This window comes from Balaenoptera musculus, chromosome 1 (assembly GCF_009873245.2).
Source record: "Balaenoptera musculus isolate JJ_BM4_2016_0621 chromosome 1, mBalMus1.pri.v3, whole genome shotgun sequence".
NCBI lineage: Eukaryota > Metazoa > Chordata > Mammalia > Artiodactyla > Balaenopteridae > Balaenoptera > Balaenoptera musculus.
Genome location: NC_045785.1, coordinates 164,906,259 through 164,978,347, shown reverse-complemented (window position 1 = coordinate 164,978,347; position 72,089 = coordinate 164,906,259). Strand labels below are relative to the sequence as shown.

At 42.1% G+C, this 72,089-nt stretch overlaps 1 protein-coding gene across 2 annotated transcripts; it reads right to left on the bottom strand.

Moving 5' to 3' along the window:
• Positions 1-27,102: 27,102 nt before the first annotated feature.
• On the bottom strand, positions 27,103-66,681 carry DUSP10 (dual specificity phosphatase 10). 2 transcript variants are annotated; one of them, XM_036827798.1, is made up of 4 exons: positions 65,739-66,681; positions 62,101-62,966; positions 31,712-32,083; positions 27,103-28,368 (listed from the first exon to the last, which is right to left on the bottom strand). In XM_036827798.1, exons 2-4 carry the CDS (start codon positions 62,921-62,923, stop codon positions 28,103-28,105), a joined length of 1,461 nt encoding a protein of 486 aa, XP_036683693.1. In that variant the 5' UTR covers positions 62,924-62,966; positions 65,739-66,681; the 3' UTR covers positions 27,103-28,102. The 2 variants fall into 2 exon arrangements, with proteins under 2 accessions (XP_036683693.1, XP_036683683.1); XM_036827788.1 differs by lacking the exon at positions 65,739-66,681 and adding an exon at positions 65,169-65,728.
• Between the last annotated feature and the right edge of the window lie 5,408 nt (positions 66,682-72,089).

Sequence of the window (72,089 nt, the reverse complement as noted above, 5' to 3'; positions counted from 1 at the left end):
CTCTAGGTTTCCTTATTCTCCTGGATTTTGTTTCCATAATTCAGAATGACCTCAGCAGGTCTCTGGTGTTTTCAAAAAATTGATAACTCCCCTTTACTACAAGCAAAACTTTCTCTGGTAACTTTGAAGCTTTTCTGATTTTCCTTGATATTCTGTAGTTTCTCTACAATGTATTTAAATATAAATTTGTTTTTATTTTTCCTGCTTCATTGTCATTGCTCCTTTTTCAATCTGCATCCAGTGTCTCCTTTCAATTCCTGAACTCTCTACTACCATCTTTTTGAATATTATCTGTTCCCACTATCGCTAGTCTCTCTTCTTGGAATTTCTATTAGACATTTGTCAGAACTTCTCCTTCTGTTCCCTATACATTTTAACTTTTCCCCCAAATGTTCTACTTATTTTTCTTGATCTCAGACATTTTAAGTGGTTTCCTCAAAATTATTTTTCAGTCTATTAATCTCTCCTCTAGTAAATATAGTCTACTGTTTAACTTTGTGCATTGTGTTTTATTTTTATGACATTTTTCATTTTTGAAAATTTCTAGTTTTCATTTTCAAATGTGCCAGTTCTTCTTCATAATTTCCTATTATCAATCTTTGAATTATTTTCTTTCCCTTATACCTGAACATCTTAAACATGCTCATTTAAAAGGTTTTTCTTCAGGTTGAAAAAGAACTAAATATTTATCAGACCTGTTTTACAAACACTTCCTATACTTTCCCACAGTTGGAGATGTATCCCTAAAACCATTGCATGGTTGTTTCTGCTGAGACTATTTTGAGTTCACTACTTCTGGATCAGTTATATATTAGATTCTTGTCTACGAATTTTCTCACTGAATAGGTAATACAAGAGATTTATCTTACTCCAAAACATGATGTTTAAGTAAGGGCTCTTATTTGTTATGGCTGAGTCTGTTTCCATTATATTTAGAAGAACATCCTAATTCTGTGCTGTATCTTTGGACAAGGGCCAAAGCTTTATGTGGAGCTGTTTTTTCTTACAAGGAGTACATTTTCATATTCCACCAGGTACAAAGTTTGCTATCCAATCTCCTGTTCTTACTTGGGTGGTTGAACCTTACATCTTTCACCTGATTGTATAACCCTCTGGGACACATGGCTTCAAATCCTACTTATTTCTTATTTCTAGAATCTCCCTTTCTGATACCTAGAGAATTTACTTCTGGATTTCAAAACTGGCAATGTATTTTTAACGATTTACTTTAAATCTATTACCTTAAATTTCTATGTGTTTGGAATTTGAGGTAGGCTCAGGAGAGCACTTATAGAATTTGTTCAGTCTACCCTCTTGAGAGGGAGTCAGATTATTTTTTAAACCTTTAAATGCAATCACATCTGTCAAGAAGGAAAATTCTGGTGCATCTGCCAGCAACATATTATAAAAATTCTAACTCCTATGTTTTCTCCTGAGAAAATAAATAAATAAATAATTTAGATCAATAATCTGAACCCAGCCTCAGACTATATTTCTTTTCTTTTTTTTTTTTAATTGAAGTATAGTTGATTTGCAATGTTGTGTTCCAGCTGGAGGGAGAAACTTGGGTAAAGGCAAGGAACTTCATGCCAGTATGGGGTGGGCTCTGATTAGTATGGATGCAGCACGAAAGGTGCTGGCAGGGGGACGGTGCGGGCTGAGGGCAAGAGATGAAGCTGGAAAGAAGGAGGGAAAATCAGGGACTAGATCATTAATATTGGTATCAGGGTTCTCATCAATGACCACCCTTTTGGAATCTTATCAAACCCTGACTTAGAGTCTGGTATGTGCAACTGTGTACCCAGCTAATTTTGCAGGTGTGACCCCCAGCCTTTCCCAGGAATGCTCTCTATCTTAGAAGCAATCGGTACAGTACAAGCGTGATGAACTAACTCTACTTTTCTAAGTATTCTGTCTCCTTGCTCTGGGAAGTGGAATGGAGACATAAGACTTCTCAGCTCAGACTTAGAATTAAACTGCAGGGCTAGTATGAGGATATTTCCTAAGCTGAGATGGAGAATGCCCAGTTGAAGGCTATAAACTGGGGTATGCCAAGTAAACAAAGAAAATCACATGACAGTGCATCACTCTCTCCAACCCCTGACCATCACTTTTAGTTTTCAGAAGAAATACAGATTTCTTCCTTACAAGACTTCTTTATTTAATTTTTTAACTTTTATGACTTTATTATGATATAGTTTCAAATTTAAAGAAAAGTAGCAAGCACTTCAATATATCCTTTACCCACATTTACCATTTATTAAAAGTTTGCCAATCTACATATTACATCATTGCCCAAAACTTCATACATTCATATATATGTTCTTACCCCTCCCCAAAAATATGTGTATGTAAACTTAAAAATTACATGTATATAATTTTGGACAATGATATAAACAATATATACATATATAAATTAAATATATGCATATATTACTTTCTGAATCATTTGAGAGTAAGTTACATATATCATGCCCCCCATTCCTAAACAATTCCATGTGTATTTCTTCAGAACATTTGCATATAATCACAGTACAATTACCAAAATTTTAAAAAATAAACAGAAAAATTATCTTATACACATTTTATATTCAAATTTTGCCAACTGTCCCTGAAAATGTCCTTTATTGTAATTTTTCCTGGTAAAGGATCTGATCCAGGATTACACAATACATTTAATTGTCATATTTCTTTCTTTTTTTTTTCACTCAAATATAGTTGACGTACAATATTATGTTAGTTTCAGGTATACTACACAGTGACTTGACATTCGCATATATTAGGAAATGACCTCCACTATAAGTCTAGTAACCATCTGTCCCCATACACAATTATTACAGTATTATTAACCATATTCCTTATGCTTTATTACACCCCCATGCATTATTCATTTTAGAACTAAAGGTTTGTACTTCTTAATCCCCTTCACTTATTTCACCCCCACCCATAGCCCTCTCCTCTGGTAACCACCTGTTTGTTCTCTGTATCTGTGAGTCTGATTTCACTTTGTTTTATTTCCCCTTGATCCTTGGGGACAACCTCTATGATTGTGATATTCCCCCTGTTTGTTGATTGCCAGCCTGGGGGGTGTGAGTCCTGACTATACTACATCTTCATCCCTCCTACCTGTCTTGTTGGGGTTTCGTCTTTATATCTTTAGTTGTGGAAAATCTTTTTCTGCTAGTTTTCAGGCTGTTCTCATAGATAGTTACTCTGTAATTTTGGCATGCCCATGGAGAAGTTGAGTTCAGGGTCTTCCTACTTTGCCATCTTGGACAAAAATATCCATATTTCTTTAGTTTGCTTTAAGCAGAAGGCTTTTCTCAGCCTTTTTGTGTCTTTTATGACAATATATTTGAAGCACATAGTATGACTATTTTGTAGGATGTCCCTTAATTTGGGTTTATTTGATATTTTCAGGATTGATGGTTTGATTATAGGATATACATTTTTAGTAGGTAAAAAAAAGACGATGTTGTGTCCTTCTAAATGCATCATATCCGGAGGCACATGGGTAAAGTCAGTTCGTCTCATTATTGGTGTGCTTAAGACCTCTTAAAATGAAATTTGGAAAGGTATACCTCAGCATTCCTAGATTAGATTTCTTAAGCCCAAAATCTACACCTGCAGTATAAAGGTCTTCATGGGACACAATATTCAAAATCACATGGAAGACCAACATTGGTTGTACATCTACCATACATTTTGCACTCTACAAACTATATTGATACATCATCTTAGTCTTTATAGTAACTCCGTGAGGCAGGTAGGATCACTCCTACTTTAGCACTTAAGGAAGTCAGAAAGGCCAAGTCACTGGATGGAAGTCACACAAATTAATAGGATTTAAATTCTGGTGTATCTTAGAATTACATAATCACCTTATTAAACAGACCAATTTAAATTCTGAGATAATCCAGTTGATGTAGGTAGTCACCCCAGTACTGTCCTATGCACGCTTTTAAACCCCCATGCTGAATGTCTCATCCTCTACTCAGTGCCCTTAGGTTGCCTCTGGCTGAGTACTTCCCATCCATACCTCCTCTCTTCAGAGATACCTAGGGCTTGAAATCTGTCCAAAGATTCCTTAGACTTCAAAATTATTTATTATTTTTAATTCTTTCTGGGGCTTTAAAAACCGGGTCTGTGGTTTCCAAAGCACTGGACTGTTCATCCTCTTAATTAATCGTGGGACTGAGCTCCTGGAGAAGACCTGGTTGGTTGGGTCTTCCCAGGGGAAGGTTATAGCTTCCCAAGAGTGAGCTGAATGGTGTCCCCTCCACCCAAAGCTATCAGACCCTAATTTCAGAAACCTGTGACTGTTGCCTTATATGATAAAGTGTCCACAATGTGACTATATTAAGGCTCTTGGGGAGATTATTTTGGATTATCCAGGTGGATCTAAATAATGTCACAAGTGTTTTCATAAGAGAAAGGAGGAGGGAGATTAGACACACACAGAGGAGTAGGTGATGAGAAGACTAAGGCGTGATACAACCGCAAGCCAAGGAAAGCTGGAAGCCACCAGAAGCTGGAAAATCAAGAGATGGCTATTTCCTGAGAGCCTTCCAAAGTTTTGTGGCCCTGCTGACACCTTCATTTTGGACTTCTAGCCTCAAAGCTGTGAGAGGATAAGTTTCTGTTGCTTTAAGCCCCCAAGGTTGTACTAATTTGTTAGAGAAGCCACAGGAAATGAATACTTTCCCTTAACATTTGTGGAGGTGAAATGCTGAGGTTAACGGCCAACAATGAATAAATATACAGCTCCTCCCATGGGAATTTGCACTTTACTAGCCCCTTGTCAAAAGGAATGCCCTGACGATAAAATCTTAGATACTTACAGAAGGCCACTGGCGGTCTGGTCATGGAGGGTTACGTTTTGAGAAAATCAGCTTTCAGGCAGTGCAGAAAGTTATGTCACCAGTGTTCCAGAGTGCCTGCATTATCTGGGATGGTTATTCAAAGCTTCAGAAGGTCAATACCAACCATAGATGATGGAATTTGGGATGTTTTAAGCCGAGAGAATAAAAGAGTTAGAGGGAACTGATTAAGTTCCTTCATTTCTATATTTATTCACCTATTCTCTAGCCCTTTATTTCCTTCTTTTATTCATTCATCGGAGGAAGCTGAACATTGGGATTGAAGAGCAACAGCTTAGTGTGACACAGACTGGGCTTCCAATCCTGTTTCCCCACTATTCTGGCATGGCCCTGACCGAGTTAGGTAGTAGACTTTGCAAAGCCTCCATTAACCAAAAAAAAAAAAAAAAAGAAATAGTGAGGGATAATAATGCCTGCCTTTTGGGGAGGTTATGAGGACTGGATGAGAAGCTATACATAAAGGATTGGTGACAGTGTTTGGGGTGTACTAAATATTCAGTAATGTATAGTAAATATTACTATAGAGTGCCTCCTCTTATCTAGAAGTGGGCTCTTTCCATTTATTTCTTAGTTGGTTTATCAGGCATTGCAGGTGTCATCCCTCTGCAGGAGTTCACAAGAGGTAGATATGAGACGTGAGAACTTTTAAATTACAGTAAAGTCATGCAGTGCAGACTACGCTGTGTATGCAACACACTATAGGAGCACAGCGGTAGAAAAGACCAATATATGTGAGCAAGGGATGGGGAGAGGAAAAGGAGGACTTTGAAGATGGGTCTAGAAGGCTGTGAAGGACTCGATCTTGTGGAAGAGAAAATAACTGCACGTGTCCCTAAAGATCTGTGATTATAGATTGTATGTCTACACTCATTTGCATGGATTTATGTGTTTTGGGGCAAGGCTCTCATTTTTGCTTTTCATCTGTACTTTTTTTCCTTCTTGATATTGGATGATAAGTTGAGACAATAAAGTATCTTCTCTAAATAAAGTTATTAATCTTTGCTGAACTTTCCTTTTTCTCTATAATGTGAAGAATACCTGATAGGTTTTTTGTGAATATTAAATAAAATTTTACAGACACACACACATACATAAAAATATATATGTATATATACATATAAATACATATAAACATCTAACAGTTCCTTGAGCTAATAGCTGCTCAACAAATTTTACTTATAATTCTCATCTCTTCTATTTAGCTCTTTCTCCTTTGCCTCTACACTGTAGAGGCAGTTGGATATAAAAAAAAAAAATTGATTGGATTTAATGGGCTGGAACTTGAGGGCAACTTGATTTCTAAATTGCTGCATCTCCCACAGATCCTAACATATACAGGGGCTCCATGAATGGTTGGAGAGGGAGGAGAGGGGGAAGGAGAAGAAGGAGGGAGAGAGAGAGAAGGAAACAAGACTGGTCCGCATATTACTTTATGAACCCTGTGCTCTGAAAGGGTTATCTCCTTCTCCCCAAGGGAAAGTACAAAATAGCTTAGTGTTGTGGAATTAAATGATTTTTTTCCTCTTACGTGCACTTTTCTGACTATGGGGTTTTTTTTACGTACATTATCCTATTTAATCCTCACAACATGACCAAAGTCCCAGAGATTGAAATCCCAATCTGATTCCAGAGGCTTCTCTTTCCATGGCATCATCCTGACCATAAGACATTGTATTTCTCTAACTAGAAAACAGAACTATCAGAGAAAGATCTGGTTTCTTGTCTAAGATCTGTCCATTGCTGACTGTGTGATCTTGGGGTGTTCACAAATGGTTACTTGCCGGTCCTCAATTTCCTCTTTTGTATAATGGAAATAATGCCTGTTACTGCTAACTTCTGCAAGATTGCTGTGAGGGTCTCATGGTATGAGTGTGTAACGGAAAATATCTTTTGTAAAGCTGTAAACATGTAAAAACCTATTAATGGCACATTCATACTAAGGTGTATAAAACTGATATCAGATCCTACACTGAGTAGGGACAGAAAGGGTAGAACAAGGAGAATTGAACAGAGTTAAATATTCAGACATAGACGTAAAAGGGCCTAAGAACATGCTGGGGGCATTTGAAGGTCTTATTTCAGCCACTTCATAGCTTTTCTGAACCAATGCTGTCCAGACCCAGCGTGATATCCTTTCCTTTCCTGCATCTTGTCCCTACGTTTACCCAAGATTCCAGAAGTCATAGACTGTTCCTCACCCCTAAACACACACATCCATCCCTGGGGAGAAGATCCTTCCCTCTCCAAATATGTACAAAACCACCAGCCCCAAAGCCGGCTGTGGGCTGGCTGAGATCAGGGCTATTCTGGGGCAGCCAGTTTGCACGCTGATAGGGGAGGATTAATGAGGCAGTCTGCTCATCCATTGCAATTAGAAACAACACTGGAACTATTCTGGGGCTATTTCTCTGCAGGGAACTTGAAGGGCTCATCAGCCCTCCTCACTCAGAGACCTATGCGTAATTAGGGCCGTGTTAAATATAGGTGGATCAGCCCGGAGCAGCCCCATCTGTGCCGGCGCCTCTGGCGCTGAGGATACACTGTGCCCTCAGCTAGCACTCCAAGAGCAGTAAAAGAGGGATTTGGCTGCAACCTGGAGGATTTCGGTGTTGCTTCACTAAAACTAAAAATGCCCTGGCCTTTTAGCCGCACAGGGGCTGTCAGAAACAATTCAGGAGTGAAAAACCATGTCAGCCCCGGTAAAGCATACTGACATTTATGGGCCCTGAGTAGCCAAGCCACAGGTTTGCCATCAGCCCATTAAAAGGAACAGTTCAGCCTAGAACTGACGGCGTGGAAGGAGTGTAGCATAAACCAATGAAACTTATATCTGAACGTGAACAGCTTGACAAACAACCAGGGTGAGCAAAGATGCCATCCGTATAATTGCAACAGTCTCTGATGCCAGACAGTTGTGTGGACACTGGGTCGTTAAGAAGCACTTTTCTGTCCTTGTGCAAAGGTACTCTTAAGTAAGGAGCTAACGGCACTCTGGATTTGAAGACACTTAGCAGGCATTAAATTATTTTCCCATGATATTGCTAAGAGGCTGAGAAAGAACAGGTATTTTTATCTCCATTTCAAAGATTTTATTATCTCTATTTTCTAAAAATTGAAGTGTGGAGAGTAAAATCAGACCCATAAGCAGGGCCCACAACAGGTCCCAGAGAGAGCCATCTTGAACTCCTGGGGCCACTCCTCACCGTGGTATGGTAATTACCTCTTTGTGAAATGTGTCTCTTGAGACCTGCTACCCAGAGCGTGGTTCCTGAATCAGCAGCTTTGCAACTCCCAAAAGTGTGGTAGAAATGCAGGATCTCAGGCTTCATCTCTCATCTAGTGAATCAGAACCTGCTTCTTAACATGGTACCCAGGACATCCGTACCGGCATTGAAGCTTGAGAAATGCTCTCCAGGAGGCTCATTGCCTTATACCTGGGAGGGGAGTGAATAAAAGCAGGCTTTCCAGATAAGTTTAGCCAGTTTGAGGAGACTGTGAGCAATGCCTAGCTGTTTGGTTGTTTGGATTTCCTAATGCCTGACAATCTGAACATTTTACAACTTCTCAGGCTCCCAGGATGGTACCTGGGTAAACTCAGCTCATCTGATATCCAGTCTAGAAGCCCTTGATTGTCTGCAACCTGATCTCTGGGCATTGCCCTGAGATGTGAGCATATGAGGGTCCTTTGGTGAGTTTCTGGGAAAAGTCCTGTCCATCCACCAAGACAGATAAGGGATGAGAATTCAATAGTTCTAGATTGGGAAGATCACTCTCCTAATTGATTTAGGATATTCAATTGTGTTTGTGGCTACTGGATATTATAGGGACTCCTTCCCCACTTATCTACAAGCTCAGTGACTGACTGCCATACTCAACATGGAGAGGTTCTGGGTGTGTATCTGCACCTACACACCTGTCTCCACTGGACCCACTTCTCCTTCATGCCAGGTCACCTGACTTGGCACAGCTTCTGTGTGATAGCAGACAGAACTCTATCCTAGGTACATCCACTGGAGTCAATTTTTGGTGGATGCTGACCTCAGCAGAGGTCAACTGCCTCAGATAAGAAAAGAAATTGCTGACTTTCCAGGTACTCTGGGGGGCTTTCTGGCCATGAAGGTCACTCTCTGAACTTGAAGGCACTAAGATCCAGGAAGCAGGCCCTCAGGCCACTGCAGCTCAGCTGGTGAGTCTGGTCCAATCTCTCCACATCTGCTAAACCATATGGGCTATCTTTTTTGAGTTCTTTAGATTTTTCTCCACCCATGGGCTTCAGGCAATCAAAACACACCCACATGACACCCTCCTTTAGCTTCCAAGTACCAAGGGGTGGCAGACCCAGAGCCACCCTGGAATGCTATTCAATAGGCAATTTTGCAATCATTTCGTCCCATCTGAAGTTGCTGGTGTGGGTAGCAAAGAGGTACTCACATAGTGACATCTCTGAGATCTTTAGGGCTACCCAAGTTACCAAGAAGGATGGTTATAATAAGGTAGGAGGCTACATTTCTCCAAACATTAATGATGGACATACCTGCCATCTTTTCACCTCACATGATTACTCAAGTCCTGTGGTAGTCAGGAGCTTCTAATAGCCCCACATCGAGTATTACATCGTGGATTACACCACCAGCTATCACATGACACACGGAAGGGAGTAGCAGAAGTGTCAACATTGGTTCTACCTCCTTAATTCCTGAGTAACTGTCTTCTTGCCCAAGGAAGCAGCATAGGTGCCAATGGCCAGCCTGCCTTCTCTATAGATCTGTTTCTTTAACAGAGTTAAGAGCCCAGGCCAGACTTCGTTTTAGGTACGGCTAGTATAGCAGTAGATAGGCAGATGTATCCATCGTTCCTGTCTCATGGAGCCTACAGCTTGGTAAGGGAGGCAGGTCTTAAATAAACAATCAGAGAAGTAACTGCATAATAAAAATTATGATAAAGAAAATGTATAGGATACTACATACCATACAGTGGTGGACTTAAAAAGTAATCGTCCTGATATGTGGCATTTGCCAATTTCCAGGGGGTAAACACTTGCACTGTGATTTTAAGCTACTAGCCAAGCTTACAAAATTCCAGAATGTTTAACAAACAGATCCCATTAGCCAGTGTGAGCCAACACCAGCACATAGAACACAATAGAGGGACTGAACCAAATTGTGGGGGTCAGAGCTTTCCTTATTAAATGAAATTTAAGATGAGACCTACAAGATCAGCAGTAGTCAGCCAGTGAAAGAATGGGGCAAAATACTTTACAGACAGAAGGAATAGCTTGTGCAAAGGCCCTGAGGTGAGAAGGAACATGGCATTTGAAGTAACAAGAGAAGATACATGTGGTGGAGATTTAATGTGTCCCCAAACCAGATGAGACAGGTACGATTATTATTATCCCCATTTTAGGCATAAGGAGACAGAGCTGCAGATGGGATAAGTAACCAGTCACTTGTTCAAGGTCATATAACTGCAAAGCAGTAGGGTACGAGCTGAATCTAGGCAATTTTTCTCTAGAGTCCGTCATGGTATTACTACTTTCTGCTGCTTTTCAGCTGAGGCTGGAGGTGTGGGCAAGGTACAAAGTATGCAGAAGCTAGTGAAATCTGGGGGTTACTTCTAAGAGCAGTATAAAATACTTGTCCTCAAGTCATCTCTCTAGGCTGACAGTTCTTAACTCACTGTGTTAAAAGACCATTTACAGTCTTTGTAGTGGGCCAAAGCTGAGAGACAAGAAACCTTGTAGGCTGTCATTTCCTCTCCTGCTTACCTCTTGCCTGCTCTCTGTCTTAGATAATTTTTTGAATCTAATTTTTTCTATATGCCATGAAACTTTCTAGCTTCTCTTGCTATTCCAGGAACAAAATATTTTATCTTTTACTGGTGTCCTGGAGCCATGTCCTTTAAAATACCTCAACCAAGAATGTTGGGCTAAGAGTAGGGAGATGTTGGATTTTGCTTTTCCATTATATAAAAATGTGTTAGCACCTATATTTAATGCTCTCCTCAAAGACACATACCCTTGGACTTCCTTTGTCAAAAATAAACCTTAAAAATGTCAATGTGCATGTCAATAATTCTATTTCAGTAAGTCTAGTTTGTATGAATTGAATTACACTTCAGAGTAAAATTCCAATATAATTATATTTTGTTCTACCTTCTTCAATAAATGCTTTTAAATTCAAAAAAGTTATTCATAAAAGTGTTGTGAGACCTTTGGAAAGAAAGTGCCATTTAAATTCAGAGCAGTACAATGATAATAATTACTATTTTGCTGCTATTCTATCATTGATCCTGACATTGTCCCTCCTACCACTTTCAACCAGCATTTTTCTCCCTACCGTCCCAAACAAGACAGCTTTAAGTTAGCTAAAGAGAGAAAAATAGATCTTTGGGGTACTCTCTGCCATGACAGCCTTATGAGGTAGAGAATAGCTTTTTGATACCATCTCATTTAAACACAATGGCTCACACCAGATCATAAAAGCTAATTTTTTTTAATATTCTGGAATTTTGTGAGATGACAGCTGTTTTAGATGGGAAATACCAATGGGATAAAAATGTTCTGATCAGTCAACAATAAAATACCGAGTTCTTACTAAAAGGAAAACATAAAATTATATTCTTGCTATAGGGCAAACCAAATGCCTCTTTGCCCTGGAGAAACATAGTCTGAACAGACTAGATGGGAGGCTTTGGGCTCCCCTAAGTGTATATCTTGATAAGCAGTTCCTATATATTGGGCTACTCAAGATATAAATGAAGCAATGTTTATTTAATGAAAAAATAAAAAGATACATGGTAAGGCAGCGTTCTTCCTAGCTTGGGAAGAACACTTTCATGAGATTCTAGCCACTCATGTCCAGATTAGAAAAAAGGAAATGTCTCTGATGACCATTTTGGAACTGACAGATATAAGGGGCAAGAGCTAAAAGGAAAAACACTTGTGTTCTATTCTTTTGGCCTTTGCCTCTACCTCTCTAGATTTTTCTCTTGATTTGGTAGAACATAAGCCATGCAAAATATTGCTCAGCAGATCCCACATGATTTAGTGGACCTGAAAATATTGAAATCATTCTCTCACAAAAACAGAAGATGCTGGAGAGGGTGTGGAGAAAAGGGAACCCTCTTGCACTGTTGGTAGGAATGTAAATTGATACAGCCACTATGGAGAACAGTATGGAGGTTCCTTAAAAAACTAAAAATAGAACTACCATATGACCCAGCAATCCCACTACTGGGCATACACCCTGAGAAAACCATAATTCAAAAAGAGTCATGTACCACAATGTTCATTGCAGCTCTATTTACAATAGCCAGGATATGGAAGCAACCTAAGTGTCCATTGACAGATGACTGGATAAAGAAGATGTGGCACATATATACAATGGAATATTACTCAGCCATAAGAGGAACGAAACTGAGTTATTTGTAGTGAGGTGGATGGAGTTAGAGTCTGTCATACAGAGTGAAGTAAGTCAGAAAGAGAAAAACAAATACTGTATACTAACACATATATATGGAATCTAAAAAAGAAAAAAAAAAAGAAAAGAAAATGGTCAGATGAACCTAGGGGCAAGACGGGAATAAAGACCCAGACCTACTAGAGAATGGACTTGAGGACACGGGGAGGGGGAAGGGTAAGCTGGGACAAAGTGAGAGAGTGGCATGGACATATATACACTACCAAACGTAAAATAGATAGCTAGTGGGAAGCAGCCGCATAGCACAGGGAGATCAGCTCGGTGCTTTGTCACCACCTAGAGGGGTGGGATGCGAGGGTGGGAGGGAGGGAGATGCAAGAGGGAAGAGATATGGGGACATATGTATATGTATAACTGATTCACTTTGTTATAAAGCAGAAACTGACACACCATTGTAAAGCAATTATACTCTAATAAAGATGTTTAAAAAAAAAAAAGATACTTAACAGTCATAGTAAAAAAAAAAAAAAAAAAAACCAGAAGAAACATTTGTCAGTATCCTAGTTTTGTGTTACTCAATATGCTAGGTGCTTTGCCCACATTCACTCATTTAATCCTCTCAACCATGTGAAGTAGGAAATGAAGACTCAGAGACGTTAAATAACTTGGTCTATGTCACACGGGACTTATGACTCCTAGACCTAAGTATTTTTAATGCATTTTTTAATTGAAGTATAGCTGCTGTACAATATTATACAAGTTACAGGTGTACAATATAGTTATTCACAAATTTAAAGGTTATACTCCATTTATAGTTATTATAAAATATTGGCTATATTCCTTGTGTTGTACAGTATATCCTTGCAGCTTATTTTACACATATAGTTTGTACCTCTTGATCCTCTAACCCTATTTTTCCCCTCCCCCTTCTCTCTCCCCACTGATAACCAGTAGTTTGTTCTCCATATCTGTGAGATTACATCTTTATTCATTCATCTGTTGATGAACACTTAGGTTGCCTCCACATCTTGTAAATTGTAAATAATGCTGCTATGAACATTGGGGTGTGTATATCTTTTTGAATTATTTATTTATTTTTTTTCAGATATATACCCAGGAGTGGAAATTCTGGGTCATATAGTTGTTCTATTGTTTGTTTTTCAAGAAAACTCCATGCTGTTTTCCACAGTGGCTGCACAAATTTATATTCCCACCAACAGCATACAAGTGTTCCCTTTTCTCCACATCCTTGCCAACATGTATTATTTGTGGTCTTTTTGATAAAAGCCATTCTAACAGGTGTGAAAATATATCTCATTGTAGTTTTGATGTGCATTTCTCTGATGATTAGTGATGTTGAGCATATTTTCATGTGCCTGTTAGACATCTGCATGTCCTTTTTGGAAAAATGTCTATTCAGGTCTTCTGTGCATTTTTTAATTGAGTTGCTGGGTTTTATTTTTATTTTTTTGATGTTGAGCTGTATGAGCTGTTTATATATTTTGGGTGTTAACCCCTTATTTCCTCCCATTCAGTAGGTTGTCTTTTTGTTTTGTTGATTGTTTCCTTTGCTGTGCAAAGGCTTTTAAGTTTAATTAGGTTCCATTTGTTTATTTTTGCTTTTATTTCCTTTGCTTTAGGAGACAGATCCAAAAAAATATTGCTACAATTTATGTCAAAGAGTGTTCTTCCTATGTTATTTTAAGGAGTTTTATGGTTTCCTGTCTTACATTTAGGTCTTAATCCATTTTGAGCTTATTTTTGTATATGGTGTTAGAGAATGCTATAATTTCATTCTTTTACATGTAGCTGTCCAGTTTTCCCAGCATGACTTATTGAAGACACTCTCTTTTCTCCATTGTATTTTCTTGCTTCTTTTGTCATAGATTAATTGACCATACATGTATGGGTTGATTTCTGGTCTCTCTATTCTGTTCCATTAATCTGTGTCTGTTTTTGTGCCAGTACCGTACTATTTTGATTACTGTAACTTTGTAGTATAGGCTAAAGTCAGAGAGCCTGATTCCTCCAACTCTGTTCTTCTCTCTCAAGATTGTTTTTGTTATTTGGAGTATTTTGTGTTTCCATACAAATTTTTAAATTATTTGTTTTAGTTCTTTGAAAACTGCCATTGGTATTTTGATAAAGATTGTATTGAATCTGTAGAGTGCCTTGGGTAGTTTTAACAATATTAAATATTCCAATGCAAGAACATGGTATATTTTTCCATCTACTTGTGTCATCTTCAATTTCTTTCATCAATGTCTTATAGTTTTCTGAGTATAGGTCTTTTACCTCCTTAGGTAGGTTTGTTCTTTGGTATCTGATTCTTTTTGATGTGATGGTAAATGGGATTGTTTCCTTAATTTCTCTTTTTGATAGTTTGTTGTTAGTGTATAAAAATGCAATAGATTTCTGAATATTGATTTTGTATCCTGAAACTTTACCAAATTCATTAATGAGCTCTAGTAGTTTTCTGGTGGTGTCTTTAGAATCTTCTATGTATAGTATCATGTTATCTGCAAACAGTGACAGTTTCACTTCTTTCTTTCCAATTTGGATTACTTTCATTTCTTTTTCTTGTCTCATTGCTGTGCCTAGTACTTTCAATACTATGTTGAATAAAAATGACAAGAGTGGGCATCCTTGTCTCGTTCCTAATATAAGAGGGAAAGTTTTCAGCTTTTCACCATTGAGTACAATGTTAGCTGTGGGTTTGTTATATATGGCTTTTATTATGTTGAGGTATGTTACCTCTATGCCCACTTTCTGGAGAGTTTTTTTATTATAAATGGATGTTGAATTTGTCAAAATATTTTTCTGTATCTATTGAGAAGATCATATGATTTTTATTTGTTAATGTAGTGTGTCACACTGATAGATTTGTGGACATTGAACCATCATCCTTGTACCCCTCGGAGAACTCTCACTTGATTATGGTGTATGATACTTGCAATGTATTGTTGGATTTGGTTGGCAATATTTTGTTGAGGAGTTTTGTATCTATGTTCATCAGTGATATTGGCCTGTAATTTTCTTTATTTGTGATATCTTTGTCTGTTTTTGGTATCAGGGTGATGCTGGCCTCATAGAATGAGTTCGGGAGTGTCCTTCATCTGCAAGTTTTTGGAATAGTTTGAGAAGAGAAGTGTTAACTCTTCTCTAAATGTTTGCTAGAATCTACCTGTGAAGCCATCTGATCCTGGACTTTTGTTTTGTTGAGAGTTTTTAAATAACTGATTAAATTTCATTACTGGTAATTGGTCTGTTCATATTTTCTATTTCTTCCTGGTTCAGTCTTGGGAGATTGTACATTTCTAAGAAATTTTCCATTTCTTCTAGGTCATCCATTTTATTGGCATATAGTTGTTCATAGTAATCTTTTATGATCTTTTGTATTTCTGTGGTATCAATTGTAACTTCTCCTTTCTTATTTCTGATTTTATTGATTTGGGCCCTCTCCCTTTTTTTTCTTGATGAGTATATCTAAGTGTTTATCAATTTCGTTTATCTTTTGTTTTCTTTTTGGCCGTGCGGCTTGTGGGATTTTAGTTTCCCGACCAGGGATCAAACCCCAGCCCTCAGCAGTGAGAGCATAGAGTCCTAAACACTGGACCATCAGAGAATTCCCTTGTTTATCTTTTCAAAGAATTAGCTTTTAGTTTCATTAATATTTTCTATTGCTTTTTTTTAGTCTCTATTTTATTTATGTCTGTTCTGATCTTTATCATTTCTTTCTTTTTACTAACTTTCTGTTTTGTTTGTTCTTCTTTCTCTAGTTCCTTTAGATGTAAGGTTAGGTTGTTTATTTGATATTTTTCTTGTTTCCTGAGATATGTTTGTATCACTATAAACGTCCCTCTTAGAACTGATTTTGCTGTGTCCCATAGGTTTTGGATCATCATCCTCTTTGATTTCTTCAGTGATCCACTGGTTTTTTAGTAGCATATTGTTTAGCCTCCACTTGTTTGTGTTTTTTGCAGGGTTTTTTTTTTGGAGTTGATTTCTAGTCTCATGGCATTGTGGTCTGAAAATATGCTTGATATGATTTCACTTTTCTTAAATTTACTGATGCTTATTTTGTGACCTAGCATGTGATCTATTCTGGAGAATAGTCCATGTGCTCTTGAAAAGAGTGTGTATTCTGCTGTTTTCGGATGGAATGCTCTCTATATATATCAGTTAGGTTTATCTGGTCTAACGTGTTATTTAAGGCCATTCCCTTATTGATTTTCTGTCTGGTTGATCTGCCTATTGATGTAAGTGAGTTGTTTAAGTACCTTACTATTAATGTTTTACTGTTGATTTCTATCTTTATATCCATTAATATTTGCTGTATGTATTTAGGTGCTCCTCTGTTGGGTGCATATATATTTACAATTGTCGTATTTTCTTCTTGGATTGATCCCTTGATCCTTATGTAGTGTCCTCTTTGTCTCTTGTAATTGTCTTTATTTTAAAGTCTATTTTGTCTTATATAAGTATTGCTACCTCGGCTTTCCTTTGATTTCCATTTGCATGGAATAAGTTTTTCCATCCCCTCACTTTAGATCTAAAGTGAGTCTCTTGTAGGCAGCATAAATGCAGGTCTTATTTTTGTACATTAAGCCAATCTATGTCTTTTGATTGGAGAATTTAGTCTATTTACATTTAAGGTGATTATTGATATGTATGTTCTTATTGCCAGTTTGTTAATTGTTTTAGGGTTGCTTTTGTACGTTTTTTTTTTTTTCCTTTCTTCTTCTTTTGTTCTCTTCTCCTGTGATTTGATGACTGTCTTTAGTGTTATGTTTGGATTCCTTTTTCTTTTTTGTTTGTGTATTTATTATAGATTTTACATTTATGGTTACCATGAGGTTTGTATATAGCAATATATATATATATATATATAATATATATATATATATATATATATATATATACACACACACATTATTGTTTTAAGTTGCTGGTCTCTTAATTTCAAGTGCATCTTAACAACCCTCCATTTGTACTCTCCTCCCCTCAAGATTACTGGTTTTGACAACATATTTTACATCTAATTGTTTTGTGTATCCCTTAACTGCTTATTGTGGATACAGACTAGTTCTGTCTTTTAACCTTTCTACTATCTTTATGCGTGGATGATTTCCTACATTTACTGTATGTTTGCCTTTACTGGTGAGTTTTTCATTTTGTAATTTTCATGTTTTTACTTGTGGCCTTTCTTTTTCACTTAGAGAAGTCCTTTTAACATTTCCTGTAAAGCTGGTTTGGTGGTGCTGAACTCTTTTAGCTTTTGCTTGTCTGCAAAGCTTTTGATCTCTCCATCAAATCTGGATGAGAGCCTCGCTGGGTAGAGTATTCTTGGTTGTAAGTTTTTCCCTTTCTTCACTTCAAATATATCATGCCACTACCTTCTGGCCTGCAGCTGAAAAATCAGCTGATAGTCATATGGGAGTTCTCTTCTGTGTTATTTGTTGCTTTTCCCTTGCTGCTAATATTCTTTACCTTTAATTTTTGTCATTTTAATTTCAATGTGTCTTGGTGTGTTCCTTTTTGGGTTAATTCTGTATGGGACTCTCTGTATGTTCTGGACTTGGATGTCTGTTTCTTTTCCCAGGTTAGGGAAGTTTTCACCTATTATGTCTTCAAATATGTTCTCTACCCCTTTCTCTCTCTCTTCTCCTTCTGGGAACCCTATAGTGTGAATGTTAGTGTGCTTGATGTTGTCCCAAAGGTCTCTTAAACTGTCCTCATTTCTTTTAATTTTTGTATTTTCTGTTCAGCGTCACTGATTTCCAGTACTCTTTCTTCTAGCTTGCTGATCCATTCCTCTATATTATTTAGTCTACTGTTGATTCCTTCTAGTACATTTTTATTTCAGTTATTATGTTCTTCATCTCTGTTTGGTTGTTCTTTTTATTTTCTAATTCTCTGTTAAAAACGTCTAACTTCTTGCTCTGTGCATGCATTCTTCTCCTGAGATCTTTGATCATCTTTACAGTCACTACCCTGAACTCCTTTCTCATATAGATTGCCTGTCTCCATTTTACTTAATTCTTCTTCTGGGGTTTTATTTTGCTCCTTTGTCTGGAACATGTTCCTCCTGGAGCTGGTGCCTGCCCACTGGTGGGTGGAGCTGGGTTCTGGGCCCTTTGGTAGGCAAGGCCATTAGACCTAAGTATTTTTTTTACTATACAAGAGGAATCCTTAAGAATAGAATGTAGTGGGACTTCCCTGGTGATCCAGTGGTAAAGAATCTTCCTTCCAATGCAGGGGACGTGGGTTCGATCCCTGATCAGGGAACTAAGATCCCACATGCTGCGGGGCAACTAAGCTCACACACCACAACTACTAAGCTCACGCACCTCAATGAGCGAGCCCACGTGACACAAACTACAGAGCCCACGTGCCCTGGAGCCCATGCGCCACAACTAGAGCGAGAAAAAAACCCACAAGCCACAACTAGATAGAAATCCGCTAGAGAGAAGCCCGCACGTCACAACTAGAGAGAGAAAACCCACCAGAACTAGAGAAAAGCCTGCATACTGCAACGAAGAGCCCATGCGCTGCAACTAAGACCTGACACAGCCAGAAAAATTAAAAAAAAAAAAGAATAGTATGTAGTGTTTGATGTTCTAGGACATTTTAGTTGACATTTGTCCTGAGGAGAAAACATACTTATCCCCTAAGATGAAAAGAGTTGTAACTAAGAACAAAAAGTTGACTTAAATGCTTAATTCCTCCTTTGAACTTCAGGTTTATTCACTCAAGAAATGATTCAGAAGGAAATAATTATAATTTAAACATGCCATAAAAGGATTATATAATCATATATGTTTGTAGAAGTCTCAGTAGCCTCATGATAAAGACTTCAACTTTATCCTGGCACCAAAGACAACTGGCTTTTAGGGAATTCTCTTCAAGGAAAAGGATAAGTTGTTATTCTGACCCTTCCTACTACTAAGAAGGAGGCACAATGTCTAACAGGCCTTATTGGATTTTGGAGAAAATATATACCTCATTGGGTGTGTTAATCCAGTCTATTTACCAAGTAACATGAAAGGTTATTAATTTAAGTAGGGTCCTGTTATATTGTGATTTACAATAAGAAATAAATATTTGATCTTTGTTTCCACTTCTGACAGAAAGCTCCTAAAACCCTTGGAATTTCCCATGGATGAGAGTGATAAAGGTGTATTTTGTTACGTTACTGAGATAACTTTTGGAAAGCACCTAAGTATTGTGGCTAGATGCCAGGGAAACCAGCCATGTAACTAAATGGTTGGAACTTTCAGCCCCACCCAGGACCTCTGGGGAGGGGAAAGAGGCTGGACATTGAGTTCAATCACCAATGGCTGATGATTTCATCAATCATGCCTACGTAATGAAACCTCTATAAAAACCCAACAGGACAGGATTTGGAGAGCTTCTGGGTTGGTGAACACGTGGAGATTTGGGGAGTGTGGTGTGCTCTGAGAAGACGTTGAAGCTCTGTGCCCTTTCCCCATATCTTGCTCTATGAATTTCTTCCATCTGGCTGTTCCTAATAAACTTTTATAATAAACTGTTAAACTTGTAAGTAAAATGTTTCTCAGAGTCCTGTTAGCCACTCTAGCAAATTAATCAAATCCAAGGAGGAGTTGTTATTGGAACCCACAATCTATCGCTGGGCAGTCAGAAACACTGGTAATAACATGGACTTTGATTGGTGTCTGGAGTGGAGTGGGGGTGGGGATTAGTCTTGTAGGACTGAGCCCTTAACCTGTGGGATCTGGTGCTATCTCCAGGTAGTGTCAGAATTGAGTTGAATTGTAGAACACCCATCTGGTGTCCAATAATAGCTTAGTATGGTGGGGAAAAAAAACCCCCACACATTGGAATTGGGTGCAGAAACTTAGCTCCAGAACAAGAGAAGTCTCTACAATATTTCAAGGCTGTCATGCAAGCTGCTCTTGCATCTAAATCCAGTACATTCCATGGTGCTAGAAGGGTCTGTATTAGGTAGGGATTCTGTATGAACCCATTCACCTGATAGGTGAATCATGGAGCAGACATTTAGGATTTTGGAACAAAACTATGACAGCTTCTTTAGAAGAGAAGAAGAAGAGCTCTTTTTCTGAGTAACAGTTTGAAACTGGAAGCTTATTCATAGACCATCTTGTTATAATGCAACATGAATTGTTCATGAAGAACTAAGAGTTATTGACCCAATAAGCCTCTAAGTTAGGCATGAATAATATTATTCCATTATCAAGTGGAATTGGAATATGTGAAATCAGATACAAGTAAGTTGAGTAAACAAGTGACCCAAATACCCATGGTCTCTATTCTTGAACTCACACTTATGGCTTCATGAGACGTTCTCTGTGACCAGTGGACTGAAAGAAAAATATTTGACCTTGATTGCAGAGTTTTGTGTGATACCTCAGTACCATCCTAAAATGAGTGGCTACATCTCTACAGCCCCACTTGGGGGTGGCCAAGGATGATAGTGGTGAAGGAAAAATTGCCCTGTGGGCAGAATTTGCAGCAGTGCACGTGGTTGTTCATTTTGTCTGAGAGATAGAGATATAGATCTACATTGCTTCATGGGCAGTAGCTAATGGTTTACATGTATAATAAGGGACTTAGAAAAAACATGATTGGAAAATTGGTGACAGAAAAGTCTGGGAAAGAAGTCAATGGATAGAACTCCCTGAATGGGCACAGAATGTACCATGTTAATGTTCAAAAAAGCTCAACCTCAGCATAGAAGGATCTTAATAATGGTCAAGATGACACATTCTGTGAACTTCTGTCAAGTCCCTTTCTCTAGTCACACCTACCATTGACAATGGGCTCATGCACAAAATAGCCATGATGGCAGAGATGGAGGTTATGCTTGAGCTCAGCAACATGAATTTCCACTCACCATGGCTACCTTGGTTACAGAAACTGCTGAGGATCCGACTCCAACCCACCCAAAGTAGAGACTAATACCAAGCCCCTGAAATAGAACCATTCCTAGAGTAATCAGCCAGCTGTCTGATAGCAGGTTAATTATATTGGACCTCTTCTATTGTGGAAGGGACAGTGTTTTGTTCTCACTCCACAGAAACCTACTCTTCATATAGATTTGCCTTCTCTGCTTGCAATACTTTTGTCAAAATTAGTGTCTGTGGGCTTATAGAATTCTAATGTCTAATTCACTGTGCTGTTATTCCACAATGCTTTGCTTCTGACTGAGGAACTTATTTTGCAGCACATTAAGTGTGGCAACAGGATCACACTCATGGAATTTACTAGTCTTACTATGTTGTCCATCACTCTGAAGCAGTAAAATAGTTCTTTTAACAATTCAGTTACTGAGCTAGATGAATGGAAAACTTTTCAGGGCTAGGGTAATGTCCTGCAAGATGCAGTAAATTCTCTAATTTGTCAACCAATATATGTTGCTGTTTCTCCCTTATCCAAGATTCACAGGTCCACAAAGAGCTGTAAATGAAAAAACACCTCTTGCTGTTACTCCAGGTGATCTATTTGCAAAATTTGTTTTACCTACTCTGCAACTTTTGGCTCTACTGGTCTAGAAGTCTTAGTTCCCAAGGGATAGATGCTTCTGCTAAGAGATCCAGCAATGGCTCCATTAAACTGGAAGTTGATACTGTCTGCTGGCTACTTTGGTCCCTCATGCTAAAGAAACAACAGGCAAAGAAAGAGGTTACTGTATTGCTGGGATGACTAGCGACTACCAAGGGGAAATTGGATTACTACAGGACTATGAGAGTAGGAAGAACTACGTCTAGACGAAGGGCACCTCCTACATTCTCATGTCCTGTAACAAAAGGATCCAATGCAGACAGGACTGCCAAAGGCTCAGATCCTTCAAAAATGAAGATTTAGGTCAACCTAACAGGCAAGGAACCATGACCAGGTGAGAGGCTTGCTGAGGACAAAGTGTAAATGGAATGGGTAGTAAAGAAGGAAGTTATAAACCTCAGTTGTGACTACATGATCATTCGTAGAAATTAGGACAGTAAGAGTTATAAACATTTCTTACTTTGATATAAATATATTTGTTTATATATTAACCAATTCTTTTTTTCTCCTCTATCTACCATCTAATATTAAATGTGGTAAATGTAGTTATCCGTTGTATTAGTCTCCTTGGGCTGTCATAACAAAGTCCCAAAAACTGGGTGACTTAAAACAATAGAAATTTATTCCCCTACAGTCTGGAGGCTAGGAGTCCAAAACCAAGGTGTCGTCAGGGTTAGTTCTTTTGGAGGCTCTGAGAATCTGTCTCATGTCTCTCTCCTACTTTCTGGTGATATCCAGCAATCTTTGGTGTTCCTTGCCTCTTAGATGAATCACTCCAATTTCCACCTCCCTAGTTATATGCCATTGGTTCCTTTGTGTGTGTCCAAATTTCCCTCTTTATAAGAGGGATTGGTCCAATTACACCAGTAATTGTATTAGCCCCCATCTTAATACAATATGACCTTTTTAAAACTTGATTTCATCTGTAACTATGCTGTTTCCAAATAAGATCACATTTATAAGGTCTGGGATTTAAACTTCAAAAACATCTTTTTGGCAAACACAATTCAATCTGTAATATCCTTATATCTCAGTATTTAAATTTCAGAATTTCAAAGGGAGAGTGGATCTCAAGTATAAGAGGAATGAGTATCACCCCCAAAATGAATAAAGTACCGCATGAGACTATGCATTTTCATTTTGAGAGAGGATTGGTATCTTTTCAACTGTGGAAGAGATAGTTGCATCTTCTTAGGTAGAAACATCGTTTTCTAAAGTCTTTGTTTGGAAGTTATATGTACAGTTAAAAGAAGTGTAAATGGATGGCAAGTTGGCAAGGGATAGACTGGGGTGGCTTTGTACAATATCAACTTAGCTGAATCAGAAACTGCATTTCCCAGAATTCCTTTTCCTATTTAATGCTGGGTTAAGGTTTGCCTTAAAAGAACTCTGCATGAGACTTGGAAGGCAGAAGTGAAGCAGTGGCCATTATATTATGAAGAGGGCAACAGGCACTATTTCCACCAGTGCACATTTTCACCGACCTGGAATCTCACCTTGACTTAGGGCCACAGCTGTGATCGCAGCTCCTGAAGCTCTCTCCAGATCTCCTCCTTTGCTTCACAAGTCCTGCACCAGGTACATGGTCAGCAACATGGGAAAGGGCACTGGATCCTTCTCCAAAGTCACCTACATCATGGAAGTTGTTGGTAAAAGGCAAATGTGCGTTCTAGTTTTTCCTCCTAATTCCAGTTCTTCCTTGTTCTCCTTTACTTCCTCTTACCTTTTCTCGCTGGTAGCTCTGCTGACGCACAGAGACTTCAGCCCATCATCAGACACAGAGGCAACAGACTCCCACTGACTTCTTCACTAGATCCCACAGTTGTCTAATCCCATGTGTCTTCCACCAAACACTGGCAAAGGTTGTCACACAGGAGGAAATCAGGAATGATGGAAAGAACTGGCATTCATAGTCTACTGCCTTCATAAAGTCAGAAAATCTTCTACAGATAGGTTTAATTTTGGACAATTATTTCTAATTACCTTCTTGTTGCCCATCCTTCTGGAGGCCAGAACTTGCTAGTCATTTTTGACCTCTCTTCCACCCACATCCATACATTACGATTCTCTCCAATTAGAGCATAAAACCAAACATCAACCCATATTTCCTGAGATTGGACGTTACAAGCTTGGGGAATAAAACATAAATATGTGTTGTAGCTTATTTACAAGAGCCTACTCACAAACAAGGCGATGACCACATAATCTCTATTCAGTTTGGCTTGCCAGACTTCTTATCTTCCAGAAGAACTGGTTAGAGTAATTTACTAGCATTCTATCTTAATCAACTTCTGAAGTGTGATTCAGTTTTCTTAGTTCTATACTCTGATATAGTTTTAGTTTGTTTGTTTTACTATAAAAACTCCCATTTTCTCCTGTTCGCCATATTTTATCACCATTTTGGAAAGTCATCTTTCCTCATTTACTATCAACAGGTGATCTTGGGGTTATGTACACTTCTTCTTTCACATCTCCCCTTTTACATGTCCTCCATTTGTTAGCTTCCCTGCCTCACATCCTGCCTTACCTGTCCTTTTCCAAAAGTTGCGGACACAAGCTCTTCCATGAAATGTGGACTCTACACCTTGGTTAATATCCATTGATTGGAAATGTATTAACTGTGGAAAAACATGTTTATAGAGGAGCTAAAGCTGCTATTCTGTTTAATGTGAAGTAACAATGCCTGTTGTATCTTTTTTTTTTTATTAGATGTGTTATAGATTCATTCTATTAAATTGTTAAGTTCATCCAGCATGCAACAACACTTGTTGGACTCTCAGAATGATACACGCATCAGTCAGTCAGAGACTGCTTCTCAAGAAGATAACAATGGATTTCCCAGCTCAGCCCCAAGGCTCCCAGGTACCAAGTGAGGCCCAGATGCTGTAATGGAGCAGGAGCAGGACCCTGTGGGGCCTTCCCAGGGCAGACCACTCCCTCATGTCCTCAGCTCTAACCCTTCTTTGAAGTACCTAGATAATAGTATCTAAAACACATTTCCTGAGTTGTTTTACAGATGCTAAAACACCCAGGGCTTCCCTGGTGGTGCAGTGGTCGAGAATCCATGTGTCAATGCAGGGGACATGGGTTCTAGCCCTGGTCCGAGAAGATCCCACATGCCGCACAGCAACTAAGCCCGTGTGCCACAACTACTGAGCCTGCGCTCTAGAGCCCGTGAGCCACAATTACTGAGCCCGCGTGCTGCAACTACTGAAGCCCTCGCGCCTAGAGCCTATGCTCCGCAGCAAGAGAAGCCACCGCAATGAGAAGCCCGCACACTGTGACAAAGTGTAGCCCCCACTCTCCACAACTAGAGAAAGCCTGCGCACAGCAATGAAGATCCAACACAGCCAAAAATAAATAAATAAAATAAATAAATTTATAAAAAAAATAAATAAAATAAAATAAAACCCCCATCAAGTGGAAGAAATTCACTACTTGATGACCATGAGCACATAGCCCCCAGACCTACTGGCACCTAAGCACTGATAACGTTAAGCCCTGTGACACTGCCCTGTTACCTCACCATCAACCAATCAGAGAATCGTGCACAAGCTGATCACATACCCTGGAACAAACCTCCCTCACCTTACCTTTAAAAATGCTTTGCTGAAACCCATCAGGGAGTTGGGGTGTTTTGAGCAACAGCTGCTCTGGACTCCTTGCTTGGCACCCTGCAATAAATGCTGCACTTTCCTTCACCGCAACCCGGTGTCAATAGATTGACTTTACTGCTTGAGGGTGAGCAGCACAAGTTTGGTTCAGTAACAAAACCTGGGGAGTCTGGTTTCTAGAGCAATGGCCTGGTTAATCCATGTAGTTTTCATGAAGTGGTTAACATTCCTCATGAAGAAATAGAGGCTAAATGACTCAAAACAGATTAGCAAAAAAGACCTGAGTCTCTCTCAGAATTCTTGGTATGCTGGTTGGCAGGGTTTCTATCTGCCCCAGGACAGTCTTGTTCTCAAAATCATGAAGTTCAAAAAACATAAATTATTTCCATGTAGCTAAAGAAGGGAAACTATGTTCACTGTTCATCTTGTTTGTTTGTTAAAAAAAAATGAAAAAAAAGAAAGAAAAGAAAGGGAATACAACTTACACTATTAGAACTTTAACATTTGGATTTAGAATAAAGAAAAAGAAATATCTAGTAAATCATTATGTATTTTAACTCACTGATTATACATCAACCCCTCTCCTTAAATATGTTCTAGCACCAAGAAAATTGTTAGTTTGCAGAGTAGAAAGCACCATAAGAGAAATTTACTTTTCATCCTAAAACACTTTGTAGTAAACCAAAATCATTCAAGACAGCTCTCAGTTAATTCCTGTTAACGTCAGTCTCTACTTTTCTAATAAAAGAAAAAGTTAAATCCCTTCTAATAGAAAAGCTATTTTTAAAATGTCAAAAATATTTCATTATAACACTTGTCAGCAAATATTCACAAGAATAGTATGTCCAAATGTAGTCATATAGAATTGAAAATGCCAGAATTCTCCTACTTTCTCACCCCAGGCAAATCTTAATTTGCTGTGAATCTTCCCTATGGCCAAATCCCTGGAGGCATCTATTTTAATAAAGCATAGAAAACATTTGAATCATGTTCTTCCCCTACCCCACTCTTACTCTGCTGTGGACTGGGAACCCATGGAACGCTAGCTGTGTATTAGCCAAGTGTGATGGGGAAGCTGAACTTAGGAATCTGAGTTCAGTTTGTTAGCAAAAAATTAGGAAGTAGCAACGTGTTGCAGTGTACACTATGTGGTTAATGTTACCAAAGATGTCGAGTGAGCAAATGACAGTGGGGGAGGGAGGTGTCAAGACCCCTACCTGTCAGATTGTCATACATATTTATCAGAGAGCCACTGGGGAGATCACAGAATCCTAACCAATCTATCTGGCAGTGACCTGATCACCAAGGCTCAAAGGCTGATATAGAACCGTCTCACGCCTTGAAGGAGGTTACCTGAGGCTTCCGCTTTGTAAGAGGAATTACATTGGCAGAAGTGGATGGCAGGGCTGTGGCAATAGAGGACATCATGACTAGGCAGACTGGAGCTTTTTTTACTCCCTTGTTAATTCTCTCTGCTTCGCACTAAGAGACTATTTTCTCTCCCTCATCTCTCTTTCCCTTTATAAAAATGTGTGTTTATTTCCAATTATGTTACACGTACAAGTTACTGGAGCTATGAGATGCTTGAACCTGAACTGAGGAAAAGGGGAGGAAAAAAGACACATCTCCAAATGAGTTTCATTTATATAATGAAAATAAATTTTTACACAATCAACAGAAACACACCAAGTTTTTTTTGAGAAAAATATTTTTAAATAAATTTTTGTCTTTTTTTTTTTTTACATTCTGATATACATATGTAACAAGGTTTATGACACTGTAACCAGAATCAAATCAAAAAAAAAGTTACACAAAGGAAAAAGGTGGGAAAGAAAGTAATTGGTTTTGTTGAATTCCTTTCTAGCTCCAAGCTGGCAACTTTGCACTATTTGTCTATCATTCAGCTGCCAGCTCTAACTCACTTGCACACTCAAAACACCATATTATTGCACAAGAAGCCAGTGAAGGCATATGGTATAATGGTCAGTTCCTTGCTATTTCAAAAAATCTCTTAAACCCAGAGAGGGGGAAAAAAGTAATCCAGAGTACGAAACACACAAAATCAACAGTATCCTTTGTCTCTTTAAAGAATGAGAAGGGTTCTTAGACCACTTAAGCTGCCCTGATCTTCTCTTTGCACCAGTGAGCACAGCAGGGCTTGGTTTGGTTGGGTTTTTTGTTTTCGTAAGGACAGCCCAGGCAGATCCTAGGTCTTCATGATTCAATGTCTTTTCTACGTACTTTGGGTTCTTTTTAATTGGTTTAAAGTGTAGTATCTTCGGTCTATGAACCTGCACAGACTAGTTAATCGTAAACTCTACAAATAGCTTAAAAGGAAAAGGGGAAGAAACAAAGTTTGTTATATTTTTATTGTTGACTTAAAAAAATTACGTCTTTAGCCTCCCTGCTTTGTCAGTTGGCGGGAAGTAAATCTCAACGGCATCAAAAGTTAAATTCTTCTCACACTTGTTAAAAATAAAAAGTTTTAAACAAGTTTGTTTCCATTCACAAACTTTACCCCATCTAAAAAAAAAAGAAAGAAAGAAAAAAAAGAAAAGAAAGAATCCATCCTCCTTCCTCTTCGTCTCCTAATGGAGAACAGTCATCATTTCCAGCCAGACTATTGTCACACAACCGTCTCCACACCCATCAGCTTTGGTGTAAGGATTCGTGGTGTCACACCGTTGTTTAGGTCTTCCTCAAACTCCAGCAACTGCCCCATGAAGTTAAGGTTTGGGGAAATAATTGGTCGTTTGCCTTTGACAAATTTATAAGCATCAGTCATGGTCATCCGCGTGTGCTTCATCAGGTAAGCGATGACGATGGTGGCAGAGCGGGACACCCCAGCCTGGCAGTGGATGAGCAGCCCCTTCCCACACTGGTGAGCTTCCTCTGGAACAAGGGAGAAAGGCAAGAGGTGCAGGGAAGGAGAAAGAGAGATGGAGGGAGAGAGGTTAACGTTTATCTAGACTTGACAATGCCATATTCTGTAGAGAGAGAAGACATTAAAATGGCTTTGAAACTAAGTATAGTTTACTAGTTAATCGTGTATGTTTATGTCACAACCTCCAGAACTGACTAAAAGCAATATTAGTATGAACAAGAAGCTACATTTCTACGTTTAAAGAGGAGACTAGGTAAAGGAGTCATTCACAATAATAGTTGACTTCACAGGTGACGGTGGCCAACTGAGGATGGAGCCACAACACAATTAGCCTAAATGTTAAACAAGCTACTGGTTAAGTAGACCTCTCTGATTCAGGATGTTCATTTCCATCGCCATGTTGTGTCACTTGTCAAAACTAGTGTTATTAACAGTGTCTCTCCCACCTGTGATAGAGAAAAAGCATTTCTTTTTTTATACTATAGAACTGCTCTGTGCAGAAACTGGTACTAAATGGATAAGAGTTTCAGTCTTAGGAAATTCTGAAGGGGGTTAAAGGAACAAAACTCAACTAGAAAGTTACTACGTTCAGCTTCTCACTAGCAAACCCTATTGTTGCAAAGTTAAAGACTTGCAGTTCTCAGGCATAGGGTGTCACCTACATGTGAACTGTCCAACCCCCTCTGCATCTACACATGCCTTTCCAACATGGCAATGATGCAGAAGATGAAGGAATTAACAGCAATGGCTCAGAATGCAGAGCAATTGAAAAAGGCAATACTGTAAAGGTTTTCAGGTATATTAAAAGCCCAGGAGAATAGCTCTCGGGCACTGCCTGAATGGATTCTTAATGACACTTCTAAACTAAAAGGCATCCCAAAGAAAGCATCCCTGGAAAATATACCAGTTAGATGAAGGGTAGGAAAGGAGAGCGTAAGGAGAGTCCCATTCTGACAAAAACTACTTCTATTGGCTACCCGCTAGTAGATTAAGAAACATTGTGCAAATTTTCATCTTAAAAACCCAGCAATTTAGCTTGCTTCTTATAGATAACAGTATTTTAGGAAAGTATCTTCTGTTTTCAATGTCTTCTCTTCAGCACACACTATTTAAGGACCTCCACCCCAAGACGGGGAAGCATGGGGGTAAGAAGATGAGCCACAAAGGGCTAGGTCTGACCATGGTTCCACCTTGTGGTGGACCTTGTGTGAATCATGTAACTCCCCAGAGCCTCAATCCTCCTATCTGAATAATGGGAATAACTGTAACTAACCAGGCTCAGGAGATATGGGAATAATATCACCCGACGCAGGAATAACTAAACTGGCATAGTTAAACCCTAAACCTAGACTCTGCTTAGTTTATATTAGACTCTCTGTGAATGCTATTATGTTTCTAAAACCAGCTGTGTTTTCCTTAAAGCTAGACTATCAGATTTCAGTTTATCCAATGATATATAACAATGAGAATAAAATATTGTGCCTGTGCAGGGTGTGATGCGGAATTGTTTTCGAGGTTAAATGCTACTTATTACTCGTTTTGTTTTCTTTCTAAAACACCAGGTGAGCCTGAATAATCTATAAGGAATGTGGGTGCTTTGACTAAAAAAATCCTCTTAGAACCTAAGCATATCTTATGCTACCCATTAAATGGAAAACAATTTCTTAACTTCCCCCAACTGGAATTAACTCAGATAAAATTGCACTCATAATATCATATATCAACCAGGAAGTTCCTCATCTACTTGGTGACAAACTTTTCTTCCTTGGGACTCAAGGTTTGATTCACATATCACTAATAAAAAATCTAAGGTATCTTTGCCTCCACAAGCATTGCCCATTGAGAACCAATAGAGCCTTGTAAACACTGCCCCAGTGTGCTCCCAAAGGGCTCCTGGCCTCGCAGTCAAGAGCATTAGGCTCTGGTCCCTTTAGTGACCACTCAGAATTTCCTTCCAGACTGAACATTCTATGGTCCTGCAATAAATAAAGGCATGATTAGCAAGGAAATGCCTGGGCTAAGTGACCAGAGCTGCCAGTTCTAGAGCAAATCCACCCACCCTAATGGTTGTTAAATCCAAGGGGTTTTTTTTGTTTTTTGTTTTTCTTTTTTTTTTTCTGACAAAGGAGCACTGAACATGAGTGCATTCTTCCTGGGACAGAGGCCAGTAACAATCTGCTACAATATTTAGGAAAAGTACTGGGTTACCCTTTTGTGGTAAGAAAGATTGGAATCGCTTGAAAAAAAAAAAAAATTGTTGAGTACCTGCTGGGTGCCAGGTATTCCCCAAGTGATAATTTGAGCCTTGCAATAGTTTGAGGCTTAGAAGCAGCGAAAGTTAAAGTTTAGGATTAGGGTTAGGCTGGCCGTTGCTTCCTTCTAGAGATTTAACGCCTGCTGTTGCTAGAATTTCTCTCCTTGGGAACTACATGGGCTATACAATTTGATCTTTCCTACTTCAATGAGTCTGTGGTAAACTAAGGGAATCTAGTACCATATCATGAGCACTCAACTTCAAGGATTTTTGCTACCCAATGTTTAAAAACGGAGACAAAGCAAACAGAAGGGAAAAACTACTCCCCCCCCCCCCATGCTCTCTCTCCTCTGTGCTGAGTAATGCTTAAAGATGTTCACTATAGCATTATGTTTCTGAAAAAGATCCTTCAGAAACAATCCTTCAGCAAACACTACCTTTGCTTCAAGCAGTGGCAAATTAATTTAACTCAAGGTAAGGGAGATATGGGTGAGTTTGGAGTGGTGTCATATTAACAATACAGCTGGCCCCGGGTACCCGCAGGGGATTAGTTCCTGGATAAAATGCACAGATGTTCAAGTCCCTTATATAAAATGGCGTAGGACAGTCAGCCCTCCGTATCCGCGAGTTCGATCCGCGGTTGGTTGAATCCGCAGATGTGGAACCCGCGGATACGGACGGACGGCTGTATTTTACTCCCTGCAAAGTGCCTAGGGACGCCAGTAGACTACATACATACCCACGGTGCCTGCTCTGGCCGCCAATTTCTTACTATCTACCAGTTCTTTTGAGATGGTGTTATAGAACATCTCAGTGCTAACCCCTGCCACTTTTTCATTGAGAAATTGAGGGATGTGGAGGTCTAGTTGAACGGATCCCAACCCAGTTGAATTACCGTTCTTTTATAACCATGGTTCCAATACACTTGATGGGTTATGACTTAGGAGAATACTTTGGCTGCACCAGGTGGCAGAGGCCGAAAACACCACGGTGGAGCTTTTTTGCCACACAGGCGTAAATCTTGGACTTGATATCAAAGCCCGAGCCAGAGAGGAAAGGAAGGCGGAAGATGAGACTTCCCCGTAGGAGATAGTTACCAATGAACTCAAAAGCCTCTTCAAAGTACTGCCTCAGGTTCTGCTTGTTGCTGTCGGTCGCCGGCAGCCGCTTGTAGCTGAACAGGCCTTTCTCGTAGTGGTAGAGGGGCAGGTGAGTGGTGACGTTGATGACGTAGCCGATGTTCAGCCGCTGCATCGCATCCAGGTCCTGAGCGTCCTGCTCGTTGCCGAGGAACAGGAAGGGCAAGATGGGCGTCAGCTCTGCATTCTCGATGTCGGGGGTGCTGGGGATGGACTGAGGTAGCATGCTCGAGGCCGCAGACGCGCCGCCCCCCACTTCCCGGCACTCTTGGAGCTGGAGGGAGTTGTCACAGAGGTTTTCATGGTTCTGCTTAAAACTGCTAAGTCCACCTGGAACAAAAACACAGAAAGCGAGAATGACCGCCCCTAGAACTTCAGAGCTGGCGGAAGATATCACTTTCCCCTTAGGAATGAGTGTGTTTAGTTGCTTATCACATTTTTTAAGATAAAATCAAAATACAAATGAAAGTCCATTTGGAGACGGAGGGCAAACTTTGGAGGATATCACTGCATGCAGTACTTTGGAAATGTGCTTTTTATACAAACTGGGGCATGTTTCCCTGGAAAGCGTTCCACGAAGCATCAGGCAATTTCATTAGGAGCAAATTTGTTCTGCCCCAAAGAGCCATACGCTCAGTGGCCTATATAGAACCTTGCACTTTGGGAGCCCAGGAAGGCACAGATGACTTCCTTGGGTGTAGAATTTCTGCCTGTACCTGGGCAGTGTAGGTGTGTGTCTTGCACTCTTTGTAAGCTCACCTTACCCAGAAGGCCAAGTTTGCCCCCAATACAGCAGAGCGGTTACAAGCCGGGACACTGGAAGAACCGGGTTATCTTGGCTATAATCCCAGTTCCACCACTTGCTGCGTCTGTGACCTGGATAAATTAATTTCTCTCTCTGGGCCTCAATTTCCCCATCTGTAAAATGAGGGTAATGGCATATACCTCTTAGTGTGATTGGGAGTCTGGAATGAATGGATACATATATAAAGTATGCAAACCTCCCCCTCATCAAATGCAGTGTCACTTATGAGAATGTATCTTAAGGAAATCATCGGACCAAAGACAGCCAGCCAGCTGCATAAAGATGTTCGCTAGAGCAGTTTTCTAGAAAGGTCAAAAACATTTTTTTAAAAGGGAAAAGTTGACATGTGCACCCAATGGAATATTATGTAGCCATTAAAAGTTGTGAAAGGAATATGAAAAGTGTTTCTGTTTAATATTAAATGAAAAAAGCCAGTTTAAAAACATTCACCTTGGGCTTCCCTGGTGGTGCAGTGGTTGAGAATCTGCCTGCCAATGCAGGGGACACGGGTTCGAGCCCTGGTCTGGGAAGATCCCACATGCCGTGGAGCAACTAGGCCCGTGAGCCACAACTACTGAGCCTGCGCGTCTGGAGCCTGTGCTCCTCAACAAGAGAGGCCGCGACAGTGAGAGGCCCGCACACCGTGATGAAGAGTGGCCCCCACTCGCCGCAACTAGAGAAAGCCCACACACAGAAGCGAAGACCCAACACAGCCAAAAATAGATAAATAAATAAAAAGTGTAAAAACATTCACCTTACATGTGATCAAAAGTTGAAAAACCATGCAAAAAAGAACACTTAAGTCAGGAAATTTATAGATCATAGTTTATTGTTTAAACTTTTCCTTTAATATTTGTCAGATACGTTTGTGGATAAGCCCAAAGGATTATCACAGAGGTCAAATTCTACAATATACATGTAAGGGCTATGAAATCAGAGTTGACATTATTAACTACCAAATGAGCTCTAATTCTTACCAACTAGATACACTCTGGCCTTCCCTTTGAACAGAGGGGGAAGTTGGAGATCTCCTAGAAGCTGAAAGCCACCAGAACCCAACATTTACCCACCGCACCCTCCCCCAGATAGATGCCTTACTTCTGTCTTGATAGTTTCAAGAGATAAGGGAGGAAACATAACAGGTGAACAGGATATGGTTGTGTTGTAATAAATACAGGAAGTCTATCTGTCTACCAGTTTCTGAACCTATGTCCTTCTCCGTTTCAACTTTCATCTTTGGCAACCACAGCAGGAAGCTCCAGGCTGTAACCCACACCAAGCCTCAGGGCTGTTCACAGCCAATGCACACTAGTCGTATAAACTGGGGAAGTCATATTTTCATTAGGATCCGTCATGACTCAAAGATCATTCGAAGGGGGTAATATTATGACCACCTGTGAGTATCAAAACCTATCTTCGCTTTTGGAAAAGAAAAACAACAGCTATAAATTCATTTTAATTGATTTCTAGAATTAACGTCTGCCCTTACATCTCATTATTCTGCTATGAAACAATGATTAAAATAAAAAGTTTGTCTGGACTCAAAGAGATCATTTTTCAAGTAGATAGAAGAAATGGAAACCACCAGAAAAAACTTCATTAGTGAATGAATACCTAAACAAAAATTTGAAATCGCCCGCTGTCACCATCACAAGCACCACGAAAGAGACTAAAGAGTTATTTTAAAATCTGCTCAGCTTTGGCTCCATAAAGTCCAAGTAAACAGTTCCACACTGGTTCTGTAATGGGAACCTAATTCACTTTTTGTTTTTTTAAGAAAAAGACAGTTGTTACACTTTTCCGTATAAGATGAGAGGACAGAACAACAAAACAGACTCAAAAGAAGTCTTTAACAGGGTGGATTGGAGGGGGGGGAACTTCTCTCTGTTCTTATTTAGTGTACTCAAGCTGTAATTTGTCTTAAAAGCAGCTAGTTTAAAAAAAAAAATGCATGCCAGAAAACCACACACACAGAAAAAAGCAGCATACAGCTTTTTAAAATTCTGTCTCTACACCTCCTTTCCCAATGACATCAGCTGGAGGCTCCCCACCTGCCCAGTTGCCATAGCAGTTACACAAAGACATACAATGACATCAGTTGGCATGATATCAGCTCTTTGAGTGCAAACAATACAAGAAGAACTACTTTGTTTAAGGCCTTTGGTGCAACTGTGTTCTGGGGAGCCAATGATGTAATGCTAACAGGTGGCATGGGCCTTCCATTTGCCTAATGGGGGGAAAAAACCCATGGGGGAGGGGAGGGGAGGGGAAGGAATTGGAGACAGACAGACACAAAATACTCCGAGAATCCCAGGGGGTGCCCACGTGCAAAATTATGTGTCTATTGTATGTTTAAGCCATGTGGGAACTCTGTTCATCGAATCTTTGGAGGCGGAGTGGATAGAAAAGGAAATATTCTAATTCACACGTATTAACTAGACGAGGAAACCCTCATTGAGGGATATGAACAAACAGTCTGTTCAGTTGCCAGTCTGCTGACCAGTGTCGGCATCAGTTCTCATTAAGGGTTGGGCACAGCTAGATACTGCAGTTAAAGAACTCTCTCTGGGGATGGCGCTGTTCTCATTAAGGGTTGGGCACAGCTAGATACTGCAGTTAAAGAACTCTCTCTGGGGATGGCGCTTACAGCAAAATGAACCGGTAGACTCTCACAGTGGTGGTTTTGAGAGAGATGTCTGTAGGGAGGATTGTTTTCTTCCCTTAGAAGTTTGGAATTGGAAGCCAGGGAGGGGTGAAGGGAAGATGAGGGCTAATATGGTTCTCCCTTCCAACTACTTTCCCTCCACCCTACCCCATCACGTATCATAGAAGCCGAATGGACTGATCACTTAATGAGGAGTTTTGATTATTTCATATTTGTTATTACTACGTAGGAACATTACAAGCTGATAACTAACAATTGAAGTGGAAGCAGTGTAGCATGGTGGTTAAGAGAGGGGTTAGAGGCAGGCAGACCCAGGTTGCAAATTCTGTCTCAAAATCAGGTTGTGATTCTGTCTCATGAGAGTTTGTAAGACCTGGTATAAATCCCTTTTCCTCATTAAGCCTCAGTTTACTGATCTGTAAAGTGGACTTACTATCACCTACCCATAGAGTTGTGGTACAGGAAGCCTATGTAAACATATAATCAGGCGTTTGATAAATAACATCTTATTACCCCAATGTCATCACTGTTATTGCCCTCACCTCCAGCTGATCTGCTGACTCTGAAGTTCGTGAGAACCCTGAATGCAGTACAAGTGATTCTGAGGCCAGGCTGCTCAGGCCTGAATCCCAACACTGCCAAATACTGGCTCTGAGACCCTGCACAAGGTCCTTACCTCTTGGCTTCTCTGTTTCCCCACATATACAACAGGAACACCTACCTCACACTACAGTCTTGAGGATTAAACTGATTTATAAAAATAAAGTACTTTGAAATGATATCTAGCACATATTAAGCACTTTTTTTTCATTATTGTGGAAAACTACCATTTTAAAGATCTAAAAAGAATTCTAAGACAAATACCATATGATATCACCTATATGTGGAATCTAAACTATGACACAAATGAACCTATCTAGGAAACAGAAACGGACATAGAGAACAGACTTGTGGTTGCCAAGGGGAAGGGGGTTGGGGGAGGGATGGAGTGGGAGGTTGGCATTAGCAGATGTAAGCGATTATATACAGAATGGATAAACAACAAGGTCCTACTGTATCACACTGGGAACTATATTCAGTATCCTGTGATAAACCATAATGGAAAAGAATATAAAAAAGAATGTATGTATATATATGTATAACTGAATCACTTTGCTGTACATCAGTAATTAACACAACATATCTCAAAAAAAAAAAAAAAAAAAATCAAAAGAAGGCAGAAAAGGAGGGAAAAATAAGGTACAAATTGAAGGAATAAAAGAGCTTCGAGATATGAGGTTATCATCCAGAAAAAATAAATTCTGCTTAATAATGTAAAGACTCTCAATGATAATAGGCTAACGTTTCCAGAGTTTTTATTTGTAAAAGGTTATTGAAAAAGAACTAGGAACCAAGGTATCTGAAGCAGTTTTAAAGTTTAAATAATACACTTTTATCATAAAGAAAGCAACAGCTCCCTATCCTTCTTAAACAAATACATCTGATTTCAGTTTTTCTTTCTCCTAGCTTTCCCAAGAAAGCCTGTATGTCTTTGGATTCCTGGGTTTGCCAGAGGAGAATTGAGTGTTTTCAATAAAATCACTCTTCTCTCCTCCCTCCCCTCCTCTCCCCCGTGTCCCCAAGTCCCCACCAGGCTGAGTGATCTCTGTAGACACACAACTGCCCCAGTTATCAGTGCAAATATTTCCCAGGCATGAGCAACAGGGCTGGGGGCAAACATTTCAGACCTGATCTCAAAACCAGGTTCTCTGCCAAAATGAGTATCATCAGCATGTGGATGCTGAATGGCAACAACAAAGAACACCCAGCACCCCTACAAAATATGTAGAAATGCATCTGGTGAGTCTCCTCCAACGGGAGGTCAGGGAGGTGACAGTCCCACTGGAGCAACGGATTCTAGCTGTAGTGGGAAACCTCTCTTTGTAGATGTATTTCACCTCCTGTAGCTGTGTTGGCTATTGCAGCCCTAGAAACACAAGAGCCCTCTGTAATGTGATTCAGAAGCAGTGCTCTGGGTGGCAAATGAAAGAAACCCCATCCAAACGCAGAATCTATAAGCAAGAGATTTTCATCATCCAAAGATGGCCAGCACTTTGGCACACCAGCTTTTTGGCTTCATGCTAAGTTGAAAAGTGAGCATTTTTTCAGAAATCTAAGGAAAACTCTCACTGAAGGTCAGCAAATGACATTAACACCCAAAGAAAAGTGGAAGGGAACTCAAGTTGGACTTTTCTACAAGCTTGCTGTGAGCATATTCATTGCCCCTTTTTGTTGTTTAGAGTTTCTTATTGGGTGATTAGTTTTTTAAAGTAAAATGGTACTTGATGATAGTGGTTAAGAATGTAGACTCTGGAGACAGACTGCTTGAGTTGAGAATCTTGGCTTCCATCACTAACTAGCTGTGTTACCTTGGTAAGTTAGTTAACATCTCTGCACCTCAATCACCACACCTATAACGTGGACTTAACAGTAGTATTAATCTCACAGGGCCCTTAATATGGATAAAATGCTGCATGAGTTAGATATTATCACTATAAATGGGAAAGATATTGGTATAAAAGGGGTCCTGATGGATACTATTTCGTGGGCCCTCCATGGAAACTGGAGTCCATCTAAGCAGACTCCCAAGATTCTATTCTCACAAGGATCCCTGTGGAAGAAACAAAGCCTGAATAAATTGGAGCTGACGTCAGGCTTCCAGAGTCCCAAAGATGGGGGCGGTCAGAGTTGTTTCATACTTTTCAGGGAAGAAAATCATCCATCTTAACAGGAGAAATATTAGAGATACAAACTAGAACCACGAAGATTACTTCTAACTCTTGTTTTCTATGAAATTGTCTTCATAGGTCACTGACACGACTAGGGATTTTAAAGTAGGAAGGATTTCAAGTTTAATACCAGATGGTATCACCTAAACTGTCCTATGATCATGTCCCCAGGGAACATGTATTCTTTCCTAAGGGGAATGAAGGGAGGCTGTATCAAAGAGGGAGAATGAGTCAAAAGTGCTGTGTCACCAGGTGTAAGGTAAGAAAAAAAGGGGATAAAGAAACAACTTTGTTACCAGGGGAAGAGAGAGACTTAGGAGGCTGAGTCCAACCTCAGCCTGTGTTGCTGGTGGGGACCGTGGGTCAGAGTATCCCTATGATCCCTAAAATCACATCATTTCATTGCTTACATGTGAAAAGTCCAATGTGTGAAAAAACATAGACAACGAGTTACCATAAAGCTTAAAACTCTTCAAAAAAAAAATTAGGATCTTGAATTCCATTGAGCACATTTTGATTATCTGGGCAAATATTGTTAAGTGTTCCAGGAAGATATATCTGCTCATATGTTAGTCCCTTGCCTCATGGATTTTTTTTTTTTACTGTCTGTTCTCTCTTAGGAGATACAAGTTCTCTACAGATACACTTTAAAAGCCAACTACAGAAGGCAGTTTATTATATATAAGGCAGCAGGGAAAGAGTGCAGGAATAACCTTATTTAAATCCCTTTGTACACAGGACTTCGCTATATGCCACAGGAAGATAGGTGATTTGTTGATATGTTTGATACCAATAGCTGTAGGGAAGATATCAGTCTCTTGGTCATGGATGGGTGATCAATCTATTTTTGGAAATAATTTATAAAAATGAAAAGATAAGTTAAAGGACCTCTCTGGTGTCTGTTTGACCTAGTGACAAACCATAGGTAGAAATTACTTCAAGAATGCCCCTCCCCAAACTGTCCTTCCAAAATAGACTAAAGATTACTCCTGTCCTTATACTTAATAGTAATCTAACAAAGTTGTATTTAGTGATGTTTTGAGAGAGAAAAAAAGAAAATTCCTAAAAAGTTTATACCAGAATATTCTCAAATTTTGAGTTAATAATACAGAAAAAGAAGTTGAGGAAGGAATGAATTGGGAGTTTGGGATTAGCCTATGCAAACTATTATACAAAGAATAAATAAACAAGGTCCTACTGTATAGCACAGGGAACTATATTCAATATCCCATGATAAACTATAATGGAAAAGAATATGAAAAAGAATGTATATATATGTATAACTGAATCACTTTGCTGTACAGCAGAAATTAACAAAACATTGTAAATCAACTACACTTCAATAAAATCAATTTAAAAAAACAAAGTTGCCTGCGGTACACATAAGTCCCCTCACTACAGAATTGGTGGAGAAAAGGGCTGGGGATTAAATTTCAGCCTGCTGAAGTAGCTCTCAATTGCACACAAAAAAGGCAGATTCTTGTTACTACCCTTGAAGGGGGGGTGCACTTGTGTCGCCCCCTTCTTAACATTCCTACTTTAAGGCTTTAATGGGTCACCAGTGTTTAGGATACCACCAGTTTAATTTGTGTGTATTTGAATAACACAGGCAGATTGTTTGAGAGGATACTTCGCAAGTATGTAAATACAGCCTGTTTCTTTAAATCTGTTACCTCATTTATTTACATTAGAACAGAAAGCACAGCCAGAAGGAACAGCTGATGACAGTCATGTAATTTTCCACAAAGACAACAATTAAATAGCTTTGTGTTCTTTTAATGAGCAGATGACTTCTCTGAGAGCAGGCTTCAAACTTAAGACTGCAGAGTTCCCACAGCCAGGAAGGAACCCTTCAGGTTCGGCAGAAGTCACTGTGACTTTAAGGAAAAGCACCCTCTGGGCCCCTGTCCTCTAGCGCCAGCCGGCCTGTGTTTGCTCCTCTTCCTCCCTCCCTCCCGGCCTCCCCCTCCCTCTCTCAAAAACACTTCGGGAAGAAAACCAGAGGGAGATTCTACCTGGAATATGTTTGACTTGATGCTTAAATGTCCAATGAATCCACAGAATATTTTTAAACCTATTTTTAAAGAGTTGATGGTGTGGGTGGGAAAAGTGGTCAAGCCTCACCCCCTGCCCTCCCACACATGCTGTGAGCCCCCCTTGGTGCAGAAAACCCCATCTTTACACCCACCCTCCCCATTCTGTCTCTAAAAGGTTTCAGGAGGCACCACCTGGAAAGCAGGGGGTGGGCATAAATGACTTCTCCAAGTCGCTCCCTCAGCCTGAGGGGCTCAAGAAGCCTTCCACACTCCCTTAGGCTGAGGCTGGACTGGTCAGAGTGGACATTTCTGGGGGTCCAGCTGCCCCCTTCATCCTCCCAGTCTGCCTTGTGGAGCCTCATATTCACGGGGACTTCATCGGCCCCGAGACTGAGCTTCACTCCCACTCACAAAAATGCCACTAAAAGAGAGCAAATTTAATAGTTTTCTCTTTTCAAGACGGGGCTTTGGGATTCAGTCAAGGGAATGGCTTTCCACTAAGAAGTGTGCCTATCAAATCACTGGCTGGGTATATACGGAGGGAAAAGAGGGGCTGATAGAAAGACGGCCAAGTTCGAGCCTCAGGTTCCTGAAAACCTGCAAGTTCAGATTTCCTTCTGGTCCCTCCAGGTCTAAACTTTCCCTATGTCAGCCCATGCCAACCAGCTCCCAGGGAGAAAGGCACATCCTAAACACGTAGCTCAGGTCTCTGGGTTTTCTTAACAGACACACCAGTTATAGGAACACAAGCTTCACTTTTAAAATCTCTTTTATCAGAGAGCAAGCCCGCCCAGACATTTTGAGACTCGAGTGACAGGCTGAAGATGTCCCTTCCCTCTCCTCTCTCCCTCTCTCCCCACCAGTCAGGGTCCAATGGGATGAGATGGATGATCAACATACAAACACACAAATAAAAAGGGAATGATTAACGATGATAAGGGCCATGAGGTGCCCTCCAGTTCCTGGGTGCTGTGAGAGGGGAGTGATTAGATCAGGGTTTAGGGCAGGCCTCTCTGGGGATGAGAAGGGATTGACTAGTTTGGAAAAGGGGTGGAGGGGAGGGGGTCCAGGAGAACAGTGGAAGCAGAGAGAATCACACTAGGGGCAAAGGCAGGACACTCGTGAGGCCTGTGATGACTCAAAGGGACAGAATGCGGTGAAGCAGAATGAGGGGGAGGGAGTGACCAGAGGAGGGCAAAGGAGTCTACAGAGGGCCTCTTAGGGCCATTAAGCAGTTGGGATTTTATTCTAAGTTCAGTGGGAAGCTCCTGAATGTTCAGAAGTCCATAATACATGATCAATATGAGTTTGAAAGGAAAAGAGAAAGTGAGAGCCAGAAAAAAGTTAATCTAGCAGATGGTGCAATTTACCTATATTCCAAAAGCTGGGCAAAATCCATACCCTTTCTTTCTCAGAATACGTGTTTTGTACCTGCTATGGATTGAATTGTGTCTCCCCCACCCAAATTCACATGCTGAAGCCCTAACCCCTAACGTGATGGCATTTGGAGATGGGGCCTTTGACAGATAATTAGGTTTCGATGAGGTCATGAGGGTGGGGTCCTCTTAATGGAGGTTAGTGCCCTTATAAGAAGAGACACCAGAGAGCTTGCTCTCTCTCTCTCTGTCTCTCTCTCTGTGTCCGTCTCTCTCTCTCTCTCTCCCACTGAGGACACAGCAAGAAGGTACCCATCTGCAAGCCAGGAAGACCTCACCAGAACCTGACCATCCTAGCATCCTGATCTTGAACTTCCAGCCTCCAGAACTGTGAGAAAATAAATGTCTGTTGTTGAAGCCACCCAGTCTATGGCATTTGGTCATGGCAGCCCAAGCAGACTAACACAGTACTACTTTTAAGTCCCAGTATAAATATATTTCTTAAAAAGATAAATTATAATTCTTACTTTTGAAGAACCACACCCAAAGCTGTGGACTGCCTGAGAACCTGGTCCCTGGGAGCCAACCCAAGTGGGTACCATATCTCAAAGTCAAGCCAGAAGTCGTCCAAGGTCAAGATAGGGATGCTGCCTAAGGGACAGCATGCTCATAAGAAGCAAGCCCATGGAATCTTCCAGAACCTTCGTTCCACAAGCCAGCTGCAAGCAGAGGAGCCCACTTCTTCCCAAAGACACATGCCTCCTCATTAGTTATACTCTCCGGGTTGAAAAACAGTTTAGCTGGAGACCTTCTGTGTATTTGGGAGGCCACTCGATACCATGTTAGGGCTTCACCTCCTCTGTTCGCTAAATAGCTCAATACTGGTTAATCCATCAAGACGGATTAAGGGAAGGGAAAAAAATCCATGAGATCATACTGGAAGGTTAGAGAGGGAAGAATGTTAACAGGAGGAGAGAGCTATAAAACACAAAGCCATATTTTCAAGCAGATAGTCCCCATTATTGTTTAATTCTCTGAAGAGAGGGAAAACATTCTTTGCTTTGCAGTGCGGGAGTTTAAGTAATGAAGCGTTGCTAAACAAACAAACAGAAGAAAGCCCAGTAAAGCTATTCATTAAACAAGCCCACTGTACAAAAGGAAAACTGTTGCTTAACAATCCACCTCCCCTGAGGACCAACATTTATCTTAGACCCCAGATTAAACACATTACAACTTCACAGCAAAAGTATGTTTCCCAGTGGGATTTAAGTAGAGTCCAATTAAATAAATCTCTAGAAATATCAAGAACAAGCCTCAAGAGAGAGCATATTTCTACTGTGAAACATTCCCATTGGAAATTACATTCGTAAAAGGTCATCTACAAACGTCTAAGACAAGAGGAGGGGAAGCAAGCCAGGAAGCAAGGCAAGGTCACACAAGTGAAGCCCGGGTGGGTTCCATCCCTACAATCGCGTATGGAAGTGCCTAGTCAAAAATGGCGTGTGCATCTCCACTCGCTGTGAATGAAACCCCCATTTCCAAACAAACAGCTTTTATGACCATGTGTTTTCATATGATCTGGAGGTCAAAGGGCTGTGGCGTAGGGAATTCAAGAAGTGGTAGGGGAAAGGATCAAGTGTCAACATCAAACTGTGAGTTGTTTTACTGAACCAGTGTTTTCAGTTCACAAAAGGCATAGCAACAACTTCCTCAAGTCACTGAGCTGAATTCTATATTTGGCAAGAATACTAAGCAAGTCTGAGCATTAAGGATAAACTGCCAGAAAGAGCAGGCGTGAGCTTTCCCAGCTCAGGGATTCACCCAGACAGCCATGCCCAATGGTCCAACCCCTGCATGAGGGCTGAGCTGGGAAAGGTCAGCCTGAAGCCAGGTGAGGCTTCTGTGTGCTGAGAGATACACCAGTTTGCATCAGGTCAAAAGCTAGCGTGTCCCCATGTAGTGGACCACCTTCTGGGATGAAGGGGAAGATAAAACAACCAGGAGGCCAGTACCTCTCTGAGAAGGTGAGCTGGGATTATATACTGTCAACGTAGACTTAAGGCTAAGTGGAAGGCCAGCCAAGTAATGGTCGGTTCGAACTGGGACATGTGAAACGGAGAGGTGACCTGGTATGCACCCCACATCTGGCACCGTCAGACTTCCCAGCCACATCCCTTGAAGCCATGACTAACATTGCTCAGGGGGACAGAAGTCCTGACAGCAAGGACTTGGAACACAGCCCTTCTTTCCACGCTGAGGTTATACTGGGTGCTAGCGACCCCTCTTGCCACTTCTAGAAAATCAGAGGTTTGGATCGTCTTTAAGTTTCTCCCAGTTCCAACATTCTATAACTTCAGCACGGTGTGGATAAACTGGACATTGATGAACAATGGCAAGAATGAGAGCAGCTATCGTAGGGTATGTGAGGCCTGGATGACCTGCCTCCCACCTCAGGGCCTTTGCACCTGCTGTTCCCTCTTCCTGGAACTCCCTTTTCCTAGGTCCTCAAGTAGGTGATTCAGACCTCAGATCAAACGGGATCGCCTCATAAAGGTCTTCCCTTTATCTACCCTCCCATAGATCTCTATCATTATATCATGAAGTTTTAAAGTTTTGTGGTCTTCACTGATCACTTATCTGAAATCACTTGTTAATTTCTTTGCTTGTTTATTGCTATTATTAAAATGTGGAGCCCAAGAAAGCCGAGCTGTTGTCTGTCTTGGACAAAATACAGCACCACTGCCCTGTGGCTCAGGCGGCCTCCACACTTTTCCAGCAGTATGATCTCAGCAAAGCTCCTTGCCTTCTTGCACCCAAGGTTCCTCATTTGCAAAATACGGCTAATAATAGTACCAACAGGCAACAATAAGAGTCATTGCAAGGATTTAATGAGCTAATACTGGTAGCTATTAATAGAAATTGTAAGGATTCACTACTGTTTAGACCTACAGCTGTACCTGATTTGTATAGTAAGCCTCATTAAATGTTTCTAGAGTAAATGAGCTTTGGAACGAGAAGAGAAAGGGCCAGTTCATCGTAAACCATGTATTATGTGTTGCTCAGCAAAATGCCAGGAATTTGGAAGATTAAAAATTTTTTTAAATAATATATAGTTTCTGAAGATAGATCAAATGGGAGAAAGAAGGAGAGATGAAGCAACAATAGAGGAAAGTTAGCAAAAGGCCTGGCAGAAGACACATTTTAGGAATCCCTGAATATCCTGTGATAAACCATAATGGAAAAGAATATGAAAAGGAATATATGTATATGTATAACTGAATCGTTTTCCTGTACAGCAGAAATTAACACATGGTGAATCAACTATATTTGAATAAAATAAATTAAAAAAAAATAGAACACCTGAAATGATGCCATCCCGCTGTGACTTGTGTAGGACAGGTGCAGGGCCAGCCAGGTGAGTTTAGCATGAGGACACAGAAATCCTGTCACTCCCAAGGCTGGGGAGGAGGGCCGGAAAGGCTCATGGAGAACAGGCAGCCTGCAGGACTGACAAACAGCAGTGCCCGAGGATGGCTGGGGTGTAAGACAATTCACACCTGGTGGGCTTTTAACCTCTTCTCCCCTCTCCATGCCTCCTCCTTGGACATTCTATATAAGCGATGAATGGATGGAAAGAGGCATGAACAAGAAAAGGAGCCTTAGTAGGGAGAAATCAGTCTGCGCGATGTCAGGGAACAGAGCGAGGGACCCCCCAGTCCATTTCCACACGCATTTATTAAGCATTAAATGTGGGCTGGGGTGACAGCACTGAGAGTACAAAACGCAAGATCTGGTTGGGCCTCCTCCCAGCTAGCTGGCCGGCCCACTGAGACAAGGTGAGCGGTAACAGATAGATGATTCACACAGTGTGAATTCACCACCACCAGGTCCATTTCTTCTGCCTCCTGTTGAAGGGACACAAGGCCGGTTCTAAAATCAGGAATTCTGGGTTCCTCCTATCCCTCCCTCTAACCCTGCACCTTCGGGCAAGTTACTTAACTCAAAGTCCATTTTAAAACACAATTGCATCTTAAGAGCTTTTTCTTCAGACGCAGGAGTTTCCCTCTTCTCTAAAAAAGACGGTTACAGCCCTTGCTCTCCCACAGGGGTAACATTATGGGTGTTCTTGAAAGACAGACAAGGGGCATCAGAGCCTCTGGTCCTCCGGAAGGTGAGATACTCAGAGACACAGCGTGAGAAGAGAATGCCCAGTTTTCTGTCCCTCTTTGGTTGGTTCTGATAAACCCATTCTATCCTTCTTAGAAACTGACACTTACCTCCCACAGGTACTGAGAGTGGCAGTTACCTAAGAGGTAACTGAGCCCAACCTTAAAGCCGAACAGTTCTGGAGAGTGAGAAATGGAATATTGCCTGCCATATCAGTAAACAAAGGATGTCACAGTCGTCAGTGATTGCAGCCCTCCAACATGAGCCGGTGAGCCCTGAGGGAACTCAGGATGTGAAAACACAGGATCCTGGCCCCAGATAGCTGAGGTGCCTATGAAAGGAATGATTTCAGTGAGCCCAGACTCTTGCACCTTCCCAGACATAGAAAGGCGCTAAATTCCTTAACCTGGGATAGCTGGTTTTCCTTAACTTACAATAATCTTTTGATGTTTGGACTACTGGCCCTTTGTTGCAAAACTTCTACATAACCTGGCTCCCCCGCCTATGCCCACACACACTTCCTAGGAGCAGTTCTCTCGGGGTTACTTGAGATACTGCCTCCCGGGCTCGAAGTCCTAAAAATTCCCACCGAATAAAACATAACTCTCCACTTTTTAGGTTGTGAATAATTTTTTAGTGGAAAAGAGCAAGCCTGGCACGATGGCAGTATGCAAAGTGCCCAGAGCTGGCCCAAGTAGGTAGAAATCAAGTCATCTTGGGCATTTCAAAAGACCTCTTTTCCAACTCTAGAACGCTTTTTGTTTCATCCCTGGTTTTCATTGGTAAAGGAATCTCCCTTTGCAATAACTACACCGCTTAAGTTTGTCTTTTCTTAGAAATGTGCCTTCCCGGGCAGCCCCAAGATGCCCTCGTAGGAGTCCACTTTCTAGGAGCTGGTGACCTAAGAGGGCCTGGCAGGAAAAGAGCCACAGGCCGAGCAGGAACGGAAGGGTGATGGCTACTGGACCACAGGGAAGACAGAGTGTCTGTTTTAAGTGGGAAGGAGAAAAACCAAAAAAGAAAAACACATGGGATTATGGTTTAAAAATCCAAACAAAAGCCCCCAAAGGAAAGAAAACAGTTGCTCTGAACACAGTGTTTAGCAGATGTAACAGGACATGTACGACAAAAGTGCGATTCTAGACATTGCAAACTACTTAAAAAAACAACCACCCCTTACCCGTATTATCACCCTACAACAGTTTCCTATAAGGAACTTAATCCCAACACCAATATTTAAGAATCTCTGGTATCAAAGCAGTATGTCACATATGTATGTCATCACCTCTCATGTGGTGTCGTCTGGGAGATGAAGAAGCAGAGAGGACCCCAAGAGTTGCAGGCTGGAAGGTTCTGGGCGTGGTGGTGTCAGAGGCTACCCTGTCTCCAGGCTAAGCCTAGTGGGCAAAAGCAGTTGCTGGAAGACGGAGTCACTTTACAAGTCTAGAGCATAACTGGCCATCGTCACGCAGGGTGTGGGGTTAGAGAAACAAGCAAGCTAAGCTACATACAGTACTTTGCTTTCCCAAACACTGTGCCCCTAAAACAAACCTCTCGATGGAAGGCAGTCTATTCGTGCAAAACTGCAGTGCAACTCTGACCCTAAAAACACAGAGTCAGCACAGACCCCACAAGTTAAGGGCAAGGTCCCCAGCAAGACTGTCCTCACTTCTGACGCCAGCCACAAGTCCAGGGGTTCCCAGGCGACCCGCACTTCTGACCAATTGGCTAAAAATTCTGGGATTCCCACGCCCCCCTCAGGTTGGATAGTTCACTAGAATGACTTGCAGAGCTCTCCTTGCTATTACGGTTTTATTATAAAGGATACAAATCAGGACCAGGCAAATGAAGAGACACACAGAGCAAGATCTGGGAGGGTCCTGAACCAGGAGCTTCTGTGTCCTACGGACTCATCACCCTTTCAGCTCACCGTTGTGTTCATTAATCAGAAAGCTGAACCCAGCCCTAGTGTTAAGTTTTTTGTTTGTTTGTTTTTAATTAATTAATTTATTTTTGGCTGTGTTGGATCTTCGTTGCTGCGCGCGGGCTTTCTCTAGTTGTGGCGAGCGGGGGCTACTCTTCTTTGTGGTGCGCGGGCTTCTCATTGCAGTGGCTTCTTTTGTGGCGGAGCACGGGCTCTAGGCGCATGGGCTTCAGTAGTTGCGGCACGTGGACTTCAGTAGTTGTGGCTCGTGGCCCAGGCTCAGTAGTTGTGGTGCATGGGCTTAGTTGTTCCGCAGCATGTGGGATCTTCCCGGACCAGGGCTCGAACCCGTGTCCCCTGCATTGGCAGGCAGATTCTTAACCACTGTGCCACTAAGGAAGTCCTGGTGTTGAGTTTTTATTGCAGCTTCATTACGTAGATATGATTGATTGAACCACTGGTCACGTGACTGAACTCAATCTCCAGCTCCCTTTTCTTCCTAGGAGGAGCTCAGACTAATACAAAGCCCCCACCCTCTAATCACATTGTCGGTCTTTCTGATGACCTAACCCTGTTCTAAATCATCTCACAGTAGCATAAGCTCAGGTGTAACTAGAGGTTACCTCCCAGGAACCACCAAGGGCAAAAGCCAGACAAATTCTGCATCACACAACAGTTCTGTCCTGGGGGAGAACATCGGCTCTGCAGTGAGACTGGTCTGAGTTTGACTTTCTGCTGTGTGACTTTGGGAATTTACTTAACCTCTCTGAGCCTCAGTTTCCTCATCTAAAAAGTAGAGATAATAATACTGTTATTAGTATATAGAGATCAGCACCATTCAAGAGAAGTATGATGCCAGTTACGACGTAACAAATCTTTTTCTCATAGCTGCACTTTAAAAAGGAAAAAGAGGGCTTCCCTGGTGGCGCAGTGGTTGAGACTCTGCCTGCCGATGCAGGGGACACGGGTTCGAGCCCTGGTTTGGGAGGATCCCACGTGCCGCGGAGCGACTGGGCCCGTGCACCACAACTACTGAGCCTGCGCGTCTGGAGCCTGTGCTCCGCAACAAGAGGGGCCGCGGTAGTGGGAGGCCCGCGCACCGCGATGAGGAGTGGCCCCCGCTCGCCGCAACTAGAGGAAGCCCTCGCATGGAAACGAAGACCCAACACAGCCATAAATAAATAAATAAATATTAAAAAAAAAAAAGAAAAAGAAACTGGTAGAATTAACATTACTTATATATTTTACTTAGCTCAACCTGTCTAGAATAGCATCATTCCAATATGTAATCAATAGTAAAACAATTATGAATGCAATATCTTACGTTCTTTTTTGTACAAAGTCTTTGAAATCCAGTATGTATCTTACACATATAGCACACCTCAGTTTGGACTCGTCTCATTTCAAGCCCCATGTTGACTCACGGCTACTATATTGGGTAGCGGCTGCAGATAGAGGTGACTACTGTTATCTTCATTAAATGAGTTAATGCTCAGTGCCCATTTTACAAATGTTCCCTATAATGTGTGTGCGAGCACACGCGCACACACGTGTAGAGGCAGTGACCAAGGCCTAAACTCTAAGGTGCTCTAAGCCGTGTGTCAGGCAGCTGAGCTGCCACAGAACATCAAATAGCCATTCTCTTCTCCGGAAAAGAAACACTTCAGCTTGTAGGAGAGAGGCTCTTGGATGAATTATCCACAGTGTGCTCTTTTATTCGCAAACTCCATCTCCCCAACGCACATCTTGATACTGGCAAAATCAAGTAACCATGGACAATAGTTTTCAATGGGAAAAGAAGCCCTGAAAGCAGCTGGGGGGTGGGGGGAGTCTCAAGGAACTCTGAATGGCTGGGGAGTGGGGAGCAAGAAGAACTGCAGGGCGGAGCTTTGACTCTTAGCCCCTCTGCTCCCCCTCAGGCCACCTCCCAGCGTCACCGCCCAGACACCAGCAAGTGTACCTGCCCATCACCCAACTCGTCACTTCCTGGAAAATGCTCCACATTGTAAATCCAGAAGAACGTCATGAGCAGGAGATTGATTTCAAGGTAATTCTTTAGGTAGCTTTGTAGCATCTGATTCTCAGGACCCAAAACATAATCAAAGTGTTTTTTTTTTCTTTTAAAGATGCAGATATTAATAGGCAAGCTCTGTCTCTTCGAATAGTGGTGCCCCACCTTCAGCTTCTCCCAACCTTTATAACCAAGAGCTGCCCATCACCCTGCCATTCATCTAATTCAGTCAATTCTCAATGGAGCGAGGGTGAAGGTTCCAAGCCACCCTTAAGGTAGGAATGAAGAGATTCACCTAATAAGGGCAGACAAATGCATTTTTACATAATATGCAAGATTAATTATAATAAACTCAACCCAATTCACATACTTCATCAAGAAAGACAAGCTAATTATCTGTCAGAGAATTAGCTCCTATTTAAAGGGCATTTTACCTTAATTTGGCAAAAAGAACTAATGGGAATAGTCTCTCCATCCTGATGTATTCTTTTGACTGCTTAAGCACTCAGAAGACTTCAGCACTGCACTAAAACCCCAGGGTTCAAAAAAAGGGGGGAAAGGGGTAGGGGCACAAACACCTATTAACACCTCACAAAATCTAACTCTCTCTGTTGTTATTCACAAGGATGTCCGTTTCAAAGCATCTTATCAACAGCATCAAACTGGGAGTGGCTCAGATTTATGAAACAAGGAGGTGGCAATGGCCCTGCCAGATCGTTCACTTCCACCATAGCTTCTGGTTTTTAACAGTGCTGAATGGGGCCTCCACAATTCCTCACTCTGCCCACCAATGCAGAAGCCGGAGATTTACAGCACACGCCTCAGGGCATGTGTGTTGCACACACAATCGGAATTTGTGCAAAGATCTGTGATGAAAGATAAAGACTTTCGTACAAACCAATAACTTTAATAGGGAGTTGGAGCTTGTTTTCTGAAGGGAAAAGCAGCAATGAAAAAATGAAGGGGGATTAGGGGGGGTGGAAATAAACCCCAGGTGGCTGGCCCCGAGCTTCCATTCCTCAGAGGAAAAGTAGAGAAGCTCCCAAACAAGGGATTCCCTCCAGAGGTTTCTCTTACAATATCAAAAACTTGGAAACAATCTTAACTTCATGAATAGGCAAATGTGGTAAGCAAAATGTGATACATCCCATAAAATAAGACACGTTATAACATTCAAAGAGAACCTATGATGACTAAACAGGAAGCAAAAGTACTTGCAATATAAAGTGAAAATGAATTTCAGTTTCTGTATGAAAAACTCTGCAAAATATGCACAAATATGGGTAAAGAATGCAGAGAATATGTAAAAGTGAAACTAAGCTAGTCAGGGAGATTCGTATGTCATCTAATTTTTCTTTCTAAAATTTTCTTAATAGTCCAACAATGGGTATATAATTGAGTCTTTGCTAAGACTTAATTTTATAAGATTTCCTTACATAGAAATAGTATTATTTTCCAGTATGGTGTTGATTCAGAAAAAAGTCCTGATGTAGTTATCTATCCACCCCACTAGAAACACCGGGTTTTTCCAAACCTTTAAACAAAAAATAATCTACCAAGCATCAAAGAGTTGTTTCTACTTAACATTGCACCAGTGGCGATGTCAATTCATCTGACTGTATTTATTACTCATTTATCCCTTGGAGATAAATATATGGTGATGAATTTTTATGGCAGATATATGACATAATTATGGTACATTTGTAATATATGTTAGCTATTATGTGTCTGGCATTGTATATGAATTATCTAATTTAATCCTCAATCCCATGAGAAAATTGTCATTACCCTCCCTATTTTATGGATAGGAAAACTGAGGCACACCAAACTTATTTCGCTCAACTTCATGCTATTAATAAGTGATGAAGTTAGGATTCAAACTCAGCAGTCTGGTTCTAGAATCTGTGCTGTTAATTTACTATATTCCCTCTGCTAGAAAAGATACAAATTTCCAATAGGAAAGCTGAATACAAATGCAAACCGGCAGACCGATTCATTGAGAAGTCACTTAATCACCTCATTACAAAGGGGAAGGGAAAGAAAACATGAAGCAACCTGGTGGAACACTTGGACCCACAAGATCTGCTTATTTAATAACAACTCAAATTCAAACCAAAGGATTATACTCCCACTGGGATTTAAAGGATAATTACTGTACAGAGAGTTAGGAAACATGGATTCTATGCCAGTTCTGCTACCAGCTACTTATGTGCTCTTGGGTAAGTAATCAGTTTCCATATCTGTAAAATGGGACAGTTGAAACAAATGCTCAATAATTCTGTCTGAATGAATACTACTTCAAGCACAGGGTTCCCAGGGGTCCATCCTGCTATCCTTCAAGGGTGTTAATCATGCTTTCTCTACGGTCTGTCCCTGCCACACTCCCAGATTACCTGAGCTGTATTTGGAGGCTTAGACTATAGAGAGGAAGAAGAAAGATAAGGAGAGGAAAGCAGAAGAGGAAAGCAACAGTTAGTAAATAGTTTGATAACATTCTTTTTCACTTATCCCAGAGAATTCACTTTCCCAAAGGTAATGATAACCAGCTAGAAATTCTTTCTTCACACACTTGAGGGGGAAAAGAAACCCCATAGTTAATATATTACCCACACTAATAGAACGGATAATGATTATAAAACATAAGCAATCAAATACCATTGGATCTTAGAGTCTTTGGGATGTAGTCATACATACCCATCAAACATTCCTTCTTATTCACTAAATATAATTTCATACCTGTCTTCCTTCCCACTTATCTACTTCCCACTCTAGAAAGGAAGTATATTAATATGGGCAAAAGAAGGAAGCATCATTCTCATATCCACAGGCTACTAGGAGAAAGCATTCTAAAGTTCTCCACATTGAAAATACATGGAGCAGAAACCTCAGAGCACTATGCCTGGTCGCTACCAGGCACCAGCTGAGTGACCTTGACAAGTGCCTGCACCTCTCTGAGTCTCAGTCACTCATATGTAGACTGGAACGTTATCATGAGACATAATGCTCTGAGCACAGAGTCTGCTAAGACAGCAAACATTTCATAAATGCTAGAAATAATCGTTGCGGGTTTCAAACATTTGTTTCATTGATTGGTTGCTCTAGTTGAAAGTCTCTGCCATGACCAAAGTTTGAAGTTTCCAAAAGCCGTGATATAATTCAGGGTGAGGTCATTGGAAAGCCAGCTCTTCCTTGAGGACACAGTCAGCCACTCTTAGCACTGGAACTTTCGGTTGAGGACATACAAGAAAATGGGCAGGGGGGGGAAAGTATCGTAACCAAGGACACTTCATAGATGAAGCGCAAAGTGACCCTAAGGAATGAGATATACGGTGCACTTGTAAATAAACATGTGGCCAGCCTGGAAAGAACTTGGTCTTTGAGATCCTTAGAACTGGGTTTTAATACTTGTTCTGCAACTCACTGGTTAATAATCTGGGGGGAGAAATATTGAATCTCCTCCTCCGATTCCTCTTCTGTAAAACTGGGAATGTAAAACCTCTCTCAAGGAGTTGTGCTGAGAGCTAAGGAAGACATGTATGTGACAGCCCAATGCCCAGCACATAGAAAGCAGTCAATCGCTTTTATTTTTTTTTTCCCCCAAACTATCTGGAAAATAATTTTCTAATTTTGAGGATGATAGGTTGGTCAGACCCAGAGTAGTTATATGTGATTAAATGGTGTTCCACGGTCAGAGTAAAATATCACTTCATGAGAACCATCAGAGCATTCTTATAAATCTTATCATAAAAATATGCTATTTAATAAGACTAGAAATACAAGACCCAAGAAAATGTCCTCTATCCCTTCAAGGAAGCTCCCCTCAGAAGTCTGTCTCATCTTATTATTTTAAGAGGGACGCAGACACGCTGTAATAACTAATGACAGTAATTCACAGTCTTGAAAACTGGAACCCGGGACTCCAGTGTAGGAGCAGGAAGATCCTGTCTCTGACTCTGAGAGGACCCTCTGCCCTCACACCGTTCTGTTCCCTCTATACCCCTGTTCCTCCTTCCTCTCCTCCCAATCTGTTTTCTCTTCCCACTTGCCAGTGGCAACAGCTGGTGATATTTAGCCCAGGAGTAGTGGACCCCGGGGCCATGATGCAAAGAATGTGGGATTCTTTCTCCCATAGAATAAGCAGCAAGTAGTAAAGCACTGGACAGTAAGGTTCTGCCACACAGTGGTGACAACCTCCTTACCCAGGGACACAAAATAAAATCACTTGAGCTCACATCATAACGGGAGAAGCTTACACTCCTCAAAGGGAGGACAGCCTGACACTGGCCCCCTGAATCAGGCAGCTTCATCTATTTGCTTGACTGAGAATTGGGCAACAGATGCCTGACGGGGGTCCACCGGGTGGGAAGACAAAGACAACCAAACCCTCCGTCCAAGCACTCGGGAAGAGTTTAGCTTTGTTTTGCTTTCCATGAAATTCCAGTCTTAGGGGGGCAAAACACACGATGAGTAGGCCCTCACCACAAATAAAACATCAAGGCGAGACGGATAATGTGATGAATCTGCAAACCTTTTCTTCCTGATAGTGATCTTGCCCTTTGCCAGAGGCAGAGCACGGGGTAATAGCCTTTATCCTATATGAAAATACCAGGCTGTACGGCTCATTTCTTTATCCAAAAGCATAGGCTCAAGTTACCTTTTCCTTTAAGTTCCATAAAATATGGGTTTTGTTGGGGGGGGGTATATATATATATATATATATATATATATATATTACCCCCCAACTTTTAAGTAATAATAGATGATGCAGACAATAGGCTGAGCAAAAAAGGATGCTAAGACCTTCCTCTTAGCTTATGGATGAAAACATCTCGAGTCAAAGACTTCATAATTAGAAAGGACACTACATCAACATGAATATAAAATGTATATTTTGAAATGTTCTACAGTGAAATTCAGGCTGTGGTTCATACTTATTCTTTTCTCTTCCCTCCCATTTTTCTGAATTAGTAAGGTTATATGATATTAATATAGAGTATATAGTACATGGATACAAAGCCACAGAAAATTTGCCCAAGAGGAACCCACATGGTTTAGGGGAAATAGCACAGGCTTCAGAATGACAGACACTTGTGTTTTCATTCCAGCCCTTTCCCTTAGAGTGGTTTTTAATTGTACTCGCAAACTCTTTTTTTTTTCCTAAGCAAGCCAAAACCTTGTCTTTGAAATACCATTTACAGTGTTTGTTTGCTTAGCATGTCCTCTTTTCATAGAGAGCATGCAGGAAAAAATAAACACAGGGCTTGTCCCTATCAGCAGCATGTCCCAAATTAGTGAGGTTCAAATTACAAAGTTCCACTCCAATGCACAGAGGCAGCCTGTCAGCCCTGAGCTTCTTGAGGCAGAGAGAGAATGTATGTTTCCTTTTCCATTAAAAAACCGACAAATAAAAAAAAAAAAATTCTTTTCAGATCAAGACTTCAGAAAGAAATTCAGTTGGCCCACAAAGATGTGCTTAGAAAAGGCCAGACTCTATCTTGAAAGGGAAAAAGAAAGGAGAAAAAAGCCAAAGGCCACACAAACATGTACTTCCCAGGAGAATGATATTTCCTAAAGATAAACTGCTCCCTAAACAAGACTGTGTAGCAGTAGAGGATGAAGAATCCGAACAGGTACATGATCTTCAAGGTGGAAAGGATGTGGAATACTAGCCTGGTCCATATATGCTCTCATTCTAACATTTAGAGTATCAGAGTTATGATGGCAGATGCCTCAGCCTGAAGACCAGTGCCTAGCACATAGAAGGCACTCAGTAATATCTGTTGAAAAAAATGAATGAATCTCCTGTTCCCACAAGGCTGTACATCCGTGGAACCCAACCGACCCAAAAGTCCCTAGAAATTTGAAACACTTGGGTACGGGGGCGCATTTTGATAAATGTTTTCCAGCTCTTCCTGAAACCATTAAATTCCCTAGAAGATGGGATTAACATCATTAACATTTGTCCTATATTTCTATGATCCAGGTAAATATCAGGACCATGAGTCTGCTGGTTTCAAAAGACTTAGGTCCTTATACTTCTGGACTGAAATCTCAAAATTCAAGAAAAAAGGTATCAGTACTCAAAATGATTGATTAAATATATTATCTTACTTTATATTTGTATGCTATACAATAGATACTGTTATCATTAGATAATAATACACACACACGCACACACACACACAATCAACATATCAACCTGGCAAGACCTATTTTTTGCACTAAGGCTCTGAAATTAATCATGCATGTGACATTGGATGAGCAATAGACCTCTCTAGGCCCCAATTCTGTAACTGCATAATGAGAAGACTGGACGAGATGGATGGTTCCCAAAGTTCGCTGCACGTTAGAACCACTGGGAGCTTTTAAAAGTCTTGATGCTCCAGCTGGACCCCAGACCAATTTAATGAGAATCTCTGGAAGTGGGAACTGAGCATCCCAGGTTTTAAATTGCCCCAGGTGATTCCAAGGAACAGCCTGCAGTGAAGACTCTTGGACTAGGTGACCTCTAAGGCCCCTTCCTATTCTAAAACCTGAGGTACTTGAGTTCAGAAGAGGGGACATGACCTCTCCTGGGATTAGAATTTCTGCCCCTTGTGTGTCGTGTACTTTTATCTACCTACTAGAATTAAATTGCCTAGGGACGGGACTTCCCTGGTGGTCCAGTGGTTAAGACTTCACCTTCCAATGCAGGGGGTGCAGGTTCAATATCTGGTTGGGGAGCTAAGATCCCACATGCCTTGTGGCCAAAAAACCAAAACATAAAACAGAAGCAACACTGTGACAAATTCAATAAAGACTTTAAAAGTGGTCCACATCAAAAAAAAAAAAAATCTTTAAAAAACTGATTTAAAAAACAATTGCCTAGGGACTACAACACATTTCCATGCCCATACTCCTCCCCAGCAACGCTGAGCCAGGGAGTCTGGCTGCCGATAACACTGGGATGAAGGAAGCAGGGGCGGCTCCTGGTCAGAGGCGCACGCCAGCTCCTGAGAACACAGGCACCACCAGGCTGCATGGTAGAGAGCGTTTCTGCTCCTGTGATTTTGCCAAATCTCCCTTCCTCTACCCTGCTTTTTCTCATCTAAAAGCATTATCTACCACTGCTAGGAGAGGAGTTTCTTGAACTTGTCCTTGAGGAGCCAGATGGTTAACTTAACTGATCTGAATGGTTGAGGACAAGTGGTTCCTACTTAACATGCGCCCTAGTGCTGCTGTGCTCAGAACAAGGGCCCATTCCCCTCCCGCCCACCACCACCCCCAGTCTTATGGAAGAGGTTCTGAAAGGCCATGGGGGGTAGGGGAGCAGAGCCCAGGGACCTGATTTACTGAGAGCGATCTACGTGCCAGACACTCTATTTACATTGTCTGAGTTCATCCTTGATGTTGGAATAATCCCTGTTGTACAGTGAAGAGAAACGGGCTCGGAGGGGTAACCTGAGTTGCCTAAGGACACCACTAGCTGGTCAGCAGAAAAGCCTCGGTTGGAGCTCAGGTGTAAGCGAGCTAAACGCCACTCTGCTGAGCACACAGTGAACAGGGAACAGCTTTTCACTTTCAATTAGGAAGCAGAATAGTACATCCAAAAGCTTAGAGAGGGTATAGGCAAATGTGAACCAGTTCAGGGGAGGGTTCAAGACTCGCTTAAAGACATGAGAGGGTCTTTCAATGAATTTCCTCCTTTTCCCTCCACCGTCCATCTCATCACAACTCAAAGCTTCGAGAACTTCTCAAGATGAAGCACATTGCCCCTCCTTCCACCTCCCCTTTTATAGTCAGACTACAATCCTTACTCCAAAAATAAATCAGCCTGATGAGAGGCCAGAAAAAGCAAAGCTTAATAGTTTTATACTTTCATTATTTAGTTATGGGACATTCGTTGGACAGGTTTATCATCACGTTTTTGCAAACTCCCCTACAAATAAATAATTCTAGGATATGCCCAAATTACTCTGGCCTCCTGACCCAACATGTCTTTGTAATTACTTGGCACTCCAACTATATGCTACTTAAATTAGGTAACAGTCACCAAGTTATTTTTAAGCCCTAGCAACACACACACACACACTGCTATACCTAGCTTGTTATCTGCACTCCTTTGGAAGAGGAGCCAAAATTGCACTTTTACTGATACCATCATTTCTGTTCGACCAACAGTAATAATATGAAGCTACGTGTACTAAGTGTTCACCCTGTATGAGGAACTGTTCAGGACACTTTGTACCCATTAATTCATTTAATATCTAAACTACCACCATGAGACAGCTACTGTTATATCCTTTTTGGTAAATGAGGAAAGCAAGGAAGTAAGCGAAGTAGCCATCAGTCAAGGGCACGGAGCTAGTAAGGGGCGAGCCAAGACCAGAGCCCAGACAGGCTGGATGCCCAGTCCTGCCTGAATCTCTCCACCATTCGCTGTGAGGCTAATATTCAGCATGTTTGGATGTTCAACAGAAGCTCAGAATAACAAACTTGTGGATATATATTATGCCCTTATTTCACCTGTTTAAAAAAAAAAAAAAAAAAATCCTCCTAACATCCCTGACAGACACGAGGAAGACTTTTGTTCCCCTCACAAAACAAAGCAGGAAAGAGAAAGAATATTTCCCCAGGGTCTCTGACTTCTGAGCACAGACCTTCACTTTGTTATCAGACTCAGCACTGCCTACAAGTGTTTACTTCAGAGCCCTTTTTGACTATGGGAAAATGCGCCATCTATGTTGTTCATCTCAGGAGTTTCAAAGGAAAGTTTTGTAGCGTAAGAAACTAACTCTCTCTGTCATCGAATCTTCCCTACGCATCAGTCTCCTGAACTGATGCTCTCTCTTCCCCCTCCCTCCCCCCAGTAAATGTCTCTGATACAGAGGCAGGCCTGTTGGAGGACGAAGCAATCAGTCACTCTTTTGTTTTGTGACAGCACAGAGCAAGTACAGGCACGGGCCCTGACAGACCCTCGTGGAAGGGGAGCATGATAGACCCCCAAGGAGGTGCCTGGAAACCTCCCACTCTGAGGGCGGGACGCTTCTCCAGAGACCTGATAGCCAGTTAGTCAGAGTGGAATTTCAAGCTCGAAAGTCTCTCAACAATGGGCACATGACACCAGTGTTTAGGAGTGAAAATGTTATCCATACTATACTATACAATATTCCCAGCCTTCTTAATTTGAAAACATTAAGTTTAAACATGAAACATATTGAAATACACTTCAAATATTGTCTATACTCTAAAATCTTTCAACAACCAGGAAAAGAAGAGACAGCAAATAGGGAAAGTGTTAATAATTGTTTAATCTGGGTACTAGGTATATGGGGGCCCATGATACTCTTTTCTATGTTTCTCTATATTTGAAATACTTCATAATAAAAATGTTAAAGGCATAGACTGTCTTTAAAGAGGAGGTGATAGTAGATTATCCTTTCCTACATAGGTAAATACCAAATTATTTCCCTGAACACAGCCTTGCTAAAAAGAAAGGAAGCCTTATAAACATCACAGCAAAGATGGTAGCTCTCATTATGAAAAACCCAGAACTGTCTAGCCTCCTTATTGAGTTGGGTGAGAAATCACATTAAACATCAACTTTGGGTAAAACAGCTTGTAATTCTTTCAAAGACTTTGCAGGTCTCTAAATATTTATTCATTTGGATCATTTTTTGCCAGGTTGAATAGAAGCACAGGTCTGATGCCATTTATTCTTCGGAAGATGAGAATAAAACACAGATTCAGACATAGGTCACAACAGGGACGGGACTGTAAATTAGAATAGTAACTTAATCCCAGGGGCTTCTGCGCCTCTGATCAGTTTCTTCCCAACCTGACACAGCATTACTAAAATGGTATCTGAGCAGCCGCTCTACTTGACAGGCAGCACCAAAAATGGAGAACATGGCATTGAAACAGGGGGACATAAAACTTGGACAGGGAGGGTAGCAACCGGTGTTTACAAACATAAACCAGAGAATCAGATGGGTCAGCCATAAATTACCCGAGATTATACTGAAATCTCTGAAGATAAATTAATGAAGCCTTAGAGGTGTCGACCTTAGATTCTAACTACCCCCCACCCCATATCTACCCTACAAAAGTCACTCATTCCAAAATGGTACCACCACCACTCTTGCTAAAATAAAATCTTACATCACTAATGGAGGGGGTTACTAAAATAAACCTCAGCAGAGAAGCCAGACCAGAATGGTCTGCTTGACCCACTCAAGAACCTAGGAGAAGTTGCTGGCTATGCCTTCTGAGAGATGCCGACCCCACTTTTCACCTCAGTGGTGCTATGGTATTAACCTTTGGTTTACCCAGATGAAAGGGTAGCTAGGGGCATTCTAATATCAATCTCTTTCCCTTCCCTCCCATCGTGGTCCCAATTTTAGGCCATTCCCCCAAAAGAGACCAAAATAATAATGACAAAAATAATGAAGTAGATTACTGACCCTTTTGCTCCTGAACTACATATATTCAACCAAATTCCCAGATATTTGAAGAAAGAACCCCCCAGACTACAAATAATCCAACCTCTACCACCAGTGTGTCTTCCAGGTCGACCGCCGCTGTGTCTCACCAACCGAAAATGATGAGCCCTAACAGCGGCCTCCCAGGCACCCAGTGGTGAGGTCAACAGCATGTCCGGCCCCGCCCCATTGAGGCAATCTTCCTCACTGACACTGAGGAACAAGCGCAGGCTGCCCAGGCTCTCAGCTGCATCCACCGGAAAGGGGGAAAGGAACCCCACTTTGATCAGTAACACCTAGGAGATTCATTGCCCAGCGACTGACAAGCCACACTCATACACAACAATGCCCACGGCAAAGTAGAGGGTAGAATCTACAACTCCTCCTAATCACCCTATGTTCATGTCCAGGGTCATCTTCATGTGGATTATTTGATGCCTGGCTTCAGATCATACAGACACAAAGGGTCTGCTTTCCCTCAATGACATCTACTCTACATGAGCAAGAGACCACCCTCAAGATCATTGCATTGGTTCTCCCCTTCTTGGCTCCCCAAGACAAACTATTACAAATGGGAAGTTTGTAGACTGTATTTTCTCATCCAAAAAAGATGAGACAAGCCAAGATCACGGGGACAGAACGCTAGCTGGGTAAACCTACTGGGAATCACTCAAAGTCAGCCAAACAAGAATACAAAACAATAAAATACAGGGGTACACAGAGGAAATCTGAGCATATTTGTAACCCCAAGAAAACCCATCAGCAACAACAAAAAAATACCTGGGAGCTGCTGGGAACTCTCTGGATGCAATGTCCATGATGTTCTCCTTCTCCTGAGAGCCCACCAGCCCAAGGAAAGCCATACATTTGTGCTAGCTGAGCCCAACAAGAGCAGGTTCGAGGGCAGTAAGGGTGGGCAGAGGGAATGATGTCAAAGACATTCAGAACTGTATTTCTAAGAACACTGCTTAACAAAAGGCAGAATGCACCATTGGGAAGACAAGAAGAAGAATGGCAGAGCTGGCCCACAAAGGCAAAACTACTAACTTGCTCAGCCCAATGGCCTGTTGCAATTTAAATATGCAAGGTGTTCAAAGGAACCCAGCAACGTCGTTGGTCTACACACTGCATGAGACTGACTGGTGATGTGGCCCAGACTGTATGCCTTAACTCAACACACAGGGGAAGAGAAGAAATAAGATGCCTGTCTCTCACTACCACCACTACCCCCTGACAGAAGACACCAAAGGTGAAGCGTGGTGTGCAGTGCCCCAAAGGATGGCATCCGAGGGCAAAGAGGCACACCTGGGTTGGATACGGGACGCGGGCTCCACTGCTAGGTTAGGCAGTGCTGTGTGGAAGGAGCCCAGAGACCAGGGAGCAATTAATTTCTGCTGCCAGGGCTCAGCGACACTGACCTGCCAGTTATCCTGTGCTCAGTGGGGCAAGTGACCCACCACCCCATCTTGGGAGGAGCCATGATGCCAATGGTTGTCAGGTGATGCCAGAAGGAACAATGGGTTGGGGAGTACTTCATAAAAATGACTCTGTCCCTTGAAGCTCTGGCAGAGGAACAGATGTTTGGGGTGAACTTATACTTTCTGGGGGGACCTTAGAATAAGGCTCTCTGCCCTTCCTGAAGGTCACTTTCAGAGAGGTGAGAAAGAGGAAGAATTTCCCACAAAAAAACTGGTACCTGGAGGTTTACTTGTAGTTCACCACAGTTGCGGTTTCCTCTGTTCCATCAACTTTGATTAAGTCTGAGAGACAAGAACTTTCCAGCTAGTTTGACTGGAATAGAACTACCAGACCAGGCATGACTGGAGATGCCATCTGGTGTCATAAAGCCCCTTTATAGAAAGATGAGAAAACGGTCTCCAAGAGGGGAAATGACTTGCACAATGCAAATGAGAAGGTGAATCAAGACTAGAGCCCAGATCTTCTGGCTTTCAGTTCAAGGCTGCTGGGTTTCTCTCCCAACCCCAAAATAATTAAGAGAGGGCACGGAAGGGGAGACAAGAAGAAGAAAGGCCATTCTGGTTTTTTTGCAGGAGAATGCTGGTACTTCTAAGAGAAAACCCAGAGTGACCCCAGGCTTACCAGGACTGCGCTCGGGGAGGGGGTGGGGGCATTACCTTTCAACACCAGAGGTTCTTTGCCTTCTCTCTTCAGGGACTCGAGGACTATGTGGAGGGGCTGGGAGGGCATCACTCGGCTCGGCTCATTGGTATTCTCATCATAAACTATAATTTCTTTGGAAAAGATCCTCTTGAAAGAGTCCTTGCCTTCCCTACAGGAAATCAAGTCTAAGACAGTGATCTTGCCCTGCTGCAGTCTCCGCCGGCTGATCTTATCGGCACAGTTAATGTGGACAGCTCCTTGGATGTGACTCTTGTTGTACTCCATGAAGGGCCGGCAGTCAATGATGACAGGGCCCTGGCTCGGCAGGTGACTCTTGCTGCATTTGGTCATCTTCTTTGCCAAGTCATTGGGGTAGATTATTTTGATGCTGGCTAGCTGCTTGGGGGTCCCTGACACAGGGCTGCCCACCCCACCTGATGGACTTAGAGAGCCTGCATTCTCACTGTTGTTGACCATCTGGTTGGCCGGGCAGGTGGTAGAGCTTCCAATGGTGGTGGTGGTGGTGGTGGTGGTGGTGCCGGCGGCAACGGCTTGGGTTGGGGCCTGATTGTCCTTGTCGTAGGTTGCCACAGTGCAGCAGCTGGCACTGCTGCATCCACAATTCAGGGAGCGGGCAGAGCCGCTGGATGAGGGCATATACGTCAGATTCGCAGCCTTTAGGGACACAACGGTGGTGGCGATGACAGGAGGGTGGCTGGTACTGCCAGGGGTGGCAGAGCCAAGGTAGCTAGAGTCTAAACAAAGGTTGAGATCCTGAGGTCGCACAGGCCTAGACAGTGCCACCACTACCCTGTCGTCTAAAGGAGACGGAGGCATGAGGAGGCTGAAAACTGGCAATTCAAGAAGAACTCAAGACAGTCTGTAAAGAAGGGGAGGGGGGAAAGAAAGAATAAAGTCACGTGACACAAAAGGCAGTCGAATCCAATCCCTGGGAAAGGGCTTTTCATCCCTCTGAGCAAAGTCGTCCTAAGTGCCCTTTATCCTGTCACTCTCAAAGCCTGAAGCTCATTGCTATGGATTCAAAGAGGATGCAAACCTGAGGACCCCCCAGTCCCCTCAAGAAGGACTTCTTGCTAAGTCTAAGGTTAGATGTAAAGTCTATGCAAATGTTGATGAACAACCTTTCACGGACCCACATCAAAGTTCAGCCTGAGAAAAGGTAAAAGCACAAAGAATTAGAAAAGCTGAAGACAGAAGGGAAGGCTCTTAAGAGGCATCTCTTCTGGGCCTCATCTCCTGGGCAGAAGTATAATGCAACCGTCTGAGAAAGACCCGTGCGTTCACCCGTGCATACTTTCCATGTAATTCCTTCACCCACTGCAAAGGCAAAGGAATGACCAAGAGTGCTGGCATGGTTCACGGGAATATACGGCAGCTAAACATACATCAGGGGCGGATGTCAACTTTCTGCACATCAAAATGAAAACATCCCCCTAGGTGAATCTCTTTAACTGCCAGCTATTCTTACTTTCCATTCTACTGAGTCCTTTGAAAAGCACAACAAAGTCATATTAAAACCTCCCATGTTTCCAATTAGCCTCTTATAAATTAATCTGCATTTCCTCTTTCATTACAACCTAGTCTCCTAGAATGAAGCCTCAAGCCAAGGAGCCAGGTCTGGAAACCCCAACTCTGGCAGATCCATCCCTTGGATTGCTCCCTCCACTTCTGCCTTTAAGGAAAGGACCACTTCAACTCTCCTCCCTCCTTCTTTCCCCACAGGCACATCCTAGAGATCCTCTCAATGGGAGGCAGCCGCTATGCATAATCTTTCAGTCCCACACAGATATCCCCCCTCTTCAAGAGGATGGATTCATTAAGAAGACTTCCCAATGAGCCCGTCCCTGTGGGAAGTAAAGAGTTGCTCAGGGGTCTACCTCCTGTCTCATGAGAGGGCGCCTGCAAAGGGACAGTTCCTTCCTCCCCGTAGGCACAGGGGCACTCCACACCCGGGCCCTGATGGCTCCTGTCCTGTTAGACACACACACAGAAAAGAACCCAAACCCCATGCAAGGGTAGCTCATCTAAACGAACTTTAAGAGATGTCTGGAAAAATGTCATCGAACATCCCTCTACACAGGACTGTCACCACTTCCTGACACAGAGCCAAAGTGTCACAGGCAGAATCCACACATACACACACACAGGGGCACGCATCTATCACATCCACAGATCCCCACCGACTCAGCTTTCTCTTACCACCTTTGGATGGGCAAGAAGGATCCAACCTCTTTTCTCCCTCCCTTCCTCTTTTCTTCCCTCCCTTCTTTCCTCCCTTGCCCTCCCTCCCTCCCTCCTTCCCTCCCTCCCTCCCTCCCTTGCGTAGTATTTTTTGAAGAGCAAGTACTATTCCAGAAGCTATAACTGTTTCCCAGCTGGACCAAGCAGTGAAAGTCTTTGCTGTTGTGTTACCTGGTAGGGTACGTCCCAGGATCAACAGTCCATTTCCCTTGAAAGGCACGCGTAAGCGTGTTCACGGAGACACAAGCTGGGACCCCCACCTCCACACGGAGTGCGTGGCGCACACACACACTCTCTCTCACACACACGCGCGGAGTGTATAAAGAGATCTGCATCCCTGCAGCAGAGGGTCGGACGTAAATATATATTGCCCGTGAAACCATCCAGACTAGCCTAGGAAACCTCCCAGAGAAATACTGAGCTGTCCCCTCTCCCTCGCTAGTCGTCCTTCCACCTCTAGTCAGGGGCTGGAAAGAAAATTAAGTGGTTAGAGAATGCTCCTTCCCCACTCCAGGGGCACTTAACATCCCCCTTCGCAACATAGCGCACTAACAAGTCCCTGGCATTTAAAACTGCCGCAAAGCGTCCCAACAAACCTCATTTTTTCCTCGCCCCCAATCCAAGTAGACTGCAGATGAGAGTAAATGCACAGGGCAGCGTGAGCCAACAGCCGGAACCCTTTAACCTCACCTGCTGTGGCTCTTCTGTGAGCATCGCAACCCACACACACACACGCACGCACGCACACACTCACTCACTCACACTCACACCGCCTTACACTCCCGGGCTCTCAGGAGTAGCCACGGTGACTTCCACTTACTTCATAAATAAGTGTAACCCTCCACCATCTGGCGCTCCGCTTCGGCTGTGGATTCGCACATTCAGCCCTCATTCACTTGGCTTCATTGATCTCCAGCAGCAACATAGTTACTTTCTCTTTTGCTACACTGTAAATGTAAGGTTCTGAGGGGGCGGGCCGGCTGCCGACCGACGGCGCTTTGGACCAATAGAAATCCAGAGAAAGCTAACCGCTACTTCGCAGCAGCCCGCGGCCAATGGGTGGCTGGAGAGGGCGGAGCCAGGGCGTGGCCTTGCCTCTTTAAGGAGGGTTTATCCGACGCCGCTTTGGGTCCACAGTGTTATAACACGGGCGGTGATGTCATTGGCAACCAATCAAAAACTTAAAAGGGCCAACTGGGGCCCGCGCGGAGCAGCTGCTCTCTATTTACATGTAAACCGAACCGGCAGGATGCAGTTAACCCTTTCCGGAGCTGGATTGTCAATGGGTTGGACTCGCCGCTCCAGCTAAAACTGGCTCTGCCCACTTGGCGGGATCCCCCTACGTCCCCTCACCCCGGGAGAGACCACGCTATTTCTTTTCCCTTCTTACTCTGGACGGATGATCAAACGTGTTGGAGTAACTTTCTACAGGCAAGTGGCAACGAGAATGATCACTCTCCCCAGCGGGAAAAACAGGTTCTCCGAGTCGCTCGACGTGACTTGATAAACCCGATTCACAGACGTCGCCGAGCCACCCGCGCGGGGGCATGCATGTGAGCCCGCGGCCAGGGGCGTCGCTTCTTCTCCAGTCCGCGGCTCGGGGCCACGCGCTGGGGCCCTGGGCTCTGGGGCGTCTGGCGAGCCGGCCGTCCGCCCACGGGCAGTGAGGCCCTCCAGCCTCTCCGCGGCCCGAGTCCTCCGGGCCACCCCCTCGACCCCGCGCCGCCAGGAAGCGTCGGCCGCCCGCCCGCAGATGTCGCTGCCCCTCCGGCTGCCCTACTGCTAGCCGGCGCGGAGGTGGCGCGGCGCCCTCTGGCTCTCCTACATCTGCGCCCTGGTCACGCCCCCGCTTTCCCCGCCTGCCTACCGGGGCTCCACCCTTAGCACGAAGGCAGCGCTGCGGAGGGCTGCTTGGAGGCGGAGGGCTGCTTGGAGGCGGCGGCCTGGACCCGGGCCAGAAGCTACGGGGGGGCGCGCCCCGAGGGGCGGCACAGGCGCCACCCCCTAGGCCGGGCGTCCCGGGGCCTGCCGTGCGTCTGCTCCGCCACCCAGGCCTGGCCCTCTGCCCGCCCGCGCCCCCTCTCCCACCCCGCCCGCAGGGTCCCCGCGTCCCGCTCTTCAGAGCCGCGCGCCACCGGCCCGCAGCCCGCCTTCCCCGCGCGCCTCGGCGGTTGCCGGCCACCCCGTAGGGCCCCAGCGAGCCGAGGACCGCCTGCCCGGAGCTTCTGGAACAGCAGCGGCTGGCGGAAAGGAGCCGGAGCTGAGTAAATAACCGACTGACTGTGGCCGGCGGAGCGTCGTGAAGGCGGCGCTCCCCTCTTGGTTCTCGCGACTTTCGCCAGAGTGGTCGCCGGCTAAGGCGCGCGGCAGAAGAGGGGATTGGATTGGGGGAGAGGGGGTGGGAGGATGGCGAGCCTGCCTGTGCATCATCAGGGAAATATCAGGGAAACTGCGGGAAAGTCTTGGGGTACGAAAAGAAGTGGAGATGAGGAGATGAACTGCAGAGAGTTTGCATCAAGGAACCCTAAAGAAATAGAGCTTTTTTTCCTTTTCCCCCCTCTCCTGTCTCAGAGAGCGCTAGACAATATTTGACTATGATTTTTTCTTACCAGATTGAAGGTGTTTGGAGACATACTTCAGTATCCAAGCCTAATAAGCAAGCTAAGTGGCCGCGACATATTCATGTCATTGGCTTTAAGTGCAGATCTGAAATCTGAAGATGCCAAACCTTGGCCGGCTGACCAGCTATGCTCAGTGAGCTGAGAGATCCCTTTGGGTACCTCTGGGGATATATATATTCTCATATTCCCGTATATGCATAGACACACAGTCCGGGTTTCACGACAGTGTTTCAGACTGAAGTAAATGCATGCAATCATCTTAAACAGGAAAGCATTTTTGTTGCCCCACGCCCCCCGACTCACACACCAACACACATAGACATTACCCCTTAATGATAACTAATGAGTGGTTAGGGTACGCCATTTGATCCTTACACCTTTGGCATCAGCAGATCCTGGCCAAGAAAGGTGGGTTCTGGATAATTTCCAGAGAAATCAGAAAAGAACTTCCCAGAGGCTCTAACCCTGGATCTGTTTGGAACTTTAATAGCTTGCCTTTTCCTATCTATAGATAAGTATTGAAAAAAATATTCACTAACTCAAGGTTGGAGAGTTCTGGTTATAAGTCCTGATTCTGACTCTCTTCTCGTGTACCTGTTCATCCAGAGTCACTGTATTTATTTACCTGTAAAATAGCAAGACCCCAGCTCAGAAGAAAAAGGAAAAAGTTCTGGTGCAAGCACTCAGGGGGGAAAAAAAGGATCCTCTGCAGATAAAGGGCAATCAGTAAAAAAAAAAAAAAAAAAAAAACATTGTCTTTGCTTTAGGAAATAGGGTCCCTCTATTTAAAAGTACTTATGATCTATAAGTTATGAATTCAATGCTAATACCTCAGTATCTAAGTCCAAACAAAGTAGGAATTTATACAATTGCAGATTAGTTCTTAACAGCCTTTCTACAAGGCCCAGAAGGGGAAAGTAACTTTAAAAAGAAATGTAATTCATTGAATGAGATGATTATTTTATTAGAGTTTCAAACTGGTGGATTATTATAATTTAGTTGGCTAAGAATCTAAGCCATCCAGAAAGAAAAATTGGGAAAGATGGCAAAATTCCTCATCATTTATCAAGCCTGAAACATGGAATAAACATGTCATTAACATATACAAAGATGTAATTGTTTTTTAAATTAAGCATCTCTAAGTGTATAGTTCATACTCAAATTACGGTGGTAGAAAAAAAACAGATTACAGATGGATTTTTTTAGTCACTACTCTTCTAAGCTTCTTTTGTACAAAAAGAGGTGATTTTGTTCCATTTTTTGAGTCATAAATGTGGAAATAGTATCTGAAGTACTACCCTTAGATTTAAATTTGTAATACCAACCAGCCAATGGCTATGAACCTGATCTGTGTACAAATAACCGGCAAAGCCTTAGTGTTCAGTTTTAGTCCCAAAGAAACAATGAAGCATCTTCTCTGCATTTGAGTGTTCTAACGTGATTGCACTGAGCCATATCTTTGTTCCTACAAACAAACATCATATGAAAAATATTTATTGTGTTTTTCAGGGCAAAACATCTTTTTGTTAAAGCAAAAAGATGAAGCTAACTTAAGCCAGCATATAAGACATAATATGGGTAATGTCAAACAAGTGTATTAATTAAATGACTGCCTTTATGTTCACGCAAATGGTTAAGTATGTGGGAAATGATGGCAGCAGGTCGGGACTGGGTGAGAGCCAAGTTTTTAAAATAATACTCCAGGTCAAAGTGGATTCCTGGAGGTACTAGAATTAAGGCAGAGAAAGGCTTGGAGAAAATTTAGGAAGAAGAAATTGCAGGATAAAGGTGATATTAAATCAGCAAGAAGTGGGGAATGAGCTGAGGGATAGAAAAGTGAGGGGGCAAGCAGTTGAGGTCACTGAGACCAGCCTGTTGAAATATCCTATGACATTTCTAGGCCTAGAGGAAGGCTAAGGAGAAGGATCCCCTGCAAGAGGAGACCACTGCTGTACCTGTGGGTGAAGGAAACAGAAGCGGACCCATCTGCCTGTCTCACTGTCCGTGAGTTTGAACACAGGAGGCCTGTACAGATCTTTCCCTTTACATTCATGGGTAAAGTGCACTTGGGACTCAGGAAAAGGCTCTGAGGCATTTAAGGTTCTTTACCTGTGTGTTCCGGTGAGGTAGCCACTTGCCACATGTGGCTGTTTAATGCTTGAAATGTGATACGTCTCATTTGAGATGTGCTGTAGGTTTAAAATGCACACTGGATTTTGAAAACGTCATATAAAAAATGTAAAATATCTCCATTACTTTTAAATTCATTACATATTGAATTGTTTACAGTTTGGATAATTCGGGTTAAATAAAATATGTCAATAAAATGAATTTTACCTGTTTCGTTTTTACTTCTTAGACTATGACTATTAGAAAATGTCTAGTGACTTATGCAGTTTACATATTTCTGTTGGCCAGTGCTGTTCTAGAACCTGTAATTGCTCCTTTGATTTGAGGTCACTTTGGTGCCGAAGGCACCAGAACCACAGAATGCTAGACCTGGAGGGGACTTTAGAGCTTATCTAGGCCAGTGGTTTTCAAACTGTGTTAGGATGAGCCAGAGGGAGAAGGGATGCAATGCACGTGGGGATGAGTGAATCCAGGCAGCAGTGAGCTGGTGGAGCTCTGAGACCCCGTCCCACCCCGCCACTCCTCCACACTTGAGATGTATATGAATATATTATTCCTGAAACTCCAAAGTCAGATTTCATTTGAAGGAAAGATCTGGTACTTTTGTATGTTCTATTTTTTTTTTTTAAATCCTGGTCCACTCTTTTACCATGAAGCCAATCTGAGACCCAGAGAATGGAGAGGGCATGGCCCAACACCATGCTTGACCTCAGGACTTGACCTCAGCCCTCATTTCAAAGTCCAGCCTGACAGTAGAGTTGGTGACTGACCAGTTGGCTTGGGGGAGTTACGAAGCTCTCTGTCTCAACTGCATTGAGAAATCCCCTTTCCAGGCAGTTAGTTTTTCCTCCCCTTCCACTCACTTGCCGTTTGTGACCTCACAAATGTCTACTGCTCTTTGTCCAGAGAATTCTGGCTCAACCCAAGTGTGTGGATCATTGACACCAACTTATTTCCTTGGGAGAATAACAAACAAAAACTAACTCACTGGCCCTTGGTTTCTGGCAATGCATTGCTCTGCAGTGGATGGCCTATTATTATCACGTGTTGCTACATCAAAGACAACATTTTCCTCTTTGCCAAACTGAGCAATCATTTTCTCACTAGGAAATGCCATCAGATCCAGAGTCCCCCAGCCCCAGGAGGCTGTGTCAGACTGTGTTGTGTGTTGTGGGATGCAAAGATAGAAGATAAACACGCACCCTTAGCATTCCTAAACCCCCTTAGGATTTGTTGCAGGTCTAACACGAGGGAATTAATCTAACCTTCTCAGCATCTCCTAGCAAGTTAAGATGGTACCTTTTCCGGATATTACAAGTTCCCTTTAGATCACCGAGTGTGTCATAATGAGCCTCATTTCCTTTACAATTAAACATTGACTGAACTGATTCTAAAGATCTGGCATTTGGGAAAAAAAAAAAATAACAGGTAACATTTCTTAGTGTTTTGCTTTGTGCCAAGCACTGTTGAAAGAGATCCACAGGCATTAACTCATTTCAATCTTCACATCTACATGGATGCTGTAAGTAGGTACTTTTATTAGCCTTATTTTAAAGATGAGGAAACAGAAGTACAGACGGATTAAGTAATCTGCCCCAAGTCACACAGCTGGAAAGCAGCAGAGGCAACATTTGAACCCTGACAATCTGGCACCACAGCATCTGCTTTTAACCATTCTGTGTTATTTAATTCATGGTCTCTGTGATTTTATAAACTTTTATCATATCCCCTTCAGCCTCCAGACTGCCAGGATATTTTTAATTGCCTCCTTGTAAGAATTTGCTGTTTTTTCTCTACTTTCTCCCAAACTTCTGAGTCCATTATGTCTTCGTGTGGTCTCTCTCACCACTGCATCCTCCATGCTTGGGACCGAATCAATCTTCCACTTGGTTTCCAGAATTCTCCCAAATAGTGCTCTAAACTTTGTCAGTGTTTCGATTTTACTGCAGGCTCGACTGACAGATTCAATGAAGGGCCTATGACATCTCTTTTGCCAACCACGCCTTGTTGTGTTGCTGTCCCCTCCCTAACAGGAGCTAGCACACAGTGTGAGCTCAGTAGGTTCTGTTGAATGAATGAATGAGTCAGTGAATGAATGAATGAATGAATGAATAGCATTTTTCTTATATGTGCCCTTGAATTGTTGGATTTTTTTAGATGCATACCCTGGTTCATCTGACGCTTTTCTAGCTACTGATTTGGTCTCCTCTGAAGTCCCTAAATTCAATCCTCTTCTGAATTGTTTATGCAGATGTTAAGTGTCTGTCTCTGGGGGCTCCCACTGTTTACACATCACTTGTTTGTTTGTTAGCATATTTAGAGTTTAACTCCAATTTAGAGCTGCAGTCCCCCCACTTTGGTAACCATAAGTTTGTTTTCTATGTCTGTGAGTCTATTTCTGTTTTGTAAATAAGTTCATTTGTATCATTTTCTGAGATTCCACATGTAAGTGATACCATATGATTGTCCTTCTCTGTTTGACTTACTTCACTAAGTATGATAATCTCTAGGCCCATCCGTGTTGCTGCAAATGGCATTATTTCATTCTTTTTTATGGCTGAGTAGTAATCCATTGTATATATGTACAACATCTTCTTTATCCAATCATCTGTCAATAAACTTTTAGGTTGCTTCCATGTCTTGGCTATTGTAAATTGGGCTGCAGTGAACATTGGGGTACATGTATCTTTTCAAATTAGAGTTTTCTCTGGATATATCCCCGGAGTAATTTCGTTTTGTTCATAAATTATTTCCTTGAAGTTTTGATTACAGGGCTGGGAAAGGTATGTTTGGGCAGAGAGTGGGCAAGGACTGGTCAAGCGGAGGAAATGTTGCCAATTCCAGACATTTTGTTTTCATGAGCTAAAGAGACTAGAACAGAATCTGGCCACAGAAAGGAGTTGTTGAAATCTTTGCAGTCAAAAAATGAGGTAGTACTGAGGCTCAGTATGGCTGTGCCCAGCAGATGCTGGCCCTACACTCCTGGGATG

What these genes read in the sequence shown, in the direction of transcription:
- DUSP10 (XM_036827798.1), bottom strand. Translation starts at nt 62,923, where the DNA reads ATGCCTCCGTCTCCTTTAGACGACAGGGTAGTGGTGGCACTGTCTAGG. An exon ending in AGAACCTCTGGTGTTGAAAG is followed by an intron (nt 32,084 to 62,100) that starts GTAATGCCCCCA and finishes TTTTTGTTCCAG; the next exon opens with GTGGACTTAGCAGTTTTAAG. An exon ending in AGAGGCTTTTGAGTTCATTG is followed by an intron (nt 28,369 to 31,711) that starts GTAACTATCTCC and finishes CCCTTGTTCCAG; the next exon opens with AGGAAGCTCACCAGTGTGGG.